We start from the raw sequence: 72,089 nt of genomic DNA on the forward strand, positions 1-72,089 counted from the left end.
TACTTCCACTTGTAAATATCCATAAAAATCCAAGTTTTAATTTGGCAATGGCGTCAGCTTTTCTGGAACGGTCTGCACGATTTACCCGATGTATGATGAAATGGGCGATAAAAACAACTATAGATAAGATGATTGTGACATAAAGATATGAATGTATTGTAAAATATGGTTTGGTCTTGTTCACGTCTGCATCCACCAATCTTATTCCAAACATTGCAAGAAACGCTATCACCAAGACGCTTGAAAGAATAATTATTCCGCTGATACTACCATCGCGAGGTCGTAAATAAGTACTGATAAGTTGGTTTTCAGATGTATCTCTAGCTGTGAATGGTAAATAATGACGGCATTTAAAAAGTTGGCCAAGTACTCCATTGCTAAATTAAATACAAAAAGATACGTAGTTAACCCAAATGGAACAACAACTCAACAAAACAAATTTATCAAATGTACAATCTTAAGAATTGTTCGATGTCATTCGTATATAGAACATATCTGTTTTGTGTCAACCTAGGAAAAGCTTGGCTTTTGATTTCTGATGGCTGATGAATGCCAAACCATGCAAACGATGGTTTCCCGTTTAAATAGTATTAGACTAGTAATTTTTTTATTTTTATTAATTTTTCCATTATTTTTTGTTTGGGCGGGGGGGGTGCATTTTAGCTGTTTGGGGTGACCCAATGCTCCGTTTTGAAGATCGTACTTTAACCTATAATGGTTTATCTGTTACACATTGTGACTTGGATTGAGAGTTGTCTCTTTGGCACTCAAACCACATCTTTTTGTATCTATTTACATGAATTAGCGATATAGAGAGATATACTTACTTTTAAAAACGGAATTAACATGTATCAAATACGCCAATACAAAAAATATTTCCCTTAAACTGCTTCACTAATGTTTTTTAGTTAAATTCAGAAACAGGTAATGAAAAATTTCTCACGAGTTATTGCAATAGTATCACCAACTACATGAGACACATCAATTAAATATTTGCAACTTTCAGTTACACTTAATCTTGTCCTGCATATAATATACAAGGAAATATTTACAATAGAGTGTAGATGACTTAACTTTCTCAAGAGAATTCATCCTTTAATTTTGAATTGATTTAGAGATAAAACGTTGTTGCTATTAATAGAAAAGATAGAAATCATTCCGAAGTTGAGTTATGTCATTAAAAGAAATATTGCGGTGGTTTTTATTTTTTAATGAAAATAAATGTTAGTCTTCAAAAAATAAATGATTATTTTCGAATGTTCAGAATATGTTGAGACAAATCACAGTAATTAGAACCTGTTAAAATACATACAGAATGTTAATTATCAATGTTAATAACGAACAATTGTGAATGTAAAGAATTTGTAGGGAATTAAAAATTAACCATAAGAAAATATCACAGTAATTAGAACCTGTTAAAATACATACAAAATGTGAATTATTAATGTCAATAACGAACAATTGTGAATGTAAAGAATTTGTAGGGAATTAAAAATTAACCATAAGAAAATGTTGAGACAGAGTAAGATTTTATCTATTCGTTTCAGAATGTTGTGGCGAATTCAGAAAAAAGCTGTTAATTCCTGCCTCTTATGACATTACATTGTAGCAAAGTTTATTTATTTTTTAATGTTCATTTGTATCATTATCATCCGATGACCATTTATAAAGTACAATTTTATTTGGTGTTCATCTATTATTTCCAAATTACATGTAATTGGTAAGCGCGTTTAAGTTTTTTAATAATTCTTTTAAAATTAATTGATCGTTACTATCATGACTATTCTTTCGCAAATTTTCAAATCATTTCACTATTGACTTTTTAATTCAGTCGTCATAGACCAACCATGTTTTATGATGTCGATGCTCATTATTTCCTGTTACTTTTCATATAGGGGCTTCAGTAGTGAAGTGGTCTTAGTTGCCGAGCTGCCGATTCACTAGCTTGTCAACACTGCAATAGTGAGTTTGAATCTAACTCGTGACGGGTTCGCTCGAATCCAATCATTATTAACAAAGATTGTCAATTAGCCTACCAAAGATCGATGGTTCTGTCAGTGTAATCTTGTTACCTCTACCAAAAGTATACTGACCGCCACGAAATAGAACAATAGTGTTAAAAGACGTGTTTAAAACCAATTTTTCAACCCTTTTTTTTTACACTAACTACAAACTGGTTCTTGGGATAAGTCGATGGTAAGTAAATGTATAGAATGAGATATTAATAATGTAGACACACCTTGCCTAAATACTCCGTTCAGAGCTACGATCCCCCAAAAATAACTCTAATTGTATTAGTTCAATACACGGACTTGTGAAATATAATGAACATCGGTATACCACCATTATATTCGATAGTTGGATTTATATTACATTTTGGCTTTACTTAGTTAGCTTCACAGTATATATTGGTGCCTCAAATTGTTTTCTGTGCAATAACCATAGCTGCTTTTTAGACATTGTATCATTGGTTTTCCCGTTTGAATGGTTTAACACTAGTAATTTTGAGGCCCTTTATAGCGTGTTGTTCAGTGTGAGCCAAGGCTCCGTGTTGAAGGCCGTACATTGACGTTTAATGGATTACTTTTAAAGATTGTTATTTGGATGGAGACTTGTCTCATTGTTACTCACATCACATCTTCATATATCTAGGTAACCATTAATGCGGTGGAAATGTGGGTTTTTGTTTTAGCAATTGTTGATTTAATGCTGGTTTTAGGAACGTTTGATATGTTTTGTAAAGTTGTAAACTTGTAAGACAAAGTAATAACATGATTTTCTTATGTTTTATAGCCGAACAAAGATTATGAGTTCGAATCTTGCACGTTGCGATGCATTCGATTCTTTATTAACTAATATTATCAGTTTTCTTTCCGAAAAACGGTTGTTTTATCCTGAGGATAGCGTTTGAACACTTACTATCAATTAATTGACCATATAGGCGTGTTTAAAAACTTTACAGATGACTTTGAAAAATGTCTGGATGACATACGCTCTTTCATAGTTCACACTACATTTAGCACCTTTACTGATCCTGCAATTATGTTGGTTTTTTTTTACGTTGGAATACGTATCGCAGTGTGTACAACCGCCAATTATCTTTTCTTTGCAGCCTGAAGACTTATCTCACGATTTAGTCATAGGAAGAGAAATACCTAAGGCATGTAACGTATGGTCAGGAAACGCAAACAGCTGTACTTTAATATTATGCTATATATAAACATGATCACATTAACATTAGCGCGAAATGATAGGGGAAATATTATTTCAAATCATATCTACAAAATGTACAAGACACAAAATTATTTTAATATTAAATGATTGGTGTCATGTAGGTATTATATATACACTGCATTATCGCTATTTTGTGCATTTTTCCTTTAATCTTTTTTGTGATTATTTTTCATAGTATGCTTCTCGCTTGAGATAGAAAATTATCGCTAGAATCTAAAGGGGCACATGGATTAGCTAATGAAATTGACAACGACGTCATTGTTAAAATAGCGATAAACAGATTATCATTGGTCATTTCAACTCGATTGCTTTTCTCGCTTTCGCCGTACAGGCTCAAGCGAGAAAATCAATCTCGTTGAGATTATGAACGATAATCTATATTTATCAATAGTCATACACTTTTTTCGACATATTCGATTAGTGTTGTGTCTCAAAGTTCGTCCCTGCCAACATGTGTTACAAGAATCACCTATTGTATTCATTGTTGTATTGTTCTCGTCCAGGTAAGCATGAAATATTTGCCACTGGACTTTTATCAACCAACAGTCAATCACTAATATACCTCAAATTTACCATTACTCAACATAATAGTAATTAGTAAATGAAAAATGAAAATGTATTTTTCATCATCTTTTAATAATTATAACAATAACTTATCTCACAAAACAAAATATTTTAAAAAGAAAAGATAACGATCTGACAACAGTTTAAGTAAATTGTTACATTTCACGTGAATCATAATAAAAGTTATAACAGATAATTAATTTCCCGTTTCGTCTGAATCTAAATAAGTTATTATTCACATAAAAGGGTCTGGATAGGGAGTATTATCTTTTCTTTATTTTTTTGCCCTTTTTTCTCTATTCTTTATATGTTTAACCCATTATGCTCTTTTCTTCATAAATATTTAAGAACCCCATTATGCTCTTTTCTTCATATATATTTCAGCACCCCATTATTATCTTTTCTTTGTTTGTTTGCCCTTTTTTCTCTATTTCTTAAATATAGTTTTTCTTGTATGTTGTCCATTCGTTTGATGTGGTTAAGCTTTTGATTTTGCCTTTGTTTAAGGACATTTCGTTTGATTTTTCTCAGAGCTTAATAGTATTTTTTGTGATTTCTCTTTTTCCTACTTCTTCTTTCTGCCTATTAATTTCTATTATGGTTTTCTCATCGACACCCTCACATAGGAAAACGATTATTTATAGAATGAATTGAATGTAGACAATTTACAGCTCATCGAATCGTAAATGATCAGTGTTATTTAAAATAGTATCATTAACTGAGGTTTGGCGATAAATCCCATAAAATAAAATAAAGGATTTAAATCTAAAGAATATTAAAAAGGGAAATAAAATGTTAAATATGAGTCTTTGAGTGGTGACATCATATACCTCTTTGAACATTTCCTCATCGTATATAGATATACCTCCAAAAATACTGCCATCAATCCAAGAACAAAGATTAAGAATCGATAGAGCAAGATAAATGTATTCGCCGACGCCTCGGTGACATTTTTCATAATTATGTAATTGAAGAATGCAAACAACTTGAAAGTAAAGTTTTATCATTGTTAGAAATTTCTGGGCGATTAACATATTTTCGTTTCCTTCATGCATGCACGATAGAATAACTAATGATAAATATCCAATGGAACCTAGAAAACTTGCAATTATCATCTTATGATGAAAATGAAAACCTTCTTTTCGTTTCATGGGTCTAAAATATGACCATTGAGAAATGATATAAAAGCTCGTAATCAATAGCATTTTCTCAATCAATGATATAAATATATCATAAAATAAATAGACAGTTTTCGTTGTTGCATTGACGGATTCCGCTTTCTTCTCGCGTTCTTCTAAAGCTAAGTAACTGAAGATATAACAAGGCAGAAAAAATATAACTACCAAAGTAACGAATATACAAGTCCGTACACGACTTGACAAACACACACTATGCTCTTTTCGTAATCCAGGTGTGGTTGATTCTAGTGGTGTGTATTCATTTGCAATACCTTCTTCGAGCAAATAAATTGCATTTGAGTTACTTTTCTTAGATGGCCAAAGTTCAGCAATCAGAACCATTGATAACAGGAAGTATTCCATTTCAACTGGTCTTAAGTATGGTTCTATTTCTTTCAAAACAATTTCCCAGTAGCAGTTAGCAATTGAATAATTACTCATTGGACAAAATAGTTTATAACTTTTTGAATTGGAGTCCTTGTATATTTCCGCAAAATAATGCGCCCATTGTGATATGTTTGCGAGAACTATAAATACAAAACTATAATAAATCTTCCATGAACTTTTGAAGCTGGAACGAATGAAGAAATGTATAAAACAAGACTGGATGAAATAAAAAGAAATTTGAAGGCAATGAAAAGTTATGTTTGCCTCTTCGTAGTCTTTGTAGTATGTGAAGTTGTTGTCGATACACCCGACATTCTTATAGTCCTTAAGTGTATTTGCTTTACATGGAACTCTGATCACTTTTACCGAAGCATACAAAATACCTCCGAACGTAAAAATCCATAAAAATCCAAGTTTCAATTGAGCAACAGCATCGACTCTATTTAAGCACGTTAAAGCTAAATTTCTATGTTTTACAAGATTCACTCGATAAATGATGAAATGAGCAATAAACACAACTATAGCTAGGAAAATTGTGACACACAGATAGGAACGTAATGTCAAATATGGTATAGTCTTGTTAACTTTTGAATCCACCAATCTTATTCCAAACATAGCAAGAAAAACAATCACCAAGACGCTTGAAATAAGAATCATTCCGCTGATACTACCATCGTGTGGTCGAATATTCAAATTGTTTATTTGGTTTTCAGATGCATCTCCAGCTGTAAATGGTAAAACTATGGCGGCATTTAGGAACTTAGCAACAGACTCCATAGCCTAAAAGCAAAAAACCATGAAGGTCAATTAAAAAATTAGGAACCCAACAAGTGTTTTTTTCGAAATGTACATATAGATAATTGATCAATATCCTTAGTGTAAGAATCACAATTGTTTTCAGCAAGGACAGCTTATACTGTAGACTGTTCCTGTTAAGAATATAGTAGAATGTGGGTTTTTTTTAATTTGAAAATGAAATTTGAAACAAGGGGAGCGAATTGATGATTAACATGTTCATTTGGGTTGTCTTGCTGATTTGGGTTTACACCCTTTCCACATGTATTGTATGTCTGCCCATATTTTGACTATTCGTATACTATTCTTTAGCAATTCAGTACTTGTAACCGACTTAGTTATTTACGTATCAGACATCGGACATGGATCTGTGAAATCCAGATGTAATGGGGTAATTCAAGATATTTCACAGCAAATTAAACTAGATAAAAGTGTAAACCACATGGAAATAAATATATAAATCGACTGTTTACAAACTCTCGACTCCAGATTTATACTTTTTCGCCAGGTTACCCTACTCTTTGGTTGATTCAATGTTAGTAATGTTTACCATTACCAGATATAATTTTGCCATTTGATAATTAAATGACAACTATTTTCAAACCCTGCAATTATTATATGAGTATACTCATTGAAGATACCATAATGGAATTTATAAATATACTCACATTTACAAAGCACAAAACAAACGAAACTATTAATTTGTGAAATATACTTCCATCAGAAAAACAAACCATTCAATTATTAGGTGAAGTATACTTTCATTACAAAAACATACCATACAATTATTTTTGTGAAATAATATACTTACATTTAAAAAACAGATTATACAAATATTATGTGAAATATACTTATATTAGAAAAACATACCATATAATTATTTTGTGAACTTTACTTACATTAAGAAAAAATACCATATAGTTATCATAAGAAATATACTTACATATACAAACATAAAACTTGTAAAAACTACACGAACTATTAATTACGTCTCACAAACTATTTCAATCTGAAACTAGCAATGAAAATGTACATAGAAATTATCGTTGTAATATTTCAATAAGTAAATGTGACGCATTGTAAAGATCAATATACATGAACAAAAGGGAAGTTAATCTGGTCCTGCATTAATTCACAAGGAAACATTTGGGCTTAAGTACAAAGGATGTGACTTCATCGACAGATTTTATCTTTTTTTTTTATCAAACGTGTCTTTCGGTTTTTTGTTTAAATATAGTATAAACAAACACAAAAACCCGAGCACTCAAAGGTCAATTCAGAAAGTAAGATGTCCATAAAAGAGGAGGCAAAAGTTACCAAAGGGACGATCAAACTCATAAATCGAAAATAAACTGACAACGAACAGCAAAAGAAATAAACAAGAGTGCACACACTGAAATGTCTCGCCTTCTTTACTTATCATTGATATTATGTTGATAGCCCTAAGTATAAAGTTTATTACAACTGTCACATAAACTTAACATTAACCAAGATAGCTAAACAAAGACCAATGAACCATGAAAATCAGGTCAAGGTCAGATGATCCATACAACAAATATAGTTGACCAATTACTTAAAGTTTTAGAAAAAAAGACCAAAACACAAAAACTTAACACTGTGCAATGAACCATGAAATTGAGGTCATGGTCAAATAAAACCTGCGGGACTGACATTAAGATCATAATATATTTCAGTACACCAAATATAGTTGACTTTTGACTTTGACGTATAATATTAGATAAAAAGATGACATCTGCCCGCTAGACATGTACACCTTACAATCATTCCATACAACAAATATAGTAGACCTATTGCATAAAGTATGAGAAAATTAGACCCAAAACGCAAAAACTGAACTATAACCACTGAACCATGAAAATGAGGTCAAGGTCAGGTGACACCTGCCAGTTGGACCTGATGTACAGTAGTTGTCGTTTGTTTGTGTAATATATACGTGTTTCTCGTTTCTCGTTTTGATTATATAGATTAGACCGTTGGTTTTCCCGTTTGAATGGTTTTACACTAGTAATTTTGGGGCCCTTTATAGCTTGTTGTTCGGTGTGAGCCAAGGCTCCGTGTTGAAGGCCGTACTTTAACCTATAATGGTTTAATTTTTAAATTGTTATTTGAATGGAGAGTTGTCTCATTGGCACTCACACCACATCTTCCTATATCTATGTACACATTACAGTCCTTCCATACACCAAATATACTAGCCCTATTGCTTATAGTATCTGAGATATGGACTTGACCACCAAAACCTTGTTCACTGATCCATGAAATGAGGTCGAGGTCAAGTGAAATCTGTCTGACGGGCATGAGAACCTTGCAAGATACGCACATATGTATTCTATTAATTAAAGTAAGAGAGAATTCAACATTTCAAAAATTCTGAACTTTTTTTTCAAGTGGTCACTGAACCATGAAAATGAGGTCAAGGACATTGGACATGTGACTGACAGAAACTTCGTAACATGAGGCATCTATATACAAAGTATGAAGTATTCAGGTCTTTCACCTTCTAAAATATAAACCTTTTAAGAAGAGAGCTAACACCGCCGCCGCCGTAGCCGGATCACTATCCCTATGTCGAGCTTTCTGCAACAAAATTTGCAGGCTCGACAAAAAAACAAACAGACAAATAATGGTACACAAATCTGAAGGTGATCTCAGTTTCTCCAGAAGAGTAAGCAGATCCATAAAATTTGACACAATCAAAAGCTTGGCTTACTTAGTTTCAACCCATCAAAGATTGATTGACCTATTGATGTCTTTTTGAATTTGAATTCAATTATACTAGGTTGGTAATCTGGTTCGTCTATATAGCAAAATTAAGAATGAAAGCCCGACAAATGAGTAGAAAAAACACCCCAAAATGTGTACTAGTTCATTGAAAATAGAGTTTATATTAAACTCCAAAACATATACAAGAACTAAAGTAAATAAGTTGCATTTGTAGCGCTCAAAGTTGGAAGTCCAAATCAAATATGACCATGAAGAACATCAAAACAGACAAAATCCATTGGGATGTTAATATCCTCGGCACAAAACATTCACCTAAAAAACACTTCTCTATGGGTTGTTATCAAAACTTGGGAGCGTTATAAAGGTAGGTCATACAAGGGTTTCGATCAAATTGATATTTTTTTGTAATATTGTATTACATTTAAGAAATTATTCTCATCTAATGAAGTTTTATCAGTTAAAAGATGACATGAAATTATGAAATCTTGAGAATTGTTTGCATAGTATTTTTTTTCTTTCTATTACAATTTTGCAGAAAATGCAAATACTGCATTTACCTTAAGATTGTGTTAAACTAGATAAGGGCAGTCAGGTTTGTTGAAAAAACCCACAAACAAAACAAATATAACAATCAGAACAATAGTTATCAAAGGTTCCAGGATTATAATTTAGTACGCCACACGCGCGTTTAGTCTACATAACCCTCATCAGTGACGCTCATATCAAAATATTTATAAAGCCAAACAAGTACAAAGTTGAAGAGCATTGAGGATCCAAAATTCCAAAAAGTTGTGCAATATACGGCTAAGGTAATATATGCCTGGGATAAGAAAATCCTTAGTTTTTTGAAAAAAATCAAAGTTTTGTAAATTGGAAATTTATAAAAATGACCACATTATTGATATTCATGTCAACACCGAATTGTTGACTACTGGGCTGGTGATACCCTCGGGGACGAAACGTCCACCAGCAATGGCATCTATCCAGTGGTGTAAATAGTTATCAAAGGTACCAGGATTATAATTTAGAACGCCAGACGCGCGTTTCGTCTACATAAGACTCATCAGTGACGCTAATATCAAAATATTTATAAAGCTAAACAAGAACAATGAGGATCCAAAATTCCAAAAAGTTGTGCCAAATACGGCTATGGTAATATATGGCTGGGATAAGAAAATCGTAATGTAAACAGGGAATCTATAAAAATGACCACATTACTGATATTAGTGTTGACTGCTGGGCTTGTGATACCCTTGGGGACGAAACGTCCACAAGCAGTGGCATCGACCCAGTGGTGTAAATAGTTATACACATGTTCCTTTTTATTCTCTGACAGCCATCTTTGCTTAAATATTGTGAAAAAACACACTTAATACTATTTACTCTAATTATCAATCACATGTGTCTAGTTGAAATTGGTTTTAAAGCTCTTTGTAAAATCTTATGACGGACAACAGCAGACACCAAATAATGACAAAAGCTGAAGTTTAAGAACATTTAAGCTAAAATTCTTTGTTGAAGGCAAATAACCCTTTTAGAGGTGAATGGTTTGTTTTGCTTGTTTGGCGTTTCTAAGATTTTTATTGTTTACAATTTCTATCTATCATAGTTTTTGATATAGCATATCACACTAAAATAAGTCACTAACAGACAATAAAATTGAGAACGGAAATGGGGAATGTGTCAAAGAACCAACAACCCGACCATAGAAAAAAACAACAGCAGAAGGTCACCAACAGGTCTTCAATGTAGCGTGAATTTCCCGCACCCGGAGGCGTCCTTCAGCTGGCCCATAAACAATTACTAGTTCAGTGATAATGAACGCCATACAATGACTTTTTACAAAATGTTCATTGGTATCTTGGATATAATCATTGTAAAGATGTTGATTCGGAGCTTCATTTCTCTTGTTTATGCTTATCTGTTTCTGCCTTTAAAGAATAGTTCTTAATAATAAGGTAAAAACATGAAATTATTCTCCGTTGACAATGAAGGGGTCATCTCATAATTTTGCTACAACATAAGGAAGCTTGATCTTGACCAATAGAGCATTTGTTTTGCTCTCAAAAATTATTTTTTCTCATGGTGGTATAATGAAAACATGAAACAATGCATGCATACATCAGAACAATAAGGCCTTCAATATAACAAGAGTATAATATAGTGCAAACATTTTATTTCATAACCATAATTAAGTTTGAAAGACTTGGTATTACTAGCATAATAAACAAGGTCATTTAAGGGGGTAGACTTTGGTTCAGGGAGATAACTCTTTAAATCAGTTATGCGTTTGTAACAGTCAAGTATCATCAGTGTATTTTAAGCACTTACCTGAAACAGATTTAAAATAATCTATGTAACCTAGAAGCTTAGAATATATTTATGAAACTGGTTGACACTAACGTACTGATGATTTAAAGAGTAAATTCCCTTAACCAAAGTATACCTCCTTAATTCATAAGTATTTACTACATAGTAGCTATAGTAACGGAAGGAGGCTCACTTCTGTTATATTGATTGATTACATTTCTTAAAACACTACCATCAATAATAGAAGTTGTTAATTGTTAATTGCTAAAATTACATTAGAGAGGGCCAAGAACAACAACGAAACATTTTCTGTGAAAAACAAGTTGGTGGCCAATCCAGAAACTGTGAACAAGTGTGTCTCACAATTTTCAAATAATTATATTTTGTATTGCATTTATTGAACACAAGTTTTAACACAAAATACTGCTAAAATAATTCCAAATTTCTGTTTTCTGTATAATTTTGCATAAAAGCAGAAGATACTTTGAAACAGTTGTTGGTGCCTTTTTTTATTTCATAGCTTAAAATTGCAATTAATGTCTTACATTTCCAACATATGAACTATAACGTATCATATATGCTGCATCACATAGAAATGAACTGTATGCAAGTGCACATAAACGTGTACATGTATGGGACTTTGATTGATTTTAGAACATTACAATATCAACTGTTCGCTACTCTTGAAAAATAACAAGCTTTTTAAAAGACTGTTATGAATTGATAATATATAAATAAAGAAACTAAAAAAGAAGAAAAAAATGGAGGGTAGCTGGTTTTCGAGATATAAGCCATTGAAATTTTTGCCGGAAATAATTCTCTCTAGATTTTTCATATATCTAACATTGGCACCTTATCTGTTTAAAAAACTATGAAAAAAAACAAGAATTCTATAAAATTTTGAAATACGGCTTTTCAAACTGTATGTAATAAAATAATGAAAAGAAAAGTAGGGGCAATTTTTTTTAATGACAATACATGGATAAAAACCAGAGGATTCCGAAAATCTGACAAAAAATCAAAAAATGGAGGAGCAAACATCCTTAAGGTCTGTTAGGAAGGTTTGTGTATCAACTCAATTAACTCCACAGTAATAGACATTGCATATAGATTTGTTCAACCCAATAAAAGTTAACAGATGTATTATACTTATTTGCATGAGGTTACTTTCTATCTCACACAGCTCATATTGTTAAAATTCAAAATCCTTCAAATATTCTAGTCATATCATATCATATATAATAATTTGAAGATTTCAAAATCAATTTCTTGACAAAACTTTTGAATCTAAAGCTTTTCCTGTGTTTTCTATTATTGGAATAAATTAATGCACAATTGTCCTTTAACACGATTAATTGTTGATTGTATCAAATATTTTGAATTCAATGCCTCTCCTGAGTTTTCAAAAATTGGAATAATGCAAATTGTCCGTTAATACTTGATTGTGTATCAAGCAGGGGCCTCTCTAGGTTCCACCAATATTTCATTTACCCCTACATATTCTGGTTGTGTCACTGCATATAATACTGCATTGGCAATGTCTGTTGGTTCTAGGATTTTACAGGATGAACTCCCATCATATTTTTCTTGTGCCTGTGAAAAATATATGACATAAATATGAAATTATTTCTTTTAATTGCTTGTTGATAACAATTATACCCCCCTTCCCTCCCTCCTTTAAATATATATTATCCAAAAACCTTTTAAAAGATAATAGGTACTTATTCTGGTTGAGAGAAGAAAATTAACACTGGAAAAATTAGGGATATTACATTTAAAGTTTATGTGAGAGGGTAGGATGGGAAAGGTAATTATTGAATGTGGGTGACGGTCATGGGTCTTTTTTCAGTATCCATTGATTACCATTTGATGTAAAATTACCTAAAAAGTGCTTCTTGGTTGTAGGACCTTTCCATTATAAATTTTTCTTTAAGATTTTTTTTACATTGTCCTAAACTCCTACATACATTTTAATGGGACAGCCCTTATTCTAGTCTGGGACTTATTTTGTAAAGAATTCTCAGCAATATACAAATGTTATACCAAGTTTTTCTTTGAAGATTGTGTGTACTAAGTCAAGCTCCCATGACCATGTGCTGTTTATTTTTGTTTTTCTTTGAAGATTGTGTGTACTAAGTCAAGCTCCCATGACCATGTGCTGTTTATTTTTGTTTTTCTTTGAAGATTGTGTGTACTAAGTCAAGTTCCCATGACCATGTGCTGTTTATTTTTGTTTTTCTTTGAAGATTGTGTGTACTAAGTCAAGCTCCCATGACCATGTGCTGTTTATTTTTGTTTTTCTTTGAAGATTGTGTGTACTAAGTCAAGCTCCCATGACCATGTGCTGTCTATTTTTGTTTTTCTTTGAAGATTGTGTGTACTAAGTCAAGCTCCCATGACCATGTGCTGTTTATTTTTGTTTTTCTTTGAAGATTTTGTGTACTAAGTCAAGCTCCCATGACCATGTGCTGTTTATTTTTGTTTTTCTTTGAAGATTGTGTGTACTAAGTCAAGCTCCCATGACCATGTGCTGTTTATTTTTGTTTTTCTTTAAAGATTGTGTGTACTAAGTCAAGCTCCCATGACCATGTGCTGTTTTTTTTTCTTTTTTTTTTGAAGATTGTGTGTACAAAGTCAAGCTCCCATGACCATGTGCTGTTTATTTTTGTTTTTCTTTGAAGATTGTGTGTACTAAGTCAAGCTCCCATGACCATGTGCTGTTTATTTTAGTTTTTCTCTGAAGATTGTGTGTACTAAGTCAATCTCCCATGACCATGTGCTGTTTATTTTTGTTTTTCTTTGAAGATTGTGTGTACTAAGTCAAGCTCCCATGACCATGTGCTGTTTATTTTTGTTTTTCTTTAAAGATTGTGTGTACTAAGTCAAGCTCCCATGACCATGTGCTGTTTATTTTTGTTTTTCTTTGAAGATTGTGTGTACTAAGTCAAGTTCCCATGACCATGTGCTGTTTATTTTTGTTTTTCTTTGAAGATTGTGTGTACTAAGTCAAGCTCCCATGACCATGTGCTGTTTATTTTTGTTTTTCTTTGAAGATTGTGTGTACTAAGTCAAGCTCCCATGACCATGTGCTGTTTATTTTTGTTTTTCTTTGAAGATTGTGTGTACTAAGTCAAGCTCCCATGACCATGTGCTGTTTATTTTTGTTTTTCTTTGAAGATTTTGTGTACTAAGTCAAGCTCCCATGACCATGTGCTGTTTATTTTTGTTTTTCTTTGAAGATTGTGTGTACTAAGTCAAGCTCCCATGACCATGTGCTGTTTATTTTTGTTTTTCTTTAAAGATTGTGTGTACTAAGTCAAGCTCCCATGACCATGTGCTGTTTTTTTTTTCTTTTTTTTTTGAAGATTGTGTGTACAAAGTCAAGCTCCCATGACCATGTGCTGTTTATTTTTGTTTTTCTTTGAAGATTGTGTGTACTAAGTCAAGCTCCCATGACCATGTGCTGTTTATTTTAGTTTTTCTCTGAAGATTGTGTGTACTAAGTCAATCTCCCATGACCATGTGCTGTTTATTTTTGTTTTTCTTTGAAGATTGTGTGTACTAAGTCAAGCTCCCATGACCATGTGCTGTTTATTTTTGTTTTTCTTTGAAGATTGTGTGTACTAAGTCAAGCTCCCATGACCATGTGCTGTTTATTTTAGTTTTTCTCTGAAGATTGTGTGTACTAAGTCAATCTCCCATGACCATGTGCTGTTTATTTTTGTTTTTCTTTGAAGATTGTGTGTACTAAGTCAAGCTCCCATGACCATGTGCTGTTTATTTTTGTTTTTCTTTAAAGATTGTGTGTACTAAGTCAAGCTCCCATGACCATGTGCTGTTTATTTTTGTTTTTCTTTGAAGATTGTGTGTACTAAGTCAAGCTCCCATGACCATGTGCTTTTTGTTTTTCTTTGTTTGATCAGTTGTGAATTAGGCGAAGTTTGTTGTTAAAATGAACTGTCTAATATACAATGTACTTAACAGAAAATCTTTTATGTATTACATTCTAAATCAGGAATGTGTCCCCAATACATGGATGCCCCATCCGCACTATCATTTTCTATATTCAGTGGACTGTAAAAATGGGGGAAAATCTCTAATTTGGCATTAAAATTAGAAACATTATATCATAGGGAACATGTGTACTAAGTTTGAAGTTGATTGGACTGCAACGTCATCAAAAACTTCCTCTACCAAAAACTTAAACCAAAACTTTAACCTAAAGAGGGCCAGACAAACAAACAAACAGACGAATGAACGGACGCACAGACCAGAAAACATAATGCCCATAATGGGGCATAAATATCATCCTTCATCAGATATTCTAAAACATGCTAGATCCCCCTGCTACATTCTGTATGTATGTGTCTGTCCCAATTCAGGAGTCTGTAATTCAGTGGCTGTTTAGTTGCTGTGTTTCATATATATTTTTTACTTATTTCATAGAACATAAATTAAGTCATTAGTTTTCTTGTTTAAATTGTTTTCAATTTGACATTTCAGGGTCTTGAATAGCTGACTATGCAGTATGAGCTTTGCTTTGTAGAAGGCAGAACCATGACCTATAGTTGTTATTTTTTCTGTCATTTGGTCTCTTTTGGAGAGTTGTCTCATTGAATTTACACCACATCTTCTTTTTAAAGATCTTCAATGATTACAGGATTCTTTGTTCAATTTCAATGCACTATCAACAGCAATGTGTAAAGGTGATGAAAACAAAACTAGATTGAGTGAATTGAAAGATTAACAAAAATGTGTCCTTAGTACACAGATGACCACTCGCACTATCATTTTCCATGTGCAGTGGACTGTGAAATTGGGGTCAAAACTTTATTTGGCCTATGTACTAAGTTTCAAGTTGATTGGACTTTGACTTAATAAAAAATTACCTAGACCAAACACTTTAACCTGAAGCGGGACAGACTGAAAAACTGACGGACGGAAGAACAAACGGACCCACAGAGCAGAAAACATAATGCCCTTCTACTATCGTAGGTGGGGCATAAAAACCAATGCGACATATTTTAGCAGACAGGAATACAATTTAAATACTGCTCTTTTTTTTGCGAAATATTACCTCTTTATCTGTAGAGTGAGAGATTAATTCTGTTTTAACATCTCCTGGCTGTATACATGTTACCCTGACACCAGACCCACATACTTCCTGTCTAAGAGCCTGAGATAATCCCTCCACATAAAATTTGGTACCAGAATATACTGCTAGTCCTGGAAAACCCTGTATAATGAAAAGACATTTATTGGATAATGGGAATATAGTCTTTTTAAATCAAACACCTTTCTTTTATAATGGTTTTATTATTAAAAGCAGAAATAAAATCATAATTCCACAAACCCTATTTTTAGCTTCTCTAATTAAGTGTCAAAACTTTAAATTTGATTAATCTAAACAACATTTTTTGCACAATGGTATGATTTTTTTTTAATGCAAAATTTCTTTGAAATATTAACAACAGACTTGTGATGTTTTTCACACTACATGGGTTATATACAATACATTATACATTTATGTGTGTTAAGTTATCCCTGGAAATGGCCTTTGACTACTGTTTCCTCATAAATCAAGAAGACACAATATCCATATATTTTTTAATCACCATCTATGAAAATAAAAGCAAATTAAACTGTAAGCTAATGCTTTAACCTCATTACTGAAGGTTGTAATAAGGGAATCTTCATGAAGTAAAAAAATCTTGCCAAATGATAAATTTTGACACATGAATTAAAAAAAAAAGATCTCAACAAATCACAGAGCAACAACAGGGTTAGCCCAGTATACCCCACCTTCATTTGAGCTGCTAAATAATTAATCATCAGTTTTTATACGGTGAACTGTTATTTTTGAAAATTGAATGCATCAAGATTTAATCACATGACTTGATCATGAACAAACTTTATAAAACATGTAGTTAATTCCATGATGAACATTTTCAACCATCATGACCATTAGGTATTTGAAAAAAAAATTACACAGACATACATGTATGTATTTAAACCTATTTTTTTTTATAATTCATTAACTGATATCTGTTTCTTGACCCTATGGAACCCTGTTAATTATAAAATATATGTAAAGTGACCCTTTAAATTACCTTCCTTCCTGCATCAGAAGACATGTTAACTATATGTCCAGAGCCTCGTTTTAACATTCCATCAAGAACACCTCCAATACAATTAGTCAATCCCTGAAAAAAAATAACAATATTTGTTCTTAAATTCTAAAATCATCAAAATCAAAACTAACATTTTCACTGTCCTAGGTTGGGGGCAGAGGGAGGGGAGGTATCTGGCTAACATGTTTAACCCCGCCACATTCTGTATGTATGTGCCTGTCTGAAGTCAGGAGCCTGCAACTCAGTGGTTGTTGTTTGTTGCTGTGTTACATATCTGTTTTTTTGTTACTTTTTTTTACATTAATCAGGCTATTAGTTTTCTTTTCATTTTCAGTTTCAGGGCTTTTTATAGCTGACTATACAGTATGGGCTTTGCTCATTTTTTAAGGCGGCACAGTGACCTATAGCTGTTAATTTCTGTGTCATTCTGGTCTCTTGTGAAGAGTTGTCTCATCGGCAAACATACCACATCTTCTATTTTATGAATACTACACAAAAACTTTATTTACTTTACAATTAAGGTCAATCTGTCTCTCCCATTCATCTTCATGTAAATTCTTCATCATAGTATAGTACATCACGCCAGCATTGTTAACAAGGATATCTACAGGACCAAATACTGATTCTGTATGCTTCACTAGATCTTTAACCTGAAATGTAACATGTAAGTTTGACCATAGTTGAAAAAAAAAAAACTTACAAACTAAAGAAATCAGAAATCTTATAGATTCACCTATTTAACATGTATTATGGAGTTAAGCTTAGATTATATCAGAATTTATTCTATGAATTTATTCATTTTTCAATTACATGTTTAAAATAATTTGTCTAAATTCCAATTTAGAGCTGGATTGTAGTTTGTTAAAGACTGTTTTGACTATAGTACATGTAGTATAGACATGATAGATGTCTTTTTATATCCATGATGATGTTTCATTGACATATATATATATAACGCCCCATTTCTCCTTTGATATGTATGTGCTGTAAAAAAATCGATTAGAAATATTAATTTTTTTAGGGATAAAATTTCCTGGTTTTTCCTATTATGGTCAAATTGACTTCATGGTGATTTATTTTCTTTGATTATTGTGAGTCATAATTTTCTTAGAATATCAAATATAAATTTGGGTTCAATTAAGATCATTATATCTATCACTAAATAAAATAAATTTAAAACTGGGAACTTCTACTTTTGAAGTACGTACATCTTCCCTCTTCGTGACATCAGTTTTGACACATATACAGATTCCTTCCTGGTCAGTTATCTCTCTATTTATCTCCTCTAATCTCTCCATTCTTCTTGCTGCTAACGCTACTTTAGCTCCAGCCTGACATAATGCTACAGCAATAGCTCGACCAATACCACTAGAAGCTCCAGTTACTATGGCGATCTTTCCTTCTAATTTTCTGTTCTCTAATAAAAAAAAATAATGATACATTTGTAAAGTTATTACTCTGAATATTTATTGCAAATTCTGAAAATTTTGCGTGTATTTATTATTGCGATTTGGTCATATTAGACTTAAATGCAATTTGAATTTTCACGATTTTCATCAAAATTCTGTTTAATTCATTATTTTTCAAATAAAATATTCAAAATTTGCAAGTTTAAAATATTGCGTTTGAAACTCTGTCTCATTTTTTGCAATAATAAAACTATCGCAAATATTTCTGAATTTACAATACAAAAGAAAAGTTCTTTATAAAATAATTGAAAAAAAATACAATATTCACCAACACTTATGTGATACAACATTGGCAGATCCAGGTGGTGGTGTTCTGAGGATTTGGACCCCCCTTTTTTTTGGACGATAAATGCATTTGAATGGGGACATATAGTTGGAACCCCCCCTCCTTTGTCCTGGGTTGGGAACCCCCCCCTTTTTTTAAAATGGCTGGATCTGCCCCTGATTACAACCCATGTTTTTTTGTGTCTAATCCAAAATAAAGAAGACTAAGGGGATTGATAGATTTATTTAGAACTACAAGAACGCAATGACCGAAAATAACCATGATAACATCTTCTGCACAATTCATTAATATTTGAGGGATACTAATTTTCAATGATTTCATGGGTATGTACAGGTTGACAGGAATTCAATGTTCCAAAAAGTACAAAGTGATTGTGCCATGTGAGTACAGGGACTTTCCAATTTGATTTTACTCTAAAGTTCAGTATTTTATGATTTTACTTTTGTCAAAAGGCTAAGGTATGCAGACGTGGGCAAAACACTTAAATCAAATATCTACAAAAACACATTTTTCCACAATCAATGAAAATTGTATACACCTGATGTCCACAAACAACAAATAAATCCACAATAAATGTCAACAATAAGGCAGTTCTAGGATACAGTTTTTAGTTGAGTCTGTACTTATATAACATGTATAATAATGTACGTAAATTCCATCACCACCAGACATGCCAGACCAAAATGTATAGGCAATGTAAAATCACAAAAATATGAAAATAAGTGAAACTGCGAGCTACTGCTCACTGATGATACCCCGCCGCAAGTGGATAATATAAATAGTGTAAAAATATGCAAGTGTTCGGTAAACTGGAAGTTGTCGAGTGATGAATCTGAAAACTCATCACACAGTATAGCTGACTTATATAAATCCTGGAACCAAATTTCAGAAATCCTTGTATATTCGTAGTCCTGGTAGTTCCTGAGAAAAATGTGACGAAAATTTTCAACTTGGCTATCATGTGTAAAATCATACAAGTGTTCGGTAAACAGGAAGTTGATGAATCTGAAAATGCATCACACGGTATGGCTGACATATATAAATATTGATACTAATTACAGAAAGGGTGGATGTGTAGTTCCTGAGAAAAATGTGATGAAAGTTTCATGGGACGTACTGACTGACGGACGGACGGACAGACAGAGGTAAAACAGTATACCCCCTTTTTTCAAAGCAGGGTTATAATGAAATAAGACTGGCAAATAGCAAAACACCATACAAATCGCTATTTTGACGGAGACGGCAAAATAGTGCCAAGGAGGCTATTTTGCAGGAGCCGGCAAAATAGCCTTATACTGCCAAATCTAAAATCCATAAGTTTTCAAAAAAAAACATTCCAGAAATGGATTAGAGGGTAGAAATTGTCCCCCCTCCCCTACCCTTATTGAGTTTCATTTATGATAAACACACAGACAATTTACAAGTTCCACTCCAAATGCTTTTTGATGTTTAATCTTCATCTACATACTAATCACAAATAAATTATAATATCTTTCAATTGATTCAATAAAAATATTTCTATTTCTCAAAACTCAGGTGATTGACTGTTTTAAAATGCTTTTTAACTTGACTGCCCTCATTATGAAATCATCACATTGAAAGAAAACTTCATAGGAAAATTGTTCTTGTACTTAGCAAGTAAATATTATTATCCACACCTGAAGCCATGCTGACTTGTTGTTTATAAACAAATACATTTATCTCCCTTATTTTGAGGAAGGGAAATAACTCAAAAAAATTTGTTCATTTCTTCTGGTGCAATTTTTATGTAAATAATTTAACACCTAAGAATCTTCTTTATTATAAGAAACAGAAATAAGTAAAATATTTGAAATAAAATACATAGGTCATATTAATTATTTATATTAATTTAATGTATAAAAGAAAAGAATGATAAATATGGAATCTTTTGGTTAAAACTACCCTTTGTGGTGCATAAATGTCACTTTGATATCATAATGATGATTAAATCGATTAAATTGAGGCAAAAATAGCCATTTAGAAACAAATGTATATATTGATAACAAATTATTATAAGCAATTTGGACTTAATTTATCTTAATTATTATAAAATACCAAAAGGTTACTTTACCAACAATACATTTTGAAGCATCTTTGAGTAACATTGCTGGACTGGGTTGCTCAAAACTAAGGCTAAATTTAGCCATTGTTAAGCTTTATTCCAACGGTTAATTTCCTCAACCAGTGGCAACTATCTTCAACTTGGCTATTTTTCCATTGCTCCAAGGCAAAATGGGAGTTTGTTAGTAAGTTATGTATATACTGGTTAAGGTAATTTAACCAGTGGATAACAATTACTAATTTATTTAACTATATAAATTTATCTTTTTGTTCAGGATAAGGCCTCTGATGCTCATCAGTGGCAGCCATGGCGATCCACAAATTTTGATAAAGGGGAGGGGGAGGGGGGCATTAACTCTCCAATGCTTGTCATTATTTCACTTAAGTCTCAATATAAAAGGGGGAGTCAGGACCCCATGGAAAAATCTTTGAATCACCTCTGCTCGTTTAAAATTAAATGATAAGATCTCACAAAGTAGAACATTTTTAGCAGTTAATATGATGCAATTGGAAGAACTTGGATTACATTTAGTATTGGAAATTAATTGTAATCCATTTGCAAAATAAAAAAAAATGTATGTCACAGTCTAAGGGACAACATCAAAAGTTCAATGAAGGATAAAAAACCTAATTCACATAGTTTTTTCACTGCCCCCCCCCCCTTAAATTAATTTGGGAAAAATTGATTTACCTATATGGATATATGTAAAATATATTTTGGATTAACAAAACTTGCAGCAATGTTGTGAAGTAGCTATCTTAACTATCAAATTAAATGCCTCAATTAAACAAGCATATCATATAAGAACTTACCCGAATATGAAGTCTGTCGTTTAACGGGAAGAATGACTTTTCGTTGAGATAATTCTTTGAAGTATGTCTTCAACATTTTACTATCAGTGTAAGGATAGGACATATTTAACAGTTCTAATGTCTGCTTTAAATTGTCTGTCTTGTAGGTACTCAAATTGGAAAAGAAATCTGGACTTCTGAAAAAGAACAAGTTAGAAGTATTTTTATAATGGTTATCTAATTATATTTACCTCATTTCTCATCATAGACAGGCCTTGTCTTTGGTTTTCTTGATTTCTTTTATGTTGAAATTTGTAATAATACAGAGAAACAAAATTTCAATAGTTTACATATTGCTATGTGAATTAATTTATTGTGTGAATTATAGATTGTGTGAATTATAGATTGTGTGAATTATAGATTCCTCAAAATACAAAATATATTACAACTTAAAACAGAACATGTCAAGACAAGTTTTTGTATAAAAACATTAAACTAGGTCATTGTTGCAAACTTTTTTCAGATAATCAAAGTTAATGGTGGTACCAGAGGTCTATATATGGCCAACCTAATAACTTGCTAATTGTTGACAATTTTTAACACTAAATTACCCTAAGCTTCCCTCAAGGTACAAAAGAGTAGAGCCAGGAAACCCCCAAAAATGGTCCTGTTTAGTTAGGTTTAATAAATGTCTATTAATAAGGTTAATCTAAAGGGTATTTATAGCTAATTAATTGTATGATATATGAATTTAGTATCATAACAAAAATTGTATATCTGCTTCATAGTTATAAATACCATGAAATAGTATTAATTTCATTGTCATCAATTTTTCTAGAAATTTGTCATCTTTTCCCTTACTTTTTCATGGTTTGTATGTGGTGCCAACCTTCATTCATTGATATTTTTAATACATATAAATGAAGTAAAGAATATCAGGTATATTAAGAATATTTTAGCAAAAAATATTTGTGAGCGAAAATATGGCTTTTTCATTGGTAACTATAACTCTGTAACTAATAGTTTATTTCAAACCAAAAGCAATACAGCTTATAGGTATATCATACATATATACATGTATATCATATCAGAATATTTTAAATACAATCGGAGGCAAGACTACATAGCATAAATCATTCAGTGGATTTTCATGAAAATTTTATATTTGTACGTGGCATCTTTCAGATATTTTTCTAAATTAGACAATTCCGACACATTCTTTAGTGGCAATAATTGAACTAAATTTCAAAACAGATGCAATTATATAATAATAATACCATTTTATATACAATTTTCTTATATTGTAGTTTTTTGGACATTTTAAAATGAAAATGAAACTCATCCTCAATGTAATTAAGAACTGCTATAATTAATGCATACGTTAGATAGGACTCTAACAGTCTCTGTATACTGGCTGTGAAGGATCCATTACTTCCATTTTTCTGTGACTCTTCTAAAATCCTTTATAAAAAAAATTAAAAGAAATAATACCACATCTTCTTAAAGCCAAATGGAAAAAACAAACAATAATGAAGTTCATTTTGAATAAGCTAGCTAAAAGACCAGGTTTAAGCCACCATTTTTTAAATAAGGAAATCCCTGTACCCAAAATCAGTTATATGAATTTGGTTGATGTATTTAAGCTAATGATTTTGCCATTTGAAAAGCATGATAAGGAACCTTCCATTTTGAATATTCCTTTGTGTTAAGCATTTTTGTTATTTTTTACTCTTTCATTGAAAACTATTAATGCATAACTATTTCAGCCCAAAGCATTGGTTTACCATTCTGCATCTTATATTAAATACTACTAAAGTTATAAACACTGGATTTAAGAAAGAAGTACACAGTCTGTTTTGTTCTTTGTTAATAAAAATTGAGACAAAATTGGCAACTATTGTGTGAGACTACTTCTTTGCATAAAGTAAACTAAGTGATTAAAAGACCACTTTCTACTTCATCCTTCACTGGAAAAAACTCGTCAATTATGCGCGCCTTTATGACGCCTTTTACCAGACAGAGGGGATCACCTGTATCCCTGTACTATTAACATTCATCAAGCGTCTAAGTGATCTTCATTGTGCAGGATAAATTAGAAATAATGTTTGTTTTGGAAATTCTTAATCACAATTCCCTAATGACAGCAGTGCAGATTGTCAATTTTGATAATTTACTTTGTCAAATAATTCGTTCAAGATAGCATTATAGTTTCCCCAACCACTTGCTCAACATTGGAATGGAAGTGACTATGCCCCTAAACGCACAAACTGTGATGTTCACTAAAAGAGTTTTTGATGGAAATGCATCAAACTCGAAAGTTGTCTATTACATTTTACAGACTGTTTTAACAAATACTAAATATAAATTTTTCAACTAAACAATTTAAGGGGAGATAATAATAATATAATTTTTATGAAAGGATTTTAACGAAACTTGTTTTGTGGCACCCTTTTTTCATTATTTTCCAATAGCATTTTATAAAACCTATCTTTTAATGTTTTGTTTCAATATTTCATCTCCTTTGTGATTCCACAAAATAAAAGTGTTTTTTTTTATGAAGAATCTGTGCAAAATTGGACAATTGTAGCTTGAAAATTAGCATAGCGACCCATACTTTTTATTAAATATTTGAAAAAAGCATAATAAAATTTTAATTCGGGCAAAGTAATTTAAAATACAAGCAAACAAGATTTTACACTTAATTTTGGTTTGATAAGAGTTAAAGATATATTTTAACCAAGATATTTATGATTCTGATATATAACTTTTGGCTTGAAATAAAAATAAAAAGAATATCTGAAATATTAAAATTTATCAAAATTTACTTTTGAGGCATTTGACATCTTACAATATTCATATAAATTATAATATTTTACCTTGTTTTCCATTCACTGAAAGGTACAATCTTTAAAGGATATCCATGTGCATGCATCCATTCAAACACCCATCTGAAAAGTAATATTTTTAAATCTGCAGTGAAATTTTATCAAGCAAAACACTTCTTAGAACTCCTCTTAAAAAAAATGCATTTTAGATAAGGAAAAGGACTACTTATATTAGTCCAAAGAAGTAGGTCCAGTAAGACCAATTTTAGGCCCAAAAATATAGCAGTTTTACAAAATTGTTAAAAATGTAAACTTTTAGTTATTTAATGGACAGTAGAATGCTATAGCTACATACATATGGGTTGTTTTTTACAATACAGTGTAAAACCAAAGTGGCCACATTTGTGTTCATCCTAAATATTGGAATGAAAGTTGTATTTGATGATAATACATAACATATATAAAGGTTGAGGATGAACACGGATGCGGCCACTTTCATTTTTGTCAAAAACCATATAAAAAGTGACTTTTTTTAAGCATAATTGGTAGATTTTTCATATTTTAGCTTGAATTGGAACGTTTTTAATGACTAAATTAGTTAAAATCTTTCACATAAATAAATTGAATCAAATGAAATAGACACTTAAGTGTTTAAAAAGTGGTCAAAATCTTTCTTCAGACGAATCTGAAATTTGAGGCCAAAATCGGTCCTTCCCGGACCTACTCCTTTCTTTTTAAAAAATCATTCGTTTTGGAGGATGGTATCAAAGCTTAAAAGTTAATATGTCTGTTTTCATATTTCATTTTGAATACAAATATGCTTTATTTAATTCAAGTAATATAACATTAAATAGGTACTTTCTGAACATAACTATTTAAATAGGACATCTGACTATTAAAAACATTGATATATATACCTTGAATGTAATGGTTGGTCATTAATAATGTGGTAGGTCTTCCCTAAAATGGTAGACAGGTTAAATGTACAGCGTACAATGAACTCAGCAGCAAAGTCTACAGGAGTCATCTCCATGTCCCAGTCTACATCTGGAGCATATCCATATTTGGCACAAGCTTGAAGGACTAACAGAGTAAAGTCCTGAGGATTCCAGAATGCCTGTTTCCTGTCACCTGACATGTTACCTACAGTAGAAGATAAAACATTGAAGTACTAACAGAGTAAAATCCTGAGGATTCCAGAATGCCTGTTTCCTGTCACCTGACATATTACCTACAGCAGAAGATAAAACATTGAAGGACTTACAGAGTAAAGTCCTGAGGATTCCAGAATACCTGTTTCCTGTCACCTGACATATTACCTACAGCAGAAGATAAAACATTGAAGGACTAACAGAGTAAAGTCCTGAGGATTCCAGAATGCCTGTTTCCTGTCACCTGACATATTACCTACAGCAGAAGATAAAACATTGAAGGACTAACAGAGTAAAGTCCTGAGGATTCAAGAATGCCTGTTTCCTGTCACCTGACATATTACCTACAGCAGAAGATAAAACATTGAAGGACTAACAGAGTAAAGTCCTGAGGATTCCAGAATGCCTGCTTCCTGTCACCTGACATGTTACCTAAAGCAGAAGATAAAACATTGAAGTACTAACAGAGTAAAGTCCTGAGGATTCCAGAATGCCTGTTTCCTGTCACCTGACATATTACCTACAGCAGAAGATAAAACATTGAAAATCCATCTTGATGTGGGCAATCAAATGTTTGAATAAATGTTTATAAATTAGTTTTTACGTTTTTCAAATTGAGGCTTCCCTAAATCCACCTTTGCCTGTACGTGGGATTCAATGTACATCACTTTTTCAGATTCCATAACAAAAAGACACCATAAGTTCCTACCTTAAGGAAAAGGGGTTTTGCTATTTTCAAGGACCATCTATCATAATATTTAATCAATTACAAATCTGGATATTACCTAATCTATAAATAACCACTGGAAGCCCTTTCTGTCCAGCTCGACTGATCAGCTGTTCAGCCACCCATTTAGATTGTGAATATCCATCATTTAACTCTGTATGGTTATCCTCTATGTTGTCATCTTCTGAACAATTCTTCATTCCATTTGGAAACACAGCATCAGTACTATAATATAGAAAGTAATAAAATATTCAACAAAAGGTAAACATACCAGAGGACCAGGGGTTGAAGTCATAAAATTTTTCTCAGTGCTCGGAGCACCAAAATCATGCTTGAAACATGAAATCCAGCATTTTGATTGGTTGATTATGTATTATGAGTACAAAAAACAGACTCAAAAGTTTTATGACTCCAAGGCCAGGTATATTTGGGGCTTATTAACTTGCAAGTTTTGCCCAAAATTACAAATATTTTGATTTGTCTGAATCCTACAGTTGGTAGGTACAACGTAGGTAAAGGCATTTTCTTTCTTTTTTTTGGCAGACAGAAATTATAGTGCTGGATGTTCTCTTTTAGTCTTCATGCCTTTTTGTTTAAAAAAAACTTTTTCACATCAGGACAATAAAAGATTTTGAGTAGGCAGCTATTTTTCTGGGTAGGTATGGTTAGGGCAAACAAACTTTTTACAGGTATTTTTTTTATGGCTCGTAACACAAAAATATTGTTTGAGAAGGGTTTACTAAAGGTGTTCAGTAAAATTTAAGCATCGAGTTCAGAAAAAATTCAGAAAAACATTTTCATGAGGGAAGCCATCATCAACTGTAACCTTTTGGTCTTCAGATACAGGTTTTGAAAAAATATGAACACAAATAGTGTAGTAATACAGGTTATCCACTCTATCTGTTAAATGAAATACAGAGGCGTGCAAAACTAAGGAATTTTTACGGTGAAGGACATAACTTAAAAGTGGTCTTTTGTCATATCGAAATTTATAAGTTTACCTGATATAATGTATGGGCTTTATTTTACCAGTACAGGAAAACATTACAACATTTCTTGTTCCTGTCACATTTGGTCCTGTAAAAGCCTGGAAAACAAACCCTTATTTTAATCTAAAAGACCATTAGAAATCAAAATTTAATTTCAAATTTTCCTGATTGGAAAAGATGAAAAAAAAGTTCACATTAGATGTTTTTAATCATAGTGTGTCTGAAAATGCCTTAAACCAAAGTTGTGGATGAATTTAACAGAGGCAATCAAAAGTCAATTTCCCTTATATATAAAGAATAATCTGCTTTAACAACTAACTTGCATCATATGATATAATCAAGCTTAACTTTAATGTTCAGTTGCAAATATGTCATGCTCATTCAGGACAGCTGCCCAGAAGGAAAGTTTTGAAATGTTGGATCACACAAAAATTCTAACAAGTGTATTTTTATTATAATATAATATTATCATATTCCAGTATTTTAAGGTATTTTTCAATTAGAGAAAATCTTCCACAAAACCTTTCTAATGCAGGAAGGATGTCCATCATTCAAAAAAATAATTTTTGTATCTCAAAATTTGTTTAAAAAACATATGCTTTACCTCGTAAGGATAGACTAGATTAACATAAGCTGCAGCATGTATGATGAAGTCTATATCTGTACACAAATAGGTGTAGTCATCCTCGTTCATACCCATATTTATTAGGGCAACATCTCCTGTAATAAAAATAGATAGGTTTGTAGGATGGACTGACGGATGGACAAACTGGTAAAAAAGATTATCCTGCTTTTTCAAATACAAAGACAGTTTTGGTCAAATTTATAATAAAATTTAATTTAAATAGTTCTTAACATAATTTGGTGTTATAGACACTTTCAGCACTAAATGACTATATCTTGATGGTCAGTTTTATTGTTGAAGGATGGAAGAGTGCCTGGAGAAAGCAACCAAATTCAGCAGCAAAATTGACAAGCCTCATCAATTAATATTGAAGTTATTGTTTATAAACCTGCATTACACACCCCAGATAGGTCAAACCATTTTCCAAGTTTGTGTTTTGTTTTAGAGTTTTCTTGTACATTGTATTGATCTTCTGTCAAGCTTAAATTACCAAAATTTATATTCTAGCAATTCAATTTTTCTCTAAATTAAAAAAAATATGGGCCTAGCAAAAAAAAAACTTGCTACCTTTGATTATCTCCACTCTTTTGGTATACATGGACTGTATTAGAGTTTGCTGTTCTGAAGGTTTACCATCACATGGCAATACTCCAAACTGTTGTAATGACTTCTCAAGTCTTTGATTTGGTGTAGTATCAGGTAGTTCCCTCACCAAACATTTAATCATACACTGAAAAAAATAAAAAAAATATAGGCTATAAATTGTCACTTCAGATAATGAAGGTATTTCTAATCTTATTTTCAGTATTTATTGACAAGCTTGAATTGACCAATTTAAGGTAGCACAATACAAAGATTTTATAACTCCAACTCTGAAGTTTTAAAATGCTGTAACTTTCTTAATAATGCTTGAAAATTTATAAAAGTGGTAGTTTTGGATAGCTAACATACTACTCTTTTAAATAAATGCAATGTTAATACTATGCAACAATTATGTAACCAATTATAATGGTAACTGTGTCTAAAATATTTTTCACCAAAATTTTACTTTCAAATGAAATTAGCTAGAGGGTTGATTTTATTTTATGTTGTTCCTATGGCCGTTGTCTACAAAAGGGTGTCTCAGATTTCGGATAGAATGTATAGAACAAATTTTACACCTAATTAAACAATATCTTCTTTTATGTGGTTATGATGTTTACACTAATTAGAGATTTATGAGAGAATGGAATACCATAGAGACAATCTGAGACACCCTTTTGAAGCCCATGATGTGTTGATTAAGATTTCGTTAAAATTTTCTGTATTGTTAAAGAGATGATAGAGCTAAATTCATTCAAGTGAACTTACCCAGATTTTGCCACTAATTACATAATAATTGATTACATAATGATTGCATAATAAAAATTTGCATTCAGTTAAAAGATTAATCTTTTATCTATCTATATATACCTCTTTTATTATTTTCTATGCATACATAAAAAAGTTACAGCATTTCAAAGGTTAGTGATTGGAAGTAAAAAAATCTTTGTATTGTGCTACCTTAATAGGATGCTCTGTTAATTTGTACAACAGAAATAAAAGAAATTCAGAATTAAGATTTTTTTAATTAAGTTGAGCAATTTCAATTGCTATTTTATAGTGTGTCTTTCTATGTTGTGGTGTTACACTATTGTTTCAAATACAAAATAACAGATCATTTATTGAAATCAACCTAGCTGTATAAATAATATTAAAAACTGATCATGTCATCATGTTTATTTTTTCATCACATTTTATCAAGTTGTATTGAACATTATTATCACACTTGACTTTTTATGCTAATGTATGTATGCAATGTACTAGTATATGTTTGTGTTTTGTTTGATTTTTCATTACGAGGGCCTCAGGGAAGATTAGTTATATAGCTAACTGTGTAATCCTCTTAAAATAAAGTATTATTGTTGTTGTTGTTTCAAGTAAGGGTGAAGGTTGGCACATATTTAAACATAGTTTACACCTGTCCTAAGTCAGGAACCTTAGGTTCAGTGGATGTCTTTTGTTCATGTGGTTCTTAGGTGTTTCTCCTTCCCCATTTTTTATATAAATCAGACTATTGATTTTCCTGTTCCAATGGTTTTACACTTATCATTTTTCTGACCTTTTACAGCTTGCTTTTTGGTGTGAGACAAGGCTCTGTGTTAAAGACCTTACGTTGACCTTTTACAGTTTACTTTCACAAATTGTGACTTGGATGGAGAGTTGTCTCATTGGCCTTTACACACCACAACTTCTTATATCTATTCAAATAAGTTAAAGGAGTAATCTGAGCACATAAACGTTCAAACAATATTGAAGTAGATTAAAAAAACTTTTAATACCTTTGTCTGTAGTAATATTTCTCTCAGCAAAAAAGCTCCAAGAAATCCTGTAGCACCTGTCAGTAAGACTCTCCCAATCTTAAATCTTCTCTCGTTACTTAGATTAAATGTTCTCCAAAAAGCTCGGAGCTGCATATCAATGCTGAAGTATATTAAAATTTCTACATTTTAGGGTCTGACATGGAAAAGCGCATAGGCAAAATTAAGAGTTACTGGTTCCCCAAATTTTGGAAGTACAAAATTTAAAACAGGTACATGGGATCTGAGAAAAAATATGCTATACATGATTTTAAAAAATTCTATGACTCAGAATTATAGATAAGATAATTGTTCGACTTTTAATGTAATTTCCTTCAAATTTCATTTGATATTAAAATTACTTAAATGTTCTACAATTTTTTATATTAAAAAAAAAACTACACCCTTATGAAAGAACTATTTTGTTTTAAATATGACCTATAATCAGGTAACATTCTTTCTGACCTGTCATAAAGTAAGTGGTTCCTGTAAATTCAAAATTTATTGCAAGATTTTTATCATTGCGAAAAATGAGACAGACAGTTGTAAACTCAATAATTTGAACTCTCATTTTGAAATGTTTTATATGAATTGAACAGGATTTTTCTCAAAATCGTAAAAACTATAATCCCATTTTATCTAAAATGACAAAATCGCAATAATAAATGCATGCATTAATTTCTGAATCTACAGTAGTAAAAATTTCTTACTTGATTATTCCCCTTGGGTCATGCCTGTTGACTTCTGTTTGGAGGTTTATTGACACTTTAGGTATTGTATGGAGTTCTTCCGTTCTTTTGTTTTTCTTGGCCTCTATGAACTGACTGAGTGTTGTAATGGTTGGATATGTGAACAAGTCACGAACATTCAAATCTACGTCAAACATCTGTCTTAAGTTCATCATCAGCTCTGTAGCCAGCAAAGAGTGTCTGAAAAAATAAAAATAAATGGGGAAGGTTTACACGGGATATACTGTAGAAACATTAATTTTCGTGGGGTTAAAATTTCATGGTTTTGTTCACTATATAAGATTTCATGAGGATTTAGTTTCGTGGTTTCCATTAAATGGAAGTGATATTGTATGAAGGTTAAATTTTAGTGGAGGTTTTAATTTTGTGGATATGTTAATTTCCACGAAATAATCACATTAAATCCTCCATGAAAATTTCTGCTATTACAGTAGATGATGACCCACCCACTTGCATATAATGTTTTATACTTATTTGGAAAACTGTAAAAGTGACTGTATGCAAATTCTGAAAAGAGGAAAGAAAGGATATAGGTAATAAACTAATACTTAATGCCCCTACGCCTCTTCATGGTACATGTAATAAAAATGTATTTATCTTAGAGGTTTCCCTTTTTTAATCTGAACCTGAGATCACCCCTAGTTTTTGGTCGGGTTCATGTTGTTTATTCTTTAGTTTTCTATGTTATGTCATGTGTACTATTGTTTTTCTGTTTGTCTTTTTCATTTTTAGCCATGGCGTTGTCAGTTTGTTTTAGATTTATGAGATTGACTGTCCCTTTGGTATCTTTTGTCCCTTTTTTATACTTATTTGGAAAACTGTAAAAGTGACTGTACACAAATTCGGAAAAGAAGGAAAGAAGGTAATACACTAATACTTAATTCCCCTATACCTCTTCATGGCAATAAAAATATAGTTATCTTTGATGTTTCTCTTTTATAACCTGAACATGAGAAACAAAACCAGAAGTGTCTCACAACAGAAATCTTCACCCTGTACGATTATCTCCCCTTGACAATGTTTAACTGAGATTATATTCCTTTGTGCCAATCTACAGGTAGTATTCTACAATTTTGTATACATTCATCAATATACCTATAACATAGGTATTTGACAAAGAAACTTTAATTAACTGACATTAAAAAATGCAATATGAATAAAATAAATTTAAGATCCTAGCCATTCAAATGGATGCAAATTGATATCTTCAACCCCTAAAGAGTATCTATAAAACCTATAGTACCATCCCATGTCCAGAATGGCTGTAACTATCAAATATCTTTTATCCATATCAAATCCAAAAAAAACAACCATTACAGAAATAATCAATATGCAGAAATTTACCCTCCTAAATCAAAGAAGCTATCCTGTATATCTATATCTTGTATCTTGAGGACTTTACACCAGACAACCGCGACCTTTTTCTCTGTATCTGTATTTGGCGCAGCAATAGTATCAGAATCAGACTCGTGTTCTTTGTCAAAATTTGGTAAGGCCTTCTTATCAAGTTTACCTGTTGTTTCTACCATTGGAATGCTATAATTTAAATTCATCATTAAAAAACATGTAGTTTAATTGGAATCTAAATTTACCATTCTAATACAAGATAAAATTAGATTAGATTTTTATATGAGCCCAAGCAAGAGCGGAAAACCCCAAAACAACTTAAAAATATTTGTTAAGAAATTTCAATTGTTTAGGAGTTGATCAGTCAATCAAACCCTTTTAGTGTGTATGATTTAATTGAAAATAATACCTGTATTGCAATATATTCTGAAACTAATTATTCTATAATTTGAAGTTAAATATATGGACCCATTATTGCCCTTCATGCTTGAATTAAAAATTCCATTTAATTAAACAGTATTTCTTGGTTATTCCATTCTAAACTTGGTATCTAAATCATAAATTTCATAACCTTTGAAGGAATACAAAGTATGATGGAATCATGTAGTATGGTAGCCTCAGCTTCAGTATCGCTCTTATATCTTTCTTGGTTGTCTGCCCTTCTGGTACAATGTATGACACCAGGAACTTGTCTTCTCCTTCCTGTCCTTCTACTAATACTACACAGGCATTAACCATTGGTAGCTCCATTAAGGCACTCTCCACTGCCTGCAAAAAGAATGTTATTGAGAAATATTTTAAATATTTTTCTTAATAAGGCTCATCTCTAAAAAAAAAAAAAAAATCTATTTTTAAACTCTGTAGACAGAATAATTTTCAAAACAAATAGGAGTTCATATATCCTAAATTTAAAGAATCACCAAAAAATAAGATATACATTTTCTTGGTTAACATAATGCGTGTGTTTACAGTAATAAAAGTATAAATTTACTGAGTTATCTCCCCTTATTGTAAATTTGTTTCTGATTCTTTTAAATACTTTATGAAATGTTGTAAACATTAGACTTTGCCAAAAACTAACAAAAAAATTTGCCTCTATTCAATTACATCCATATTTCATCTGTCAAATTTAAGGATTGCGAACGAAATTTAATATTTGCCTTATAAGAGTCAGTTTGGATTTTTTAATAATCTTTTTGTACATTATAATTTTAAGGCTCAGATTGGCTTTGCATATATTTCAACTATCATTTCATAGTGACTTTAAAATTGGATTAATATTAATTTATTCAAAATCTAATAAACTTTTCCAAAAAAAAGAGTTAGATCAAACCAATGGGGAGAATAATTTGGTTGTTGACTCCGAGACCCGCCATGTAATTATTCTTATCGGATCATCCAGCTCCTTGCATGTGTCGTGACATCAAGAGATGGATGTACCTGAACTTCTATGGAATAGCCTCTGATTTTAACCATTGAATCACGTACCTGAACTTCTATGGAATAGCCTCTGATTTTAACCATTGAATCACGTACCTGAACTTCTATGGAATAGCCTCTGATTTTAACCATTGAATCATGTACCTGAACTTCTATGGAATAGCCTCTGATTTTAACCATTGAATCATGTACCTGAACTTCTATGGAATAGCCTCTGATTTTAACCATTGAATCACATCTACCACAAATCTCTAGTCTTCCATCTGATAACATATATCCCCAGTCCCCAGTCCTGTAAAGTCTGTCTCCATGGCTTGTCTGAACACCTTTTGGCAGAGGTATAAATCTCAAAGCTTGGACCTCGGGTCTGTTGAGATACCCATGGGCTAAAGTTGGTCCTCCAACAAAAATCTAAAACACATGTTAAAAAGTAATAATTTAATTTTGGATGTAACGCGTCTTCTGATTGGCTGACGTTATTTTGTTAACAGCCCATAGACATAATTCAGTTATGTGACCATGAAGTCAATCTACCGTAAATCTACCGTTTAAAATGGAATTTAGAATTAAATTATAAGAAATGACTGTAATATTTTTTCTGTCTATTCAAAATAACATGAAAAATGTGGTGCACACTGTTAAATAACCCACTACAGGCGTTATTCAGTGTTCACCAACTTTTTTATGTTATTTCTTCATAGACAGAAAAAATATTACAGTCATTCCTTTAAAAGTAGTGGAAATTATGTTAAAATAGATTGGTGGATGCTTATGGTCTTGCAGAAAATACTTCATGCTTTATACAAAGGACAAAAACAATGCAATGCTTGGTTTTATACCAAGTTATAATTTGATGTATATGTTGAAATATTAATTTTGAATGTGAAATTTACCTTATCATAGTGAAACCTAAATTCTAAAGGTAAAATCTTAATTTTTTATGGTAAAACCTTATTTTTTATGGTGAGATCTAAGATCAATACAACCAACAAGCTATCCTGTTAATGGTGAACTCATAACCACAAAATTAACATGACAGTCTTTGATTGTTGGTTGCTTTACGTTGCATTAGCACATATAGGCTATATCGCAGCCAGCGCCAATTCGAATATCTTTAAAATATAAATTTGTATTTTACCCCTACTAAATAAATGCAGCCTTAAGAATATGTTGAAATTATATTACCGTTTAACACCCCCGTTTAATTTCCAATCAATCTAACCACAAATAAACTGTACAAATACATTAGGTTTCAAGGTTATATCTTAATTGTTCAGCGGCCAGCTGAAGCCCACTTTGGGTTCAAGATTGACTTGCTGTGTTGAAGACCTATTGGCATCCCCTAGGGTGTTGTCTCTTTCATACATTACCTGTTTCCATTCTCAATTTGAAATGTATACACAGTGAAATTTATCCAATCAAAAACCACCAAAACTTGAGTGTCCTCCTGACTTACCTCCCCTGAAGCTCCAACAGGTTGTATTTTCTGATCTTTGTCCATAATGACCAGGTTAACACCAGGTAAAATGTTACCTACTGGACAAAACTTTCTTGTTTTGAGAGCATCCTAATAATATAAAATATTTGTTGTTAAATGACAAAATTAGGATCTAGTTATTTCCCTTTATCCTTATATTTGTGTTACTGTGGATTCATTTACTTTCTTGGATACCAATTTTCGTGGATTGATGAAAATTTGCATTTTTGTGGATATTCAAATTTGTTGATTTGGCAAATTCTGCATACAATTTCCTTTAGAAAATGTGTATTTCATTGGACAATAGAATTTGTGGTTCCCAGTACCAGTGAAATCCACGAAAAATTGGTATCAAACAAATAATAATGAATCCACAGTTGTAAATTTACAGTGCTCAAAACAACACCAGTTTTTCTTACAAAGTAAGAAACTTATAAAGAAAATATTTATTCGTCATCAGTTGGTAATCGAAGATATTGACAATTGACAGTCAATTTGGAAGTGACACCAGACCAAATAGAAACATATTGCAAAGTTCAACCAAAGATAATCATTAAGTATCACAATAAAGAAACTAGCTAACTGTGTTTTATAAAAAAAAAGTCAATACTGACAAACAGTTAGAATGAAAGAAATAACAGACAGATTATCTATAAGCAAACTTGAAGCTGTGTGTCAACTTATAAATACATTGATTATAGGGTTAAACTTTTACCATATTTTCTTTAAAATACAAGTTCAAATCTTCACAAGCAGCATCATGGCATTCTGATATACTGTAGAGATTTAAAAACTGTATCCATGGTATCAACTTCAAACATCTCTCAAATAATGCTGTAGTCACAACTTCACCACAAAACCAAATTTGCCTGAAATTAATAATAAATGTGAAAAAAACTTAGGCATATTACATGCATGTTATTTAGAACCTGATATTTTTATTGACACTTTTCTAGTGTTCAAGACCATCTGCCTCTACCAGACTCTTGGTTATTTTCTTTTTATTAGATTTCTGTGGCATTGGCTAAAACTCAACTTCTGATTTTTTAGGCCAATAAAATAGTTGGATGCAACATCCTTAAAATGTTCATGCCATGCAAGTTTAAAGTAAAGAAAATTTTGGTTTAGCACCTTTAAGTCCAGAATATTTGTTATGAAAAAAAAACATATAGTTAGTAAAAATAATATAAAAAATCAACCTCATACACCTTGACATGCGCCCGAAAGTAATCCTCAAACAATTGATGGTATTCCATAACTAAAGAAGATTTACCTAGGTGTAGTACATTTAAAATACAAAAATATGCATCTAACCTATAAACTGATACATAATAATCTTATTGAAGTCCTGGAAGATCAATAATATAAGTTTGATAGATTTTGTACTATTTCTGTTATATATATTTAGACTCTGAAAATCTAGAGCTGAGTGACAACATAATGGAACAAAGAGTGTCTTTAGCTAAGCATTGACTGATCCAGGGCTGGCAGAGGGGGTAGGGGTACAGGAGGGCACCTCCCCTTTATCGTGGGAAAAGTTTGATTGATTAAATAGGGAATCACTGAAGCACTACTGGAGCGGGCCAGACTTAGGAAAATACCCCCCCCCCCTCTTTATGAAAAGATCTGGATCCACCACTGCTTAGGTATGCTTAAATTCATGTTTAACTTGTTTGAACAGTGGGAAAAGTTGTACTTTGGTTGCAATTGTACAAAAAAGACACAATAATTTAGGGAATAGGGTAGGCCAAAATGTATTGTGTATTTTTTCAGTCTTAATCAGAAGTAATATGCTCCTTGTTTTCCCTACATTGATATCATGGACTATAGTTTTTATTTATACAGATTTGTGCAAATGAAGGCAGCAGAGTTTGCATTAGCCTTGTTAACTGCATTCTTTAGTTTATTTTGTCTTAAAATAAAATTCATTATCAAATTATTTAATCATACTTTCACATTTTTTAGACTCTAAAACAAATCACAAAATCTCTGTGAATTGTTGATTTCTTTTTTTTATGCAAGACAAAACCATTGAAAAATATAATCTAATTAATTATCTTAGTTAAATCTTAATCTTAATAAATTCAACAAAATTAAGTTTAATAAATCCTTCCTATAGGATAATATGCTATCACAGATTTTATCTAATTCATATATAAACAGATGAGATTACTAGATAAATAATTGTTATTGTACAATTTACCAACTTGTAATCATAATTGGCAGGGTAAAAAGGGGGGTTCCGACCCCCCCCCCCTGGATCCCCGCCTGATCGGTATCCAAGTAAGTATCATATCAATCATTTTGTCATTTTTTCACACTATCAATATTTCTGTCATTGTAATTTTATAAAATTTATAAATTTGAAGAATAATTAAAATGTTGTCACCAGCTGTTTATACTTATGCAGACAAAAATACATGTATAAATAAAAAAAAAGTTTTTTAATGGTCATTCAGAATTACTAAGTTCAGATTTGTTTTCTATGTTTAATACCTAATAAATATGACCCCTGAATATTTAATGAATTAATTTCAACAATAAAACACAAATTGTCAATGCTACAGAATTAATGGATTTTGATAGGTGCAAATAATTCTGAATCTTGAAAAAGCATTCATAAAAATTATATTGAAAATAGTCCCAGAAAGATGATCGACATTATCATTTAATAAAGCAACAATTTGCTTTCAGTAAGGGACGACATCAAAAGATCGATGTAGGATAAAAAAAACTTAAATCAAATAGTTTGGGGGTGGTGGGGGGGGGGGGGGGGGGGGGGGGGCAACATTGCTGCAAGTTTTGTTAATCTAAAATCGATTTTACCTTCATCCCTATTGGTCAATCAATTTTTCCCAAATTAAGTTTAGAGGGGGTGTGGGGGTCAGTGAAAAAACTATGTGAATTAAGTTTTGTATTCTTCATTGAACTTTTGATGTCCTCCCTAATATACATGTTTATATATGATAATGAAAATCAATACATTTTCATGGGGAGATAATTCTAGCAACAAAGAAATTTACCTGTATCAAGAAAAAAGAATTAAAGTTTAAAATCTATAGTTCTTTCCCCTTAATTCTTATGCCCTTTAATATTCTGTCTAAATGAATATGTTTTCTTATTTTACATATTTCAAAAGTAAAAAGAGACCTACAACTAAAATGATTCTATTAGAGTTGTTTGCTTGTCTTCATTTTGTAGAGTGTCACATAATTTGCAAAGATAACTAAAAAAAATCAACTTTTGTGATTCAAATTTAATATGAAATATAGAACATTTTTTTCAATGTCTACTTCCAAGCTCTTGAATATCGTATCAATTGAGATATATATTTATTAAACAAACATGCAGAAATCTGCATGTCAATAACTAAGTAATATGGCCTTAGGTAAACAAAGTGAAGTATGATATTCCTAAATAATCTACTTCATATTATGGGGGCACAATTACAATGCACCTGTGTGCCATGTTAAGTTTTTAAAGTAAACACAAAAATTAAAGGATGTATGTAAAATTCTAATCTTGTCCAGGTGTGGATCCAGCCATTTTAAAAAGGGGGGGTTCCTAACCTAGGACAAGTTTGTGTTTGGGGGGGATGCTTCCAACAATATCGTCCCATTCAAATACATTATTGATCGTCAAAAAAAAGGGGGTTCCAACCTGTACGAAGTGTGACGCCCGTATATGACACGGAAACAACCAGGCGTAAAAATTGTATCATATCCGGACTTAGTTATATTCACATTATAATTATTTACCATGTATGCTATTTTCCTTTTATTTCACAATTTTCATTCAATTTGATTCCATACAAAATTATTCCCCAATTACTAATTCTTCAAAAAAGCACAAAACAAGCTTTTTATCCCTGAATATATAAAGATGCCATAAGTCCAACTCTTGCAAACTAAAACCAGGAGCCAAATTTTGAAAAAAAAATCCCATGATCCTCATAACAAAGCATTATGGGTATTTTGATTTAAGCCATATCAACAGTTTTACGCCCGTAAGAAAATTTAAGCCTTGCTTATTTCAATTTACGCCAGGTTTACTGGGTTTTCTACGCCCATAAGGACTACAAATTTATGTTTCCTGCTCCCTTACGCCTGGATCTAGACATGTAACTACCACTTACGCCTGGTTTACGTCTTATTTCCAGGTGTAATATGCCTTATAATTTCGTACAGGTACCCAACACCCCCCTCCCCCTGGATCCTTAACTGCTGGCAGTATTCATCTGCCATTACATTTGTATAGTTTCTTGTGTGAACCCGACTCAGTTATGGCAGTAACAAATGTTTATTTATCTTACCTCAAACTTCTAAGTTGTTGGAGGTCCAGCCCTGGCGTATTGAGAACAGCTTCTAGTAGTGATGGCGTAAACAATATTTGTGTGATTTTATTTTTCTGTATGTATTGACTCAGTAGAGGTGGATCATAGATTGTCGTGTTAGATATGATGTACATAGTTACTCCTAAAAAGCAAAAAAAAATTACCCCCAAAAAAAACATTCATCTATTAACAAATTTCTTCCAAGTTTATAAGGAATGACAGTAATATGATTCTATCATCTATGAAGTAACACTATAGGCTTTTTCAACTAGTTTTATTGGTGGAAGAAGCTAGCATGCACAGAGACAACAGCCAGTGACCAACTTTCATCAGGAAATACTGTAAACCAACTTATTTTCGCGACTGATTTATTTTCAGGACTTTTGCCAAGTAGAAAAATAACGAGAATATAAATTGTCGTGAATATGTAAAAGTTGGATCATTCCTGCAAGTAAATTTATAAATAGGAAAATCACGAAATTGAATAGCCGCCAAATTGTTTAGAAGGCAAAAACACAAAAAGAATTATCCACGATTATAGTTTGGTTTACAGTTTGGCAATTCTATGTACCTACCTGTCACTTGTAAGATTCAAACAAATAACCTCAGTCTTGAGAGGCTGGTAATACAGCAGATGAACTAGGTAGACCCCTTAGCCACCATAGGCCCCCTCTTTTTCTCTATTTAAAATTAAAGAAACTTAAATGTGTAACTAAAAATTACAAATACCTTTTAATAATGGTCTCAGCATTTCCCAAGAGAAAAATATGTTACAGGCAACTCTTTCTCCTTCTTGAAAAGGATAAGCTTCATGTCTCCAGTGGTATGAAAATACTGCTCCCCTGTGTGGACAAATAACACCTTCAAAATATAAAATATATATAAAATATAGAATTCACTAGATTGATTGTCAGTGTTACTGATGTTAATCATTACGAGGCATTATCTGCACATGGCATACCTGTAGCCAGGGGGTTCGGACGAGCCCCCCTTAAAAACAGATAAGCACTGTTAAAGTCTGTTTAAATGTTCTGTTTGAATTGTGTCTGTTAAAAGTCGAGTTTGTGAGTCCAACAAACAAACACCCCCCCCCCCCCCCCCCCCCCCCCCTTCTTTGGAAATTCCTGGCTACGGGCCTGCGTGGTTTGAAGAAACCAAAAGACAGCAAAAACTTAATGGAAGAATAAGGAATGAATGCAATTTAAGAGCCAACTTCTAAAGCTTATGAGTTCAACACCAAAGAAATCAAATGTGTTCAATATTAAAGTAACAGCCCTTTTATTACTGTTCTAAGTCTAAATTTTGTCTGATGAATACTTTTTAAATAGTGAATTGAAGATCTAACACATTACTGTGAAATAAACACAACAATGAATAGTAAGGCTTACAATATAAAATCAATTATAAATAGTTAAACACATTTACCTTTTGGTTTTCCTGTAGTTCCAGATGAGTAAACAATATAAGCCAGATTGTCTAGGGACAATTCTGTAGGGAGAGTTACTTCCCCTGTGACAATAGATTTCTCCCATTCTTCTTCCAATACGATAATACTGTCATACCCTAAATTACAAAAATATATCAAAAGCACTGCATTTTGTATTTACAAAAGTTTACATGCTCTTTTTTTAATGTGTCTTGTTTTTAATGATCAATAAAGATGATTTTTTTATGTTTGCATCAGGAAGAAAAAATATGTCTTAATTTAAGAACAATTTTTTAAACTTAGTTGCATGCTTTTTTTTTTAACAATTATGGTAGCACATCTGATGAAAATGGACTTATATTTTTGTGCTAAATATTTTAAAATTTTAACAGCATTATACATCTTATAAGCAACCCAGCTAGACTACATGTATGAGCTTTATAATATTTTGCAGACCTGTTTATGTATATCTACAGAACATCTTATATTGACAAACTTTGATTTCACATATTAATTAAAAAGTTTTTCTTACAGTACAACTGACAAAATAACATAAAGGCTGTGTACTTTATATCAACCTTTTATAGTAATAACAGTTCTTATGAATTTGTTTTATGTCCTGGTGGAATATAATTTTTTGTAGATTTTTAAGGATAAATGTGATCTACTAAATAAAAGTTTTTTGATGAATTGTAAATACATGTATCTCTCATGCATGTTTATTTTAAGCTTGTATGCAAATTTTGTTAAAATCATGAATTTGAATGTTTACAAAAATGAAATTATGTTTTAATCAACAAAAAAATGCCATTCACTAGAATAATAAAATTGACAGTACAACAGTAATTTTGGACAGCTATGATATGTTCTTTACTATCAGTCTGCACATTTAGCAAGAGGGGAAGGGTCCTGATCCCAAAATCCTTAGCTTAAAAACATGAAATCCGTAGGTCTCAAACTTAAATAAATTTAAATCCTTACATCCCGAAATTTGAAAAAGAATTCCCAGATCTGGAAATAATCAATCCCTAAATCCCGAGCTTAAGACACCCAATCCTAGAGTCCTAAAAGAGGTCCTATTCCCCCTCTTTAGCCATTAGTCTGATACCCAAGAAACTTTTTGTTTTATTCAGACTAGTTAAAGGTTTATTTTTGAAAAACTAAACTCTTTGACAAATAAGAGGGGGGTCAACTAAGTAAAATGTTGAAATATTGGTCTTTGGCCTATTGGAAACAGTGGCGGATTCAGAAATTTTCATAAGTGGGGGCCCACTGACTGACCTTAAAGAGGGGTCCCGCTCTAGTGATTTCTTATACAAGCAACCAACTTTTTTCCCAAAAAGGGGGGCCCAGGCCCCCTGACCCCCTCCCCCCCTAAATCGGCCTCTGGGAAAAGATTTTGACGCAGACAGAGCTCTACATTTAGAATAAATATCTTAGACTTACCAGCTAAATTGTGAGCTAAATCTTTGACAGTTATAACAGCCTTTGGTTTTGCATCTTCTAGTACTGATTTTAACATCGACTGTGGGTATGCAACATCCAGGGGCAGATAAGCAGCACCTATTTGGATTAGAAATATTTGTACTGAGTGAAACGAAACATACTGGTTTGTTTTTTAATTTTATTATTCCTTGGTGACAGTGCCAGCGAAGTCATCAATTAATTATTTAGTACAAGTAATTATGACTTCTTCTAAATTTTGTGAAGAAATCACACACAGTAAAAATTAAATCAGCCTTTCAAGACACTTAATTAGATCACGGGGGGTCTCTTCCTATATAAAGGTATATACATATGTGCCGCTGGAATGGGTCCCTTTTTGGTGTCTTCAACCTATGCCAACATTTGATAAAAATATATTCAACCTATGCCTACAAACAAAATACAATAGGTGTTGTTATAACAATTATTAATTAATAAAAGGTAAAATACAGTCAGTATATTTAAGCATTAAATATTACTCTTCATAATTAGTTAGAAATTCAAAACAAAAATAAAGTAATTTGCAACATTATGTTGTAGTAAAATTGGAAATATCAAAAAAATTCTAAAAGACAAAAACCCTTGATACTAGAAAAATTGAGTTGAACTAATTTAAAATATTATTATAAATTATAGAAAAAAATAGACTAAATTTCTAGAATTTAATATTCAAATATAACAATACTTGAGAAGACTAAATTTCTAAAATCTAACACTTAAATATAACAATACATGAGAAAAAAAGAGAAAAAAGCTATTTCATTTGTGCACATTTTTAAATTTTGTTCATTATTTTGTTGTATTAGATATGAAGCATACTTCAACAAAATATACACATATAACATACTTCAGCAGAAACTTTTTTTTAAATCAAAGTAATTTTAAAATATAAAATTTAAAATAAGTTAAAAAAAAATATGATTTTTTGGTTCAACTTTCCAGTGAGACAGTGCACCATTTATTTACTTTTTTTTAGTTTATAAAAATTCAAGTTCTCCATGTTTGTTTTATTTCATTATATCAAGATGTGAGATTTATGGTTAAATTTGTGTCTCTAACTTGGAACTCCATCATCCAAATTGATAATTAGATAAATTAAAAATAATAAGATAATTTGCAAAATTAATACATAAAATGAGTAATTTTTTATAATCTCTCGTGGAGTCATTACTTTGTGACCAACATTAAAAGATGTCCAAATTAAGGACCACTTTGTAAAACCCACTTAAGATTAGAATATGCCTTTAAACTATCCTTACTCCTGAGATAGTTTTGTAAAACTGGTCATAGAGACTCAAGGATAAAGTTGAACATGACACCAGTTGATTGTACAGATGCAGCATCATATCTTATAGTGTGACTATTGAGACAATCATATTAGTGAAATTCGTTTTATTCTCTGTATGTGTTGGAATTAATAGTGAACATGTAACATAGATATTTTACAGCAGTCAGTCTTTATGAAATACACAAACTAATACCTTTGTGAAATAGATATCCTCAACACACCCAATTACCTACATTTTCACTAAAACTTGTAAAAAAAAATATATTGAGTATTCTTTAACGCTAGGTTTAAACTGGTTGTAGATTGATTAGCCCCTAATTAATTTATGTTTTTATAACACTTAATCTGTAACAAATAATTCAACCTATGCCAACATTTTTTCACACAATTTTATGACTAAATTTCAAAATGTTGGCATAGGTTGAATGAACCCCCTTTTTTTATCCGTCAAATATATCAATAGGGTGCAATTTTACCGAGGAAATATACATGTATCAATAGGTAGTAATTGACCGATTGTGATATATCAATGGGTGATAAATATATGAATGGGTTATGATTTCGCTGTGAAATATATGTATAGGTAGGGATTTCACAATTATTCAATATATGAATGGGGGGTGTTTTTAAAATCCCAGCTGCACACCTGTACCCAAAATCCCATGTTGAGACCCCCCGTGACTTAGATTAACATGATAAAGTCCCTTTTCTCTTCAACCCGAAACATCAAAACTAATAATTAGACCATTTTGGAACAGTAGTGCATCAAATTCCGAATATTTTTTTTAAATCCATTGAAAACATAAGCAGGCCGTTCACGGCTGGCTACTACCCTTTGTTCATAAGCAGCTGATTCCAGTTATTAAAAAAAAATATAACATTAATTTTTATAGGTGGATCCAGGGAACCTGTTAAAATGTGTTCAATTATAAAGATTACTATAGTATACAAAAACAAAATCCTCACTTTGGTATATACAATTGAATTGAGAGATTGTGTTCCTTGATTTATCTGAGAACTAACTAATTGTTGAATGCCGTACAGTGACCTATATTTGTTAATGTTTGTGTCTTTTTGGTCTTTTGTGGATAGTTGTCTAATTGGCAATCAATGTAACCACATCTTCCTTTTTATAAGTTAGTACATTATATAAAAAAGAAGATCTGGTTTGATTGTCAATGAGACAACTCTCCACAAGAGACCAAAATGACACATAAATTAACAACTACATTAATTTTATAGATCTCCGTACGGCCTTCAACAATGAGCAAAGCTAATGATCGCGGCCGCATAGGCAGCTATACAAGGCCCCGAAATGACAATGTAAAACGATTCAAACGAAAAAACAAACGGCCTTATTTATCTAAAAAAATGAACGAAAAAAAAACAGTAACACATTAAACAAACGACAACCACTGTCTGAATTACAGGCTCCTGACTTGGGACAGGCACATACATAGACTGTCCCTGCTATGAATAAATTTTAGTAAACCGACTTATATATATGCCCCATGATCCAAGTTCGGAAACCGTTTAATAAAGTCAGTAATGTTGGGCTAACCAATGCATCTAAAAAATTGTTTCACATTTTTGAAACAAAGTTGAACGGCCTTACAATGTGAACCAGTATAGACCGGCGTGCAAATACCAAAGATATCCTTGTCCAAAAAGTGTTGCAACCTTAAATCAATAGATCAATCATTTAATCAATTGCATAAGAAAGAAAAATGAAAACTACTTACCCGCCTTTAAGATAGCAATGTATGCCGTTGTGTATTCAATACTTTTATCCAAATAAATTCCAACACACGCATTGGGTGTAACGCCATTGTCAACTAAATGCTTTCCAAGTTTGTCCGAATTTTCATCCAAATTTATGAATTTTATATCTTTCCCGCTTTCTTCAACAACAGCAACGTTTTCCGGAGTTGCCTTTGCCTGCCTGGAAAACATTTGATGAAGCAATCCTTGTTCCGTGTAGGTGGTTCCCGTGCTCATTTTGCCGCTCCTAAAAAGAAAAAAACTAAATGCATTTTTTTTTTAATATGAATAAAATCATATTATGCGCCTGATGCAATTTTCATAGATTAACGCAATTATTCAGAAACGCTGAAAATCAATATTTGGAAAAAAGTAAAAACGATTGTAGTTTGTATTATTCTATTTTGTTAATTTATGTGGGAAATTTTATAGCTAAATATAGTATACAATATTGCATTGGGTTTGCTCATTATCAATTGAAGGTCGTACAGTGCCCTTAAGTTGTTTACATGATTGGTCATCCTAATTATTTGGTTTCAGGTTTATATAGTGGTCTAAATAACATTTTTATCACATTTCCTTATGTTTGCAAACATATGAATGAATGAATGAATGAAGGAAGGAAGGAAGGAAGGAAGGAAGGAAGGAAATGAATGAATGAATGAATGAATGAATGAATGGAATTAATTGAATCAATGGAATCAATGGAATCAATGGAATCAATCAATATCAATCAATGAACGAATCAATCAATCAATCAATCAATCAATCTATCAATCAACATGAATGAAAGAAGGAAGAAGTTCGAGGATAGAAGGAAGGAAAGTAGAAATCAAGGAATGAAGGAACGAAGAAAGCAATGAATTAATGAATGAAGGAAGGAAGGAGGAAAGGGGTGTTATGCAATCGAACGAATAAAGGAAGAATGAATGAATGAACGAACGAACGAACGAACACTGAAATCAAATGATATTTCTTGAGTAAACGAACAGAAATTTGAATGAATGAATGAATATATAATTCATTAATTATTGATACTTACTGAATGTTAAAGCTTTCTGTGTCAATGAAAGGTCCACACACAATGTTTTGCTAGGCGAAGAGTGCGTCTAAATATAAAGCGTATTTATAATAACAAAGACTGATCCTCATTAAGCGATATCAAAGATTAATACCAAACAATTATAAGACAAATGAACTTCATCTATATCTCATCTCGGTTATCAAATTAAACTTTATACTTATTTCATAATAATGACTGGATTATACTGGATTTGATGTTATTTTCTGATTTTAACTTATATTATCACTTTACAAAGTCCAAAATACTTATATAATGACAACACATTATGCACTTTACAAGTGTATGTTTTTGGTAATTATAAAGCTCGTGTTTTAGGTTACAGGGCGGTTATCACTAGTTGTAAAACAATCACGTATAGCGACAGGATTTTTTTTAAAGGACCAAGCAAAGTTTAAGGGGGTATAGTTCCCCACCATACACTTTTTTTTTAAAAAATTTTCGGATTTAAAGTACCAGGTTTCTGTCTGTACATGTAGAATTTAAACTAAAATTTTAAATAAAAAAAATTTATATAAATTTTTTGTCTGAAAATATAAGGGGGGGGGGGGGGTTAATATCTCTTTATCTTAAAAGAACTCTCATCGCTTGTTCAATGAATTACTAGTATACATTAATGTATTTGTGCGATTGCGAAGATATAAACATATACATTATATCTATGTAAATTTGAGTGATGACGAATGTGTTTGGGTTTTTATATTTATAATAAAATGTTGAATTTATTCAGATGTTTTGTGCTACGCCCCACCACTTACCCGAATGAACACGTCATTCATATCCAAGAAAACAATGAGAGTAAAATGATATGTTGGCTATACCATGTGTACATCAATGAGACAACCTCCTTGTTAAGAACACAAGAATATACGAGATACAAAGAATATCGGACATCCCCGATAGATATTTTGTGTACAGTAGGTCAAGATATATGTCAAGCTATCACATCTGTGGTGGGGTTCTATTTTTCTATGTTGCTATTTGTTTTCTTTTGTCTATCTGTTTATCTTTTTCGTTTTTAGCCATGGAGTTTTTAGTTCTTTAGGTTTATGAGTTGGAATGTCCCTCTTGTATATTTAACCCCTCTTTACTCGTGTTACTAACTCTCTCAAAACAATTATGAGAAACCACTTTCAAACAAACACAGATTTGAAACACAAACGAATCTGTGATGTAGTTTCGCTCGTTTTCCGACACTGACAGTTTTTATAAGGTACATAAATGAACGCACAATGATAAAGGCCGGAACAGAACAGAAAAAAAAACACTGATTGATATACAATACCGTTATAATACAAATACACGTAGATAACAACGATACTTTCTTTTCGAAGGCATATGTTGAGTTTAAATTAAATTTTGTTATTGATCGTTTTCGATTTCGTTATATAATTGTACTTCGGCAGACAGGAATGGATCACCTTTCTGGAGTAATTATGAGTTTTGCTATTGCGAATGGTACTGTCTGTTTTTTATTCAACTTGTAGTTTTGAATCTTTTCTCCCTTTTTACCTGCATAGTTGACAGCTAACCCTTTTTGCACTCTCTGTTAAACGTTTGTTCTTTATCATTCAGTTCAAATCGATACCCTTCTTGGTATTAGGTGTACAATGTATATGGAACTTGTTTCTTGGTGTGTCCGTGTGTGCAAATCGATTAAATAGAATTAGATCGTTGTGCACGGTAAAGGGATTTTAAAATTTAATAAGATATTTTTCATGGACATGCTTAGTTCAATAGACATATGCTTCAACTAGCTAAAATTTTTGTACTTCGAGTTTTTTGTGTCTTCATGTTAGCTATCGCTTCATCCAAATCTAGTCAAAACATTTCAAATATATGTTTACTGTTTGTTCTAATGTTGTTCTTTTTCACCACTGTATCGTGTCAGCGGGAGGGTTGGACACTTATTGACAAAGTTATCTAAAAACCCTGCATTGTTTATGTGTCTGTATCAAGTCATGCCTCTGTATTTCAGTGGTGTTCATAGGTTGCTTTCTGTCATAATTGTTTTACATTATTTTTTTTGGCGTTGGTTTTCTCGTTTGTATTGTCTCACATTTTTTCATGTCGTGCCTTTTATAGCTGACACGACGGTATGAGTTTTGTACAACATGTACAATGCTCACAGCCGTGTGGTGACATTCACATCATTAAGACTCTGTTGTCTTAATCACCACCTAATTGTTATATTGAAATAATAATACAAAAACACGTAATTTTCAAAACTTACTTCAAAAGTTATTAGATATAGGAAGATGTGGTGTGAGTGCCAATGAGAAAACTATCTATTTCTTTCTGAAAAAGTTTACCTCAGATAGAAAAAGGTTTTTAGACCCTTAAACTGGTAATAATAGCTCTTCAACTGCTTTGGTTCTTGTACATCCTTTGATTTAATTCAAATATCCGACTTTGAGCGTTCCTGATGCTTAAATTACGAATCTCATACATGCTTTGACCCAATGTATTAATAGCATACGGCATTGGCCGACTTTACGGTGGAATTATTGCAAATGAACACATCATTAATACCAGGATTAAAATTTTGCATCTACGCTACACATGCATTTAAAAAAGACCCATCAGTAATTACACTCAGATAAAAAAAAAAGGGGGTAAAAAGGCCAAATAAAGAACGAAATTCAAGAGCACAAAGAACCAAAAAGAATTTAACATGTTTAAGAGGAGTAAAATAGACACCATTTGATATATATATATAGTAACCTAGATCTGAGAACAGTATATCTTTCTAGATGTATTATTGAAAAAGACTAACATATTTCAAATAGCGTATATAACCGGCGTTTAGCATTTGCGCCAATTTTTTTTCTCATTTGCGCCAATTTTTTTACAGGTAAATTACAGGTGAATGGAAAATATAGGTATAAGAAGATGTGGTATGAGTGCAATTGAGAAAACTTTCCATCCAAGTCATGTTATTTTTCATTTATCATTATAGACCTCTTCCGGTAGCCACTTGTACAAACTTAATGACTTATCAATCATAACATGTATATACATGTAACTGTTCTCCCCTGCTCACCACGGGGAGGTGGAAGAATTTCTACAAGATACATCTGCAGACTTTTTTCTTGACCGTACCGGTAGTTCTTTAGCCTCCGTTTTTCGCACATCTGCCACATGGTTATGATCGTTCTGTGATTTGATAATATAATCCGTGTTGATTCTGGCTTTACACGAATCATGGTATATCAGTAAGATATGTTTTTTCAGGATTCAGGGCACTGACCTTCCGATAGATATGGCCCTCGATGATTAAAGAATTGACTTCTCGGCTCGTTTCAGTGTGCAATATGTCCATCATGTTACAACGAACTTCCAGAATAATATATGTATCAAAATTAACATAAAAGAACAACATTTATTAATAACTAAATTTTACCAATGGTATAGTACAGTACATGTAAATGATGTACAAGTATTAACATACTAGTACATGGAAATCTAATTAGGAGCAAATATATAATCGGCGCAAATGAAAAAATGAAATCGGCGCAAATGAAAGAATGAATATTTTCAAAATCGGCGCAAATGTCATAACATGTCACAATACGCCGGAAAGATAAGCATGTAAACGATGTTTATTTCTCGATAGACGATGTTGACCGAACTTGTTTTCGTAACCAATGTACAAATGTATAAACAAGATGGCGGTTATTATTACACAATCTAGCTCGACGTTAACAAAATGTTTTTTTCACTCCGCGTTAATCGTTAAATAATAATTAAACACAAGAAAAGTAATTTGAATGATCTTAAGAGTTTTGTACTTTATTTTTTATTAGATAGGAAATCGCATGGAGAACATATTTTTGCGCGAACCAACAGATATATTAATTCGCCAGGCCAATTCCATGACACACACATATACAATTTATGTGTGATGGTTACCAGTGTGGAAAAATGAATTCCTTATCTCAATTTAAAAAAATTATAAGGCCACACGCCATTCTTAAATGGAATTTATTGGTGTATAAACTTGGCCAAGTCACTCACAAACATATCATAATGTTTATAAGTGAATCCGTCGAGTTTGTTTTACCAATAACCAATAAATTCCTTTAAAAAGGCGTTTAACCCTTTACTAAATCTTCATAATTGGAGATAAAGAATTTATTTTTCTACAATTTCGTAATTAACCTCTATCACACATACACTGTGTATAAGAGTCATGGAATAGATCTGGCGCATGAATTTATTTGTTGGTTTACCCAATGCAACAAAAACTAGAGGCTCTCAAGAGCCTGTGTCGCTCACCTGTTACTGTATATTTACCGATGTCGGTCATCTTGGTTGGTAGGTGGGGTCATTAGACACTTTTTTAAATAGATACCATAGTGATGATTGTGGCCACATTTAGTTTAATACGGCCCATAGTTTTAGAAAAGAAGATTTTTGTACAAGTTACAAAAATGACGAAAATTTGTTCAAAATTGACTATAAAGGGCAATAACTCTTTAAGGGGTACTCTTACAATTTTTATCATGTTGACTTATTTGTAGATCCTACTTTGCTGAACAAAATTGCAGTTTACAGTTTATCTCTATCTATAATAGTATTCAAGATAATAACCAAAAACTGCAAAATTTCCTTAAAATTACCAATTTTAGGGCAGCAACCCAATAACGAGTTGTCAGATTCATCTGAAAATTTGAAAGCGAATAGATCTTATTCTGATGGACATTTAAATCTTAAAAGTTTTGCCCTAAATGTCTTAGTTTTAAAGATATAAATCAAAATCTGCATTTTACCACTATGTTCTAATTTTAGCCATGTCGGCCATTTTGTTTGGTAGGCGGTGTCATCGGACACATTTTTCAAACTATATACCACAATGATAATTATCGCCAAGTTTGCTTTAATTTGGCCATGTAGTTTCAGAGAAGAAGATTTTTGTACAAGTTACAAAAACTGACGAAAATTTGTTAAAAATTTACTATAAAGGGCTATAACTCCTTAAGGGATTGACTGACAATTTTGGTCATTTGACTTATTTGTAGGTTTTACTTTGCTGAACATTATTGCTGTTTACAGTTTATCTCTATCTATAATAGTTTTCAAGATAATAACCAAAAACTGCAAAATTTCCTTAAAATAACAAATTCAGGGGCAGCAACCTAACAACGGCTTGTCCGATTCATCTGAAAATTCTAAGGCAGATAGATCTTGACCTGATTAACAATTTTACCCCTGTCAGATTTGCTCTAAATGTTTTGGTTTCAAAGATATAAGCCAAAATATACATTTTACCCCTGTGTTCTATTTTTAGCCATGGCGACCATCTTGGTTGGATAGCCAGGTCACCGGACACATTTTTAAAACTAAATACCCCAAGGATGATTGTGGCCAAGTTTGGTTAAATTTGGCCCAGTAGTTTCAGAGGAGAAGATTTTTGTAAAAGTTTACGGACGACGGACGACGGACGCCAAGTGATGAGAAAAGCTCACTTGACCTTTCAGGTCAGGTGAGCTAATAAGTATTCTTTGAATTTTGCTTTCAGGTAAAATAAACCACAATACTATCATTCAAACAAAATTAATATTTAATGTGTATAACCTAATTCAACAATAACCTCGAAGTGGAAATAAGTCAATCCGTATTGTTTTATCATCTCCGAAAAAAAGTTCAGTCAACGTCGTCTATCGAAAAATTAAAAACTTCAAGAACTTACTACTTGAAGTCCTCTCGACCAATTATTTCCTAATATACAGATCAAATGCATCCTGGGTAATATTTTCAAAAGTGTACAACAAAACGTCCTGAGTGGTTAGAAATGTCATAAACAATGGAAATCAACCAATGACGAAACGTTATTTTCCTTTTGGGGTACGCACAATGAAATTACCCATAAATCTTTAGATTCTGAAAATGCGAAGTATTCAGACCGGTATTATTCAAACATAAATTTATCATGTTGCCGCGACGTTATCAACTTGTTTTCTTCTTTTGATCTACTCCTTTGAATGAAATTAAGAGGGATTTGTAATATTTTTTTTCTCTTTATTCGAACTTATATAAAAATAAAAGTGATGCACACTTTTAAGTTAATTATTATGAGGGGAAGACAGGGGTAAGGGAGACAGGGAGAAAGGGGTAGGAGAAAGGAGAGGAAGGCTGGAAGAAAGGAGAAAAAGTTGGAGAAAAAAATTAAATATGAAAAAATAAAATATCTCTTTTTTTTCCGGTAAATTAAAAAAAATAAAATAAGGAGAAGAGGGGTTGGAGAAAAGAGAAGAGGGATGGGAGAAGGGAGAAGGGTACCCCTGTCCTCCCCCTCTATTATGGAGGTTATACTGTGAACATTAAAGTTATTTTGAAAAACTTATAACAGTCATTCCTTACGGGTTACACTAATTCATTTTGGTCACAAATATATTTTGAAAACTTGATTATTTTTTTGTGAACAACTCTAACATAAATTTTGTCAACATTTCTTAACAGAATTGTTTACTCCTATTCTCCTATTTTAAATAAACTTTATACAGAACTGCACCTTTTTCATAATTTGTAACAAGTAACTGGTTGTTATCCCTATCATAGATCAAACCGTGTGGACATTCGATGCCATCCACGGAAGACAACAGTTGTTTTTGTTGTTTACCGTCCGAAGATATAACAACAACATTGTGAGAATAATTGCAAGCGACGTACACATTTCCATCAGTATCTGCAGTTACACCTAATGGGTAAGTTATGATCTTTCGATTCTGGAATGTCCACTGTATGTGTCCTTGGAAATCACAACAAGTTACTGAGTGATTATCTAAATGAGTGTAGTAGATCTTATCTCCACGGACAACAACGTAGGCATAATTGTTTATTTTAACTGATACAATTGTCTTTACTGATCCATCATGTTGATTCAACTCATGTATTCCTGTTTTGTTGCATAACATCAGTCTTTCTTCTGTGTACGTTATACCTGTACATGACGAGTCCAAATTGTACGTTTTCAGTACCTTTTTTGATTTTACATCAACGATTTTAATGTCATTTGAACCTGTAGACGTTACAGCAATGGTGTTGGTTTTAGAAATATATGTGATATCAAAAGGAGCGAACGGTTTTAAATCGATCTTAAAGTCAAGTAACCCGTCAGCCTTGACTACGTCAATGCTGCTTTCCATTTCATTTGCAAATGCAATTTTTCCATGTGGAAGTAATGTACACCCCGTCACCCCTGCTTCACATGAGCTTATCTTCTTTTCAAACTTAAGGAAGATATTTGCAATTGATTTGATGGTCGCTTTGGTCGCCTTCGTCTGAGCTTGCATTTCCTTCTTTTTCATGATACTGACATGACTTGGGGAGTAATCTATTCCTATTTTCCCTATGTACGGCATACTGACAGCAATTTTTTCAGTGTCAAATGTGTCTTTCATTACTAACAACACTTGACAAAGGCTCTCTTTTTCTATTAACGATCGAACGAATTCCTCATCTTTCACCATGTTGGTTTCCATTAGTTTCATAGAGAGAAAAAGTTGAACATCTGTCGCGTATTTCCTAATGTTTTCGAAGGTATTTTGATATTCTTTTATTTGACACTGCTTTTTTTCTAACGATTTCAGTACCTGTTGTATTTTTTCGTTTGCTTTCTCCACCTTTGTATATAGAGTTTGAATAAGATCGGCCTGTAGTTTATCTAAATGGTTGTTGATTTTAATCCTGGTCTGTACAATATCGTTTTCTATTCTCTTTTTTTTTTCCTGTAATGATGTCAGGTTTTCCTCCCTGTTGACACGGATTCTTTCAATATTTTCAGCTGTTTCATTCATCATTTCTTCAACCTCTTGAAACCTAGCCGAGGACTTAATGTCTTTTATGTAATCTTCTATTTCGATTAAATTTTTGCAGTTATTGTGTGTTTCGATGATACATTTCCTACAGCAAGGACTATCGTGTTTTTTGCAAAATATTTGCAAAACTTCATTGTGTTTTTCACAGTTTCTTGTGATTTCTAACACGTTTTGTGGTAACTTCTGATACTCACTAATAGGAATGACGTTATGATTCCGTGTTGCCTTGAGTAAACTATGATGTTCTTTGCAGTCCAAACAAAGTCCTTCTTCACATTCAAAACACCAGCCAGTCGATGGTTTGGAAAGGTGACGAAGACAGCACACGCCACACACTGCTGTAGAATCGGACATTATTAACCTGAAACGGAATATTAAAGATTATAACATCTTATTTAGTTGCATAACACCAATATACAAAGGTAAAGTTAAAAAGGTTAAGACAGTATTGACGTACTACCCGCATCTCCGCTCATATATGTGTACACTGCCTTTGGAAATGATTTCAAATTAACATATACATCTAGAATTTTAAAAGAGAGTCAAAAGATACCGAAGGGACATTTAAACCAATGAGTCAAAAACAGACGAAAAGACAAACAACATTACACAAAACACAACATAGAAAACTAAAGAAAGAGCAACACGAACTCAAACAAAATTGTGGATGGTCCAAGTTGCTCTAGTATGGAAGGCAGATCACGTTGCTGATGTAAGTACATACAAGGTGAAAAACCATATTCGAGAAAAGGGAGGAGGAGACTTATTATTGGGGTAACAACATTTTGAATTTATTTCTTCTTATCTTTGAAACATATATTACGTAACGGTCAACCAAATCCTGACTGTGTCTGGTAAATTGTCGACTGCTTCTATAATTCAATGAAAACTTTGTCGAATACAGTCTAACATAGTTTAAGTTTACATGCTGTTACTTATTAATTATTTCATTGCTCTGTAAGCTAAACAAAATGTGCATAGCATACATGACATACGAACAATTATGAAAAACGAATCACAGTATGATGGTGTACACAATAGAGAAAACTAGAGAGAAACAAGAATGTGTCCCCAGTACACGGATGCCGCATCTTCACTATCATTTTCTATGTTTACTTGACTGTGAAATATAAGGAAATCTCTAATTTTGCATTAAAATTAGAAAGAGCATATCATAGAGAACATGTGTACTAAGTTTCAAGTTGATTGGACTTCAACTGCATCAAAAACTTCATCGACCAAAAACTTGATCCATGGACGAACGGACGAACGAACGCACGGACGAATTGACGAACAGACGGACGCTGCAACGCACGGACAAACAGACGAACGAACAAACAGACGGATGCACAGACCAGAAAACATAATGCCCATTTATGAGGCATAAAAACAGAAATGAAGGGCCTCCATCTAGATCCTCCTGTATTGTCCCCTTAGTTTTAAATGTCTGAATTCTAGTAAAACGTGGAATATTATATATTGACTACAAATTCTGAAATTAAGGACAACATTAGTGTTATTTTTATTTTCCGAAAAATAAAAAATAATAAAAAAGTAGCTACTGACCTTAACCTTATTTGCAGCCGTTCCGCCGCTTTATTTCTTTTAAATTTCACCATACAGAATAACAATCATATGGTTTGGCTATTTGTCAAAAACATTATAATTAAAATGTAGTTTACCTAATGAACTAGTTTATGACTTGAGATTTAACCACACTGACCTCACTATCATACACATGTATCTATGCACATGTACATTTATATCTGTTCATTTCAAATATATGTGAACCTACATTGTATATAATGTAGGTGTAATCTATGAATAAAGTAGGATTCAAATCGAAATTGAAATCAAATTTTAAAAACTCGTCGGGGCTTGTATCAGTTGTTGATTATTTCCATGAGTAATATACCGTGAAAACGAAAGTAAAACTTAACATTTATGTTATTTTTATTTTCCCGACAAATCAAGAAGATAAAACACTGAAGAAATGGATTATACTCACTTTTTAATAAGATCATTAGAAATATATCCATATTTTGTACAATTCTTCGTCAGGTTATTTTTATATTTTATACTTTATATTTAAAGTCAATATAATTTTCAAAAGATGTGCACGATTGATATTTGTTTTGTCACAAAGGATTCGGCATTTTTATTCTTTGCCTGTCCTGTCCGACGACAAAAACCTTTCTACTTGTCACAGTATTGGACCGTCATTCTTTCTCGTTTAAGCTTTTGACATTTGTACTTGTTTGGAGGGAGCATATTACGTGATATACGCTTCAACAGTAGATCTTTTTTTTTCATGCTTGTAAATAAATAATGGCATATATACATTCCAGATGAAATAAATAATTTAATAATCACGTACAATAAAGTTTGTGTTTTAATATTAAATTCTATAGGGAGTCTCCCCAAATCAGCCCTTGTTGCAAGATTAGATGCATTCTTTCTAGTTCCTAGTAAAAAAATACAAAATTGTAATTTTTCAATTGGACTTTTTTCTGCAAACTTTAAATATCTACTTCTTTTCCGGAATTTAAAGCTCTGTTTTTTGCTCTAAAAATAGATATATATGTGTCTAAATATGTTACTTCACAGTTATAAAGCATAATTGGTGTTATAAGGGAATCAAAGAGATGGCATGCCACTTTGACTGGTAAATTATCCAAAGACTTTGTGTAAGCTTTCAACCCAAATAAAGCTTTTTGGGCTTTTTTGACAAGTTATTTAGTACTATGAGGCATGTTGCCATTGTATTTAATTAATAAGCCTGAATAATGAGTATTCTGATACATTATCAATGTTACTGTTTTTAAAATTTAAAAATGTTTTTTTTACTAGATTAGAGCATGTCCTATTAAATATCATAGATTTTGTCTTTTAAATATTCAATTTTATCTGCCATTTATCACAGTATCAAGCTAAATTATTGAGACTATTCTGCAGCCCTGTTTTAGTTTCTTTAAAAAATTAACAAGTCATCTGCAAAAAGCAGGCAACTTAGTTTTGAGTCTATAATCTTTAGAGGATAACACAAGTCAATTTCGAAGACCTCTGTGATGTCATTAATGAATATATTAAATAAAGAAACATATCAGTTACCATGATTTTGTATTTAATAGAAGACCCAGTGTCATCATATTGATGTTTTATAACTTTCCTACCCCCATATCATAAAGTTTGTACAAAAGAGCATCTTTCCATACAGAGTCAAATGCCTTCCTTAAATCTACAAAACAAGCATAAAATACAGTGATAAAGTTATAAGAACAATTATACAGTATTGTACATAATAAATACAATATTTAACACTTTGTCAACTACAAAAAATGTATATATGGTTTCTATATCTTTATTCTCATAAAGCTTATGCATTACATCAGTACAGAGATAACAACAATAACTATTTACAATATATACAAAACAAGGAGAGAGAATACAGAAGTCATTAACCAGAAAGACAAACACAAGTATTAATAGTTTCTATAAATAAACAAAGTTTGTTCAGGACTGGTTTTCGTGTACTCGACATTAGTTCCGAAAATTTAAATCTATTATGTCGTTGTTCAAAAAAGGAGGATAAATACTCTGTACGTTTTTTTATCGAAAAAAGTACATTCCAATATACAGTGATATTCTTCACCAATTTGTCGATTTTTACATAGAAGGCAAACACGGTTTTCTCTCAGTACATTTTGCCACCTTCCTGTTTCAATCGGCAATTTGTTATTGGTCGTTCGAAATCAAAAAAGAAATCGAGAATGGGTCCCATTTTATCCTGGGTTGGGAATGCCTTTTTAAAAATGACTGGATCCACCATTGGTGTACATAAAATTACCTACAGGTGTAATACCACCATTGATTTCCCCCCAATAGTCTTTGCTGGCCCAAAAATTACTGCAAATTTAAAAGTTATCATACATATTCTTAAACTACTGAACACTTGACTAAGTAATAAGGTACTAAGAAAAACAAAACAAATTTGACATCGAACAAGTTACCATGGCAACAAATCATGACTTAATTAGCATATTTTGTTAAATTTCGTGATTTTCCTTGTTTTTTCATCAAATTTGAAGTATATTTTAGATTGAAAAAGTATGTGCGCAATCAAGAAACAACTTTATATTTGGTGAGATTATGCCAAAAGTTATAATAAAGCTTCTGTTAAATTATTTTTTTGTTTCTCGGCTGCGCACTATGTTTCCTCAACGGAAATAAAGATAGAAAACTGCATAAATTCTGTATTTTCATCGTTTTTGTGAAAATAGTATACATTATGACGTAATTGTGACGTCATCAGATAAAAATCTTAATGTTTTTCAAATATATTTTTTGACCCTATGCATTTCTAAACATTATGTGCCAATTTGAAATAGTTATCAAACATTTTATTTTCTAGGGCCAAAATTGGGCCTTAATGCCCCTACTCCTTTGCACTTTTCAAAAAATTGTGCAGAATTTATCTTTGTTTCAAATAAAGAAATACTTGGCATGAGTAATGTTTTATCCTGTCCAGTTCTATAGAAAAAGTTTCACATAACATTTCATTACATTTAAGAAATTAACCATCATTGGAAGTTAACCAATCAAATTTCTCCCCTTATTCTATCTGTGTACAAGGTTTTGTCACAATGTAACCTCAAGATTACAAAATTTTCTATAGAAATCATAAACAAAAATTAATGGTGTTTTGAAATACCCAAGACATATGTTTATGACACAGAAATAGTTTTACTGCAATAAAATTTAGGATTAATTACCTACAACGGTCAAATTCAAGGGAATATTTTTTTAGACCTACTTTCGTATGCAACCGGATGTGACGTACCATGATTTGGTGGTATTACACCTACAATGGAAGACAATACAAAAAAGCCCCAACAGCTATAATACCGTAAACTAACTAACAGATAACAACAGTACATCTTTTTTTCAAGATATAGATAAAGGAAGATGTGGTGTGAGTGCCAATGAGACAACTCTCCATCCAAATAACAATTTAAAAATTAAACCATTATAGGTTAAAGTACGGCCTTCAACACGGAGCCTTGGCTCACACCGAACAACAAGCTATAAAGGGCCCCAAAATTACTAGTGTAAAACCATTCAAACGGGAAAACCAACGGTCTAATCTATATAAACAAAACGAGAAACGAGAAACACGTATATATTACATAAACAAACGACAACTACTGTACATCAGATTCCTGACTTAGGACAGGTGCAAACATTTGCAGCGGGATTAAACGTTTTAATGGGCCCAAACCTTCTCCCTTTTTCTGAAACAATAGCATAACATCACAACATAGAAAAACATACGATAAAATATCAATTGGCAGACTTAACACAATCAAAAAACGTATGATTACACAATGAACGAATAAATTTGATCTGCGATATCTGAATACAAATGCACAGTTAATTAAATATTGGAGACAAACATTCATGACCAAAAGGCTAACAAACAAATTCAAACACACTGAGAAATATTTAACCAATCAATGTTCACTTTAGAAAAAAAACGGTTTTTTATAATCTTGAAGTTTATACAAATGTTGTAAGAATAAGTGAAAAATTGATGACCACTTATGCTGTGTTGGTGGATTTATACGTGGCCCCTAGTTTTATATCAAGTTGAATTATTTTATTACTTTCCAGTTTTGTAGTTACATTGCATAGTTCATTATATAATTGTTTACTGTTATACTATGTCATTATACATGTAATTCATTTTATGCAAAATTGCAGTTAATGTTTTCATTACCTATAATATCAACCTAACTTTTGTTTGTTCTCTCTGATCTTTACCCCTTCAAAGTTCGTTGTCTCTCTTTGGGCACTCCGGCTTCCTATAACAAATAAAAATGGCCACCATGAAATAGCTAAAAGTACTGAAAGTTGCGTTAAACAGCAAAAATCAATCTATTATACCTATGTTTATTATGTTTCCTACAAAACTTTAGATGTCGACACCAAATCCTCTGAGTTGCGACGAATGGTACAATTAATAAAGTAACTTTACTTGTTTTTGTCGAGCGAAAGTCGCAGGAAGGTCGACATATGAATAGTGAATCCGGCGGCGGCGGCGGCTTTAGCTTACTTCTTAAAAGCTTCATATTTTAGAAGGTGAAAGACCTGGATGCTGTCTCAACTCAGGAGCCTCTGGCCTTTGTTAGTCTTGTATTATTTTAATTTTAGTTTCTTGTGTACAATTTGGAAATTAGTATGGCGTTCATTATCACTGAACTAGTATATATTTGTTTAGGGGCCAGCTGAAGGACGCCTCCGGGTGCGGGAATTTCTCGCTACATTGAAGACCTGCTAATGACCTTCTGCTGTTTGTTTTTGTATGGTTTGGTTGTTGTCCCTTTGACACATTCCCCATTTCCATTCTCAATTTTATTAGTATATTTGTTTTATGGAAGGACTGCAAGGTGTACATGATCAACTGGCAGATGTCATCTGAACTTGACCTAATTTGCATGGTTTAATGGTTATAGTTAAGTTTATGTATTTTGGTCCGTTTTTCTTAAGCTGTATGCAGTAGGTCTACTATATTTTGTGTGTAGAATGGTTGTTAAATGCACATGTGTAGCTGGCAGGTGTCATCTAACCTTGATCTCATTTTCATGGTTCAGTGGTCACACAGTTTAGTTTTTGAGTTTTTTTGTTTTTTTTTAATATTGCAATTGGTAAACTTAATTTGGTGTATGGAAATATTTATGTCTGTCGCGCAGGTTTTATTTGACCTTGATTTCATTTTCACGGTTCATATTTGATGTGCGTGTGTGATGTGAGATTTTGGAATGATATTTTTATTTTTTATTTTCTTTTTTTTATATACATAACATTACATGGAATGGATTAGATTGATTGATTTATGAAAATCGATGAAATGGCTAATTGAAAGTCCATTTTTTACAAACAGATATAACGATTGTTAAAGCACTAATGACACCGATTAATCATTTCACACTTTTGTTGAGATTTTAATTTGATTTGGTTGCATTTTGTCCCAATATGTAGACTGGCATCCGTGATTTGTAGCATGAATGAAAATAATAAGATATATCTATATAAATTTCTTAAATCTAATATAAACGAACAAATGGAATACTACCTATCGCACCCAAATAAAGAAACAAGAAAAATGTTAACAAAAGTTAGGAAAAGGGACCATTGTCTTTTAATAGAAACTGGACGATATACAAAAAAACAAGAAACGAAAGAAAATATAAAATGTGTATTATCTTAGATGATGAATTCCATTTTTTTTCAACTGAGAAATAAATAAAAATAAATGAAAAATCTTTTCAATATTATATACAAAAATATGTAATTTTTAAAACACTGACCTCAACTGATAAACTCGTGATTATACTAAATCAATCAACACCAAAATGGTATACAAACAGTTGTTTCTTTTATTAAAGAGTCATCATAACTGCGGAAAGATACGGAAAGGAGACCAACAACTGTCGTTTAAAACATGTATTCTATTATTGGCGAGTTTTATTTTCTTATGTTTGTTTTGTCTATGTATTTGTTATGACTAAAATTGGATTTTGTTTATTTTTCAAATAAAGAATGCATTAATGAGAAGGAATAATATACTTCCAGGAGTAATTGTGAATTGGCCGTTTTTGAATCTAAAGGACTATGGGGAATTTCATTGTTCGTACCCTAAAATGAAATTAACGTCACGTCATTGGTTAAATTTCCATTGTTTATGACACTTTTAACCAATCAGGGCAATTTGGTGTACACTTTTGAAAAAAATGCCCATCATCGGATTCATTAGATTCTGAAACGGCGAATTGTCCCTGTTTTTCTCGGGTTGCTGTTGTATGTTTTTTCTGTGTAGTGTTTTCTTTGATGTTTAGCTGTTATTCCTATTGCTCATAGTAAATATGAACTATCTGATATAATTTTCAATAACACACAAATATCAATTTTCTTCATGGTATCTTCTTCCCATTCAATTTTTCCTGATGGCAGTTATAAAATTGGGAATGGAAATGGCGGAATATGTCAAAGAAACAACCACCCAGCACAAGAGCAGACAAACAGCAGAAGGCCACCAATGGGACAAACTATTCAATGGATTGGAATTTTAACACAGAAAACGTTTTGGATAATATGAAGAGACATATTGCATACAATTCAAGTCATAGGTTGAATTTGCTTTCAGTAAATGAAAGTACTCATAGATTGGTGATTCGTGTCTTTGTTTTTATGTTAATGATGAGCCAATCCATCTCCAACAGATTTTTTTCAGATTGTTCTTATGTTGTGCTTTTACACCACTGTCCTATGTTAGAGTAATGGTTAAGTGCTAACAAATATGTTTACCCACGGCACACTATTTATGAGTCTGTACCAAGTCAGGATCATGTATTTCAGTTGGTTTCTATCTATCATATTTGTTTTTCATCTTTTTCTTTGTCAAAAACCATGCAGAACATTTTCTTTGTTGAAGTGTTTCACGTTTGGTCCTCAATAGCTGACCTTGCATCATAGGTTTTGTCCGAACTTGAAGACTGTTTAGTTCCTTACATATGTGGATAGTTTTATCATTGGTAATTATACTACATATCCCTTTTTTTATAGTGAATTAATTATACAAAAGAATGTGAATTGACTAAAGAAGCTTTGCAACATACTCTTGGTATGACAACTTAGACAAGACCCAATATATACAGTCCGCCAAAAGTTGAGCACCGGCTAAATATAACTGGCAATATGTTTTAACTATAATTATAAAAATATTATTGATGTGTTGTGTTATGAAAAAATTAAAATCACAAAAAAACTGAACTTAAAGGAAAATCAATTCGGAAAGTCCATAATCACATGGCAAAATCAAATAACAAAACACATCAAAAACGAATGAACAAGAACGGTCATATTCCTGACTTGGTAAAGAAATGCCTTTAAAATACACTTGATAATTGAATGCTTCTTTTTGTAAATTTATTGGGGTGTAAAAGCGTTGACCGAAGTACATTTTGTATGAAGCGCGGAAGCATTCAATACTTATAATTACATTTTTTAGCTATGATCATGAAATAAAATTGAGAATGGAAATGGGGAATGTGTCAAAGAGACAACAACCCGACCAAATAAAAAAACAACAGCAGAAGGTCACCAACAGGTCTTCAATGTAGCGAGAAATTCCCGTACCCGGGGGCGTCCTTCAGCTGGCCCCTAAACAAATATATATTAGTTCAGTGATAATGAACGCCATACTAATTTCCAAATTGTACACAAGAAACTAAAATTTAAATAATGCAAGACTAACACAGGCCAGAGGCTCCTGACTTGGGACAGGCGCAAAAAAGCGGCGGGGTTAAACATGTTTGTGAGATCTCAACCCTCCCCTATACCTCTAACCAATGTAGAAAAGTAAAAGCATAAAAATACGCACATTAAAATTCAGTTCAAGAAAAGTCTGAGTCTGATGTCAGAAGATGTAACCAAAGAAAATAAACAAAATGACAATAATACATAAAAAACAACAGACTACTAGCAGTTAACTGACATGCCAGCTCCAGACTTCAATTAAACTGACTGAAAGATTATGATTTCATCATATGAACATCAGGCACAATCCTTCCCGTTAGGGGTTTAGTATCATACCATCATAACATATATGAGAAGAACATAACCCGTGTCATGCAAACAACTGTTTTTAGAATAAATGTGTTTAGTTCCGACGCAAAGACCTTATCTCAATATTAACGCCAAAATATGCAATCTTTGATGACTTGACAACAGTATTGTAATTATATCCCTTCTTAATAAGTCTATTCAAAGGTTTTGTAAGTTTATGAGGTGAATACTGACACCTTTGTGCTTTATAAAGAATATTTCCATAAAAAATTGGATGTGAAATACCTGAACGTATAAGAAGTCTGCATGTTGAACTATATTTACGAATGATGTCTTTATACCGATGATAAGATTTAGTAAATGTTTTGACTAGTTTGTGATATCGAAAACACTGGTGTAATAATTTTTCAGTAATACATAAATTTCTCTCGTTAAAATCTAAAACATTGTTACATATACGAGTGAATCGTACAAGTTGAGATATATAAACACCGTAAGATGGTGACAAGGGAACGTCACCATCTAAAAACAGATAATTAACGATAGGAAATGAAAAATCATCCCTTTTATCATAAATTTTAGTATTCAGCTTTCTGTTAGTGATATAGATATCAAGATCGAGGAACGGGCATATTTCATTAATATACATACTGAAGTCCTCATTATTGAGAGCTAAAATATCATTCAAATATCTAAAAGTATTATTAAATTTGTTTATCAGATGTTGTTTTGATGGGTCTTTGCTTATTTTTGTCATAAATTGTAACTCATAACAATACAAAAAGAGGTCCGCAATAAATGGTGCACAGTTAGTCCCCATTGGAATGAATTTTGAAAACACGAATTTTATGAATTTTGCATATTATTCACCTGTGCACTTTATTGTGGGATCACGTGCTATCATGAATGAAAAGTTTTATTGAGTGGTGCAATTGCTTACGGAATAACAAGTGATGTGCGGTTAGCCAATCAAAATAAAGTATTTTAATGAAACATACATCTAATGTAATTATTTAGAAATGTATTACGACCAAACAGATTGAACTCCGATAAACCCGTCAAGCAACTTTTTTATCAAAGGTCGTCTGCTCTTTTCTAAATGCACTGTTTCGATACCTTTAAATTACCTTCACACTGTCACGCGTACAGTTGAAATTTGATCTTCATCAAGCCATGGTGTTATATGACAAGGCGTAAGTTATCTGTTGCTGAACGTTGGCTAGTAATTTGCATGTCAAATGCCGGTAGGTGTTCTTTTAGCATATGCAATCATTTTATTGTCTGACTTTTACGACGTCATGTCGACACCAGAACTGTAAATCAAAAACCTATGTCAACCGCAAATAATGTCGTGCTGTTATTGCACAGAAGTACTTAAACATAGCTATTACGCAAAAAATCAAATGAATAAAGAACACACTATTTCAATCAAAGGGGATAACCTGTCACAATATGAAAGATTAACAAAAGCATTATGGACATTTTCAGTAAAATTTTAGAGGCCAAGTTCAAAATTTAGAAGCTTGGTTTAGCAGACAACTGCTTATCTTCTGCTTTGGCGAAAGCTGATCTATTATCCTGTTTAGTAATCACAGCTTAGGTTTTTTAGACAACTATATGTATGATTGTTAACTTTTTATACATTGCAACTTGGATGGGAAGTAGTCTCATTGGCATTCATACCACAACTGCTTACTTCTATACATGTTTTGTTTGGTTCAGTAAGTCTAATATTATAGTTTTTTTATCGTCATCGTTTGTTTAACATATATATTTTCCCTGTGGTGGATTTAAATTAAGGGAACTATAATTTTATTTTATTTTAGACGATCGCCCATGTAGTTGAATAGCTGTTGTCTTTATTTTGCTCCTGGATAATGTTTTTATTCCAGTTGGTCTATAATATACTGTCACGTTGTTTTTCTATACTGATTTCATTTAAGAATTTCTGCATCAAAAATGAAATCAGATGATATAGTTCCCTTGATGCTAATTCATCTTTTGACTTGCCATGAATTTGATCGTTCCTACTGAAGTTAACCTATAAATATATACCAATTGCATCTTATACATTGTAACTCGTTTGTAACCCGATCGATTAATGAATTTCGGACAGCGGTATACTACTGTTGCCTTTATCATACAGCAATAAGTATATGCATACAAGTTATAACTTTTGATCCTGGTGAAAGATTTATTTTTAAAACTGAATTATTATATGTCATAAGTTTCTACATGCATTTGGTTAGGCAACTCTCAAAAAGGAAAACAACTGTTATACTACTTAACATTGTATAGAACTGCTCCTTTTTCATGATCTGTAACAAGTAACTGGTTATTATGTCTATAGATTAAACCATTTGGCCATTCGATACCATCACTGGAAGACAATAGTTGCTTGTGTTGTCGTCCATCGGGAGATATGACAAAAACATTGTGAGAATTATTGCAAGCGACGAACACGTTTCCGAAAGTGTCTACAGTCTTTATATTCTTATCACGGTGAAAGATTTATTTTTTCTTTTTAAAACTGAATTATTATTTGTTTTAAGCTTCTACAAACAATTGGTTCATCAACCCTAAAATTGAAAAAAAATAAAACTATCTGTATATTGTTATTCTACTCATGTTACATTATACAAAACTGCACCGTTTAAATAATATGTAACAAGTAACTGGTTATTATGTCTATCATAGATCAAACCATGTGGCACTTCGACACCATCACTGGAAGACAACAGTTGTTTGTGTTGTTGTCCGTCGGGAGATATGACAACAACGTTGTGAGAGATATTGCCAGCGACGAACACGTTACCGTCGTTGTCTACAGTTACACCGAATGGGTAAGTTATGATCTTTCGATTCTGGAATGTCCACTGTATGTGTCCTTGGAAATCACAACAAGTTACTGATTGATTATCTGGATGAGTGTAGTAGATCTTATCTCCACGGATAACAACGTAGGCAGAATTGTTTATTTTAACTGATACAATTGTCTTTACTGATCCATCCCGTTGATTCAACTCATGTATTCCTGTTTTGTTGCATAACACCAGTCTTTCTTCTGTGTACGTTATACCTGCACATGGCGAGTCCAAATTGTACGTTTTCAGTACCTTTTTTGATTTTACATCAACGAATTTAATGTCATTTGAACTTCTTGAAGTGACAGCTATGGTATTGGTTTTAGAAATATATGTGATATCAAAAGGAGCGAACGGTTTTAAATCGATCTTAAAGTCAAGTAACCCGTCAGCTTTGACTACTATAATGCTGCTTAACATTTCATTTGCAAATGCAATTTTTCCATGTGGAAGTAATGTACACCCCGTCACCCCTACTTCACATGCGCTTATCTTCCTTTCAATCTTAAGGGAGATATTTGCAATTGATTTAATTGTTGGTTTGGTCGCCTTCGTCTGCGCTTGCATTTCCTTCTTTTTGATGATGCTGACTTGACTTGGGGAGTAATCTATTTCTATTTTCCCTATGTACGGCATACTGACAGCAATTGCGTTAGTGTCAAATGTGTCTTTCATTACTAACATCACTTGACAAAGGCTCTCACCTTCTTTTAACGATCGCATGAATTCTTCAACTTTCTCAATGTTGGTTTCCATTAGTTTCATAGAGAGAAAAAGTTGAACGTCTGTCGCGTATTTCTTAATGTTTTCGAAGGTATTTTGATATTCGTTTATTTGGCACTGCTTTTCCTCTAACGATTTCAGTACCTGCTCTATTTTTCCGTTTTCTTTCTTCACTTTTGCATATAGGGTTTGAATAAGATCGGCCTGCAGTTTATCTAGATGGTTGTTGATTTTAATCCTGGTCTGTGCAATATCGTTTTCTATTCTCTTTTTTTCTTCCTGTAATGATGTCAGGTTTTCCATCCTGTTGATACGGATTCTTTTGATATTTTCAGCTGCTTCATTCATCATTTCTTCAACTTCTTGAAACCTAGCCGATGACTTAATGTCTTTTATGTAATCTTCTATTTCGATTAAATGTTTGCAGTTATTGTGTGTTTCGATGATACATTTCCTACAGCAAGGACTATCGTGTTTTTTGCAAAATATTTGCAAAACTTCATTGTGTTTTTCACAGTTTCTTGTGATTTCTAACACGTTTTGTGGTAACTTCTGATACTCACTAATAGGAATGATGTTATGATTCCGTGTTGCCTTGAGTAAACTATGATGTTCTTTGCAGTCCAAACAAAGTCCTTCTTCACATTCAAGACACCAGCCAGTCGATGGTTTGGAAAGGTGACGAAGACAGCACACGTCACACAGAGCTGTAGAATCGGACATTATGACCCTGAAACGGAATATTAAAGATTATAACATCTTATTTAGTTGCAAAACACCAATATACAAAGGTAAAGTTAAAAAGGTTAAGAAAGTATTGACGTACTACTCGTTTCTCCTCTCATATTTGTGTACACTGCCTTTGAAAATGATTTCAAATTAACATTTATATCTAGAATTTTAAAAGAGAGTCAAAAGATACCGATGGGACACTTAAACCAATCAGTCAAAAACAGACGAAAAAACAAACAACAGTTCACAAAACACAACACAGAAAACTAAAGAAAGAGCAATACGAACTCAACCAAAATTGAGAATGGTCCAAGTTGCTCTAGTATGGAAGGCAGATCACGTTGCTGATGTAAGTACGTACATACAAGGTGATAAACCATATTCGAGAAAAAGGGAGGTTAGACCTATTATTGTGATAACAACATTTTGAACATATCTGTCCTCATCTTTGAAACCTTTATTACATAACGGTCAACCAAATCCTGACTGTGTCTGGTAAATTGTCGACTGCTTTTATAATTCAATGAAAACTTTATCGAATATAGTTTAACATAGTTTAAGTTTACATGATGTTACTTATATCATTGCTCTGTAAGCTAAACAAAATGTGCATAGCATACATGACAAACGAACAATTATGAAAAACGAATCACGGTATGATGGTGTACACAATTAAGAAAAATAGAGAGAAACAAAAATGTGTCCTCAGTACACAGACAATCTCTAATTTGGCATTAAAATTAGAAAGATCATATCATAGAGAACATGTGTACTAAGTTTCAAGTTGATTGGACTTCCACTTCACCAAAAATTACATTGACCACAAACTTGAACACGGGACGGACGGACGAACGAACGCACGGACAAACGGACGTACAGACGAACGAACAAACAGACAGACGCACAGACCAGAAAACATAATGCCCTTTAATGAGGCATAAAAACAGAAATGGAGGACCTCCATCTAGATCCTCCTGTTTTGTCCCATAATTTTAAAAGTCTGAATGCAAGTAAAATGTGGAATATCATATATCAACTACAAATCCGGAAATTAAGGACAACATTAAAGTCTCAGATCTTTTTAAAAATAAATAAAGAAGGACTCAAATCGAATTCAAATAAATTTTTTAAACTCTTCTGCATGGGCTTGCACTAGTTAATTTTTGGATTATTTCCATGAGTAATGTACCATGAAAACGAAAGTATAACTGAACATTAGTGTTATTTTTATTTTCCGAAAAAATACAAAATAATAAAAAAAAGTAGCTACTGACCTTAACCTTATTTGCAGCCGTTCCGCCGCTTTTACTTCTTTTAAATTTCACTCTACAGAATAAAAATCATGGCTATTTTGTCAAAAACATAATAATTTAAATGTAGTTTACCTAATGAACTAGTTTATAACTTGAGATTTAACCACACTGACCTCACTATCATACACATGTATCTATGCACATGTACATTTATATCTGTTCATTTCAAATATATGTGAACCTACATTGTATATAATGTAGGTGTAAACTATAAATAAAGTAGGATTCAAATCGAAATTTAAATCAAATTTAAAAACTCGTCGGGGCTTGCACTAGTTAATTTGTGGATTATTTCCATGAGTTATGTACCATAAAACGAAAGTTAAACTTAATTAACATTTGTGTTATTGTTATTTTCCCGACAAATCAAAAAGATAAAACAATGAACAAATGGGTTATACTCACTTTTTAATAAGAAGATCATTTGAAATATAACTAGATTTTGTACAATTCTTTGTCAGGTTAAAAACCCTCCTGTTTCTAAATATGTTCAAGAAACCACGTGATTGTAAGTACGTTAACAGGTAATTTTTAAAGTCAATATAATTTTAAATAATGTGCACGATTGCTGTTTCTTTCGTCACAAAGGATTCGGCATTTTTATTCTTTGTCTGTCCTATCCGACGACAAAAACCTTTCTACTTGTCACAGTATTGTACCGTCATTCTTTCTTGTTTAAGCTTTTGTATTTGTACCTTTTTAGAAGGAGCATATTACGTGATATACGCTGCAACAGTAGATCTTTTTTTCTTGCTTGAAAATAAATAATGGAATATACATTCCAGATGAAATAACTAATTTAGAACTAACTATTTATATTCAGTATATAAAGTCCAATAAAGTTTGTGTTTTAATATTAAATTCTATAGGGAGTCTCCCCAATTCAGCTCTAGTTGCAAGATTAGATGCATTCTTTCTAGTTCCTAGTAAAAATTTACAAATTTTAAGTGTAATTTTTCAATTGGACTTTTTTCTGCAAACTTAAAATATCTACTTCTTTTCCGGAATTTAAAGCTCTGTTTTTTGCTCTAAAAATAGATATATATGTGTCTAAATAAGTTACTTCACAGTTATAAAGCATTATTGGTTTTATAAGGAAAACAAAGAGATGGCAGGGGCGGATTTGGGCGCGGGTGTTGCGGGCGTGCGCCCCCCCCCCCCTCCCATAAAATTTGCAAAGTATGGGTTGTCTTCAACGTGTTTAATCAGTATCAGAAGAGACCATACCTTCTTAACATTCAAAATATATAAAACAGTCAGTTTAACCAGGGATTTTCTATACTAAGTAACTAAACAACGTGTTTACTAATCAACTGACCTACGATTTATTCAAGTTCTATAAATATTATATACTTCAAAGAAAATGTTTCAGCAGTTAAAGTTCAAAAAATTGTTACATTATATTTGCCGTTTTTATAATCAATTTCTTTGATAATCGAAGTGCCGAATTATGTATACCGTATTACATGCATGGCCGATATCCCCACAAAATAAAAATAACTTCGTAAATCATGCGGCATCTCATTCTGAATGATTATAGTTGTTTATGGTGAACACAGTATATATAAAGTCTTGCACGACCTCCGAAAATCCAAAAAGTAAAAACATATTATGAAAGGACAATTGAAAAATTGGAAATTTTCGTTTGCAAAATCTACTTCTAGTTACTTATATTGGTCATGTGAACTGATGTTATCTGTCTTGTCTCACTTTGCCTCCGTCGATCCGCCCGTCTATCTGTCAACACATTTCCATCGTCCTGACCAAGTTCCTCGAGGATGGTGTTATGTAGTGTTAAAGTAATTCTAAAGTGAACCGGTTTCATTTCACATGACTGAAACCATGTTGAATGGCAAAGACACATTGACGAGCTGAAATACGGGCTTTTTATTTTTGTGATGTTTCTGTTTTTCTGTTTATCACAACAACCAGCACCAATGTCTTTCAAGGATTGGTTG

The 72,089-nt window shown here is 32.1% G+C and overlaps 4 protein-coding genes across 4 annotated transcripts; all 4 read right to left on the reverse strand.

Moving 5' to 3' along the window:
- Positions 1–3,914: 3,914 nt before the first annotated feature.
- LOC134696594 (uncharacterized) lies at positions 3,915–7,163 on the reverse strand. Its single transcript, XM_063558455.1, has 2 exons — positions 7,102–7,163; positions 3,915–6,143 (listed from the first exon to the last, which is right to left on the reverse strand). The coding sequence occupies exons 1-2, from the start codon at positions 7,111–7,113 to the stop codon at positions 4,464–4,466; spliced, it is 1,692 nt and encodes a 563-aa protein (XP_063414525.1). The 5' UTR covers positions 7,114–7,163; the 3' UTR covers positions 3,915–4,463.
- A 3,899-nt stretch (positions 7,164–11,062) lies between these two features.
- LOC134695780 (uncharacterized) lies at positions 11,063–47,168 on the reverse strand. The gene is made up of 26 exons (XM_063557190.1): positions 47,017–47,168; positions 45,956–46,221; positions 42,887–43,003; positions 41,440–41,577; positions 40,744–40,875; positions 39,994–40,156; positions 36,397–36,550; positions 35,661–35,771; positions 34,397–34,615; positions 33,336–33,532; positions 32,762–32,953; positions 31,379–31,597; positions 30,651–30,792; positions 28,858–29,020; positions 28,270–28,385; positions 27,678–27,763; positions 26,735–26,901; positions 25,716–25,941; positions 24,850–24,921; positions 23,354–23,434; positions 21,995–22,170; positions 18,553–18,761; positions 17,854–17,994; positions 17,324–17,416; positions 16,291–16,449; positions 11,063–12,806 (listed from the first exon to the last, which is right to left on the reverse strand). The coding sequence occupies exons 2-26, from the start codon at positions 46,209–46,211 to the stop codon at positions 12,663–12,665; spliced, it is 3,873 nt and encodes a 1,290-aa protein (XP_063413260.1). The 5' UTR covers positions 46,212–46,221; positions 47,017–47,168; the 3' UTR covers positions 11,063–12,662.
- A 6,369-nt stretch (positions 47,169–53,537) lies between these two features.
- Positions 53,538–55,229, reverse strand: LOC134697882 (uncharacterized). Its single transcript, XM_063560169.1, has one exon. It carries the CDS (start codon positions 55,227–55,229, stop codon positions 53,538–53,540), a length of 1,692 nt encoding a protein of 563 aa, XP_063416239.1.
- An 11,894-nt stretch (positions 55,230–67,123) lies between these two features.
- LOC134697883 (uncharacterized) lies at positions 67,124–70,636 on the reverse strand. Its single transcript, XM_063560170.1, has 2 exons — positions 70,537–70,636; positions 67,124–68,816 (listed from the first exon to the last, which is right to left on the reverse strand). Exon 2 carries the CDS (start codon positions 68,807–68,809, stop codon positions 67,124–67,126), a length of 1,686 nt encoding a protein of 561 aa, XP_063416240.1. The 5' UTR covers positions 68,810–68,816; positions 70,537–70,636.
- Positions 70,637–72,089: the final 1,453 nt, after the last annotated feature.

Source organism: Mytilus trossulus, chromosome 14 (assembly GCF_036588685.1).
Source record: "Mytilus trossulus isolate FHL-02 chromosome 14, PNRI_Mtr1.1.1.hap1, whole genome shotgun sequence".
NCBI classification, from domain to species: domain Eukaryota; kingdom Metazoa; phylum Mollusca; class Bivalvia; order Mytilida; family Mytilidae; genus Mytilus; species Mytilus trossulus.

Excerpts from the sequence above, each read along its gene's own strand:
- LOC134695780 (XM_063557190.1), bottom strand. The coding sequence starts at position 46,211 with ATGAGCACGGGAACCACCTACACGGAACAAGGATTGCTTCATCAAATG. Across the intron at positions 34,616-35,660 it reads CTGTTGGAGCTTCAGGGGAG|ATTTTTGTTGGAGGACCAAC; the intron begins GTAAGTCAGGAG and ends CATGTGTTTTAG. Across the intron at positions 27,764-28,269 it reads ATCTAGTCTATCCTTACGAG|GCTTTTACAGGACCAAATGT; the intron begins GTAAAGCATATG and ends TTTGTTTTCCAG.
- LOC134697882 (XM_063560169.1), bottom strand. The coding sequence starts at position 55,229 with ATGTCCGATTCTACAGCAGTGTGTGGCGTGTGCTGTCTTCGTCACCTT.
- LOC134697883 (XM_063560170.1), bottom strand. The coding sequence starts at position 68,809 with ATGTCCGATTCTACAGCTCTGTGTGACGTGTGCTGTCTTCGTCACCTT.